Here is a 55365-nt window from a genome sequence, read left to right on the forward strand (position 1 = left end):
TATTAAAAATGAAACTATAACTCCATTTGGAAATACTTTAACACACCTTATATATCATAATGAAGTAACACAAAGAAACTTTTTTAAACAGAGGATTTCTCTCTAAAGCTTAAATGTAAGGCAGACAGACATCTGACTTTCAAACAGATGGAAATCCAGAACATTTCCAGCGTACATAAAATTGAATTTTGTGTTATATTTTATGTCTGAGTCAGCTAACTAATACAAATCGATGGCTGGGTTTCTGTACTAATTGTTTTTTCTTATCTTCCCTTTCTAACATCCAACTTTAACAATTCAGTGTTTCTTCTGTAATTGCATGGATAAGCATTCCAGAATGTACATGCTTTTAATAATTTGCACTGTGATTTGTAATATTAAGTGTATGCATATGTTGTCTATTATTTAATAAGACATAATCAATAATAAATAATATCAATTCATGGAACCCAACATATGTACTCTGATGCAAGAAAAAAATACAAGTTGTCACTAATAAAATGAGTTTATTTTATATTATGTTTTCAAAAAACACATTTGTAAAATTACCCCCATTCTAGGCCTAAAGATAGCCTTTACAAAGGATTAAAAAATTACAAAACTGCTTTCTCTTAACTATTAATATTAAAGTACATAGATTTAAAAGGTTTAGAAGAGAAAATATTAATTCATGGTCAATGTTTAAAGAGTTAATATACATTAAAACTGTAGGCTACTAGTAGAAGATTAAATCTTAAGAAACATTTAGAGAAAAAAGCTGTACTTTCCTTTCAGAAAGGTCTACTCTTAAATGATGCTTACTAAGAAATACACACTGCATACCAGTGACAATGCTCTTCTCAAAATTTACCTAATTGCTTTGCAAATGAATCAACCTACACAAGAGAAAACACAGGAAATTGCTTTTCAATACATATTAATGCCTTAATTTTCCTGATAAAAGGAAATCAAAATAAAAATTTAGTCCATTCCAATTAAAAATACAAATTAATGATGTTTAATATAAGATAGTATTGTATTATTTTTAACAATACAAAACTTCAAGCATTCCAGAAGCACAAACTGTGTCATTCCAAAAAAACGAAAGAAAACATATTTATCTAACCAATGTTTTATAGAAATTTGGAATATTTACATACTTTATAACACTGTAGAAATCTTTGGTGATGACATATGGATTAAGTTCCCTGAAAACACTTTAATAATTTTGTTCCATCAATCTGTGTCAAGTATTTATAATTAGTAGTGCTGGCAGTATAATTTTCTAGCCAAATCCACATGCATATAATGAAGTGCATGGAGGGAATCTTATGCAGGACCTAGGTGGGTTTACACAATTAATTACTTAGCAGTAAGGGTTATTTCTGCCTCATTTTTATACCAGAAAAAAATATGGTAAACTAAAGAACAGACCAATTCTTACTTCTAAACAAACTCTGGAAATAGTTAATATTAATTAACAAGTTGAATGAATATAGAATAAAATAAAACACTGGCTACAATTTCCAGATAAACTTTAACAGCTACCAAAATAGCGCCCTAAATAGGCTTCTGCAGCATCTGATGCTCACTCACCAAGTGGTGGTGGTGGGAAAGCAAGGCACTGTGGTCTAGGGATGAATATACCTCTTTTAAAAACACTACGCTTAAAAGCAGAGAAACAAAAAATGACCTGCACCACCTTAACAGGAAAAAAATTTATAAGCTTATTATACAAAGTTCAAAGGAAAGGGCACGCTAAAACACATAAGAGAAAATAAGCAAACTTTAAGCAATGTAAGAAAAGGAGAGAAAGGAAATGATAGAACAGCAAGATGACATCGGCTATATGTAAGGATGTAACAGTAGAAATATATCAGGGGAAGCATTATGAGTGGGAAGAGATACAATTAAACAGAAGGACTTGCATCACCTCTTTGGGATTGGTGTTGTCTTTGATTAAACGTTTCGATTCTAGAAGTGTAGAGGGATAAATAATTCCTCCAACTTAGAACAGTATATATGAGTTTGCCATTATTAAAGAATAGGTTTAATACTGAGATTAGACTTGAAAAAGATAAAATGGTACAAATCAGCCCCCACAGGTAATGTTTTTGATACAAAGTCACTAACATGACCTTGTCAGGCAATTTGATATGACACTGCCTTCGGGTAGGAAAGACAAGTATGGCGTAGCATTTCTATTAATGTCTAGTATTAGGAAATATAAATAAAACTCTCTTCCAAGACTTTATAATCAGAATTCACCGGAATTTTGAACACAAATCAAAGAGTCTTTCCAGAAACTAAGAGGGTAAAAATCAGTCAAGGTAAAGTAGATGAAGATATTCATAGAATTAAACTTTGGGAGAAAAGAAGTTGAATGATTTTTTACTTACTTTATATATCAAGGATGTGAGATAATCTAGAAAACATCTTAAGATATCTCAAGAGAAATACATGAATTATATTAGGGCCCTCCTCAGTAAACATTGTTCTCTGCCAACACTCTGAGGAGGTCCTAAATATAAACTGCCAGCCAGCTTCACTTCTTAAAAAGTAGAAAGGTCAAAGAGCTCACAAATCTCTCTCGTTTTTTCTTTTGGACAAACAAGTAGAACAGTAAATTATCTGAACAAGTATAATTGTCAAGTTTGATTTCTGCTCACTAAAATCATCACTAGAAATATATGGGCTTGGAATTCATAATGCATAGTTATCAATGCAACCTAAAAAACCCTTAAAGTTCAGTAATTCAAAATATCTTGGATTGAAAAAATAATAATTTTCTAATATCTATTCTTACAGCTTCTAATAAGTAAGATTAACAATGTCTGCATTTTGCACTGGCACCTAGCTTCAGGAAATTATCTTCGCCAGAAGCGAAGTGGTTCAAATGATTCTAGTCAATGCCAGATTTATAAATCTGCAGCTCACATCAGTGCCAAGCTTGTGAATGGACTGGCTGTTGGGATAATTTCATTGAATTAGAAGAGACCTAAATGCTATACTGGTCTCCGACACTATTTCACAAAAGCTACTACTTTTAAAGGCTGAAAATACAACCAGTGTTGTTAAGAACATGCTAAGTTCAACCACTATTTAGAGCTAACTATGGAAAACTGGTTAATGTTTATTTAACTTCTTATCTGTAAAGATAATTAGAAATAATTAAAATTGAAAAATTAGCTATATTTTTATATTATTAAAATCAAATAAATTTAACAAAACCCACAGGAAAAGAGATGATGCAATTCAAGGCATAAATTTGACATGTTAGAATATGACAATTAACGATAAAGATAGCGTCAATAAAACAAAATAAATGTACAGTTGCAAAATAAGTAAACAACTTTCAAGTGTGCAAAACTAGTCAGGAATAAAAGTGCTATGTGGATACCTGGTTTTCAAATGTTTGTTTTGAAAACTTTCATTGATGGTGGAAAAACTAGAAAGGATTAAAAAAGTAAAAACATCAGGAATACATAAAACTTACTTTATCTTACATTATGCCCTTGTTCTATCATTGCTGGATCAGAGGCCCATTTAATTACTATCCTCATGTGACAGATATAACATAAATGGAGGTAAACACAATACATTACCACAAAGGCTGATGTATCTTAACCATAAAAAGACTCTTTTCAAGTATACTGTGGGTTTGCGTTTCATCTCATATCCCAGGCACTCAATGTTGTGGAGTAATTTCAAAACAGATAACACAATTTTTTATTATTTCTGATACACACACACACACACACACACACATATATGTTTTGCATAACTACCTTTAGTAGTCAAGATTTGGAAGTAATTGTTAAAGAAGTAAAACCTTTAAATTGATGAAAGTAAACCCTATCACCGCCACGATTTAAATAATTATTTTAATGTGTAAATCCTGAATATATAATGTTAGAAAAAAAAGTCGATGTATTAGCATAATTTGTCTTGGGATACTTGAAGTGTATATGACTAAAAATACACCTGTGGTCTCTTCTTTACTTTATATTTTAGTGACCCATACCGCACCTGAAGAGAGAAACATGTTATTACAAATTGGATGATTACTTTTTGAAATTAGATAGGACTTAAAAGTTCATAATCGTAGTAATAATTGCTTAAATTTTCTGACATAAAGAATCAATTATCCTATAAGTGTGTACTCAAAACACAGCACTACTTATATACTCAAAAATGTAGTTGGTACTATGTTGGATATATGCTGTAGACTATCATGGCTGATAACAAATAAAAACATTAACCGATATTATTTATGCTTCGCTTGGTACATGTCAGTGAACATTGCTCACAATGATCTGAGGCTGTTCACTAGAATCCTCCACTGCTTTCTGGGCATAAAGACAATATATTATTACAGATAAACTTTTAATGTTTAATCCTCATGTAGGGTTGGTTCAAAGTGAAACTATATAGTTAATTTCATTAGTTGCTTTCTTTGCTTATGCCTAGGGCTGGCACTGAGTACTCATGACAACCATGGGATTTGCTATGTGAGAATACCACTTTCTACTTATAGTGGAAGACTAGGAATTTACTATTTTCTAAATTTCCAGAGATCCTAATACATCAGATCTGAATAAAGAATTTTAAATATACCTGATGCTCTACCATCCCAATCCTTCATTTACGGATCATTAATATCCTGAATGATAATACAGCAGGGAGAGCCCTTAATACTAATTACAGGAAAACAACTCTATAGTTGACTAACCTCTTTGCGGCCTCTCACGGTTTTCACAGATTTCATGCTTTGCGATCTTCGAAGCCCTTTGTGTGCCACCATCTCATCATCTGAATATGGCCCATCCGCTTCCTCATCTGTTTTCTCATCTCCGTCTCTCAGTGGAATTCCATAACCTAAATGAGTTGTCAAAACCAGCATGTTTTGGTCAAAGGATACCAGTCAGTGCTGCCTCTTCACTCTGCATGGTTTGTATTTGCCTGATTACTCCTCTTCCTTTCTCATCTGGAATGTGCTCCCTGCCCTTCATCATTAATCTGGGCCCCTGGCACTATTCTAGATGAAGTTCTTAACTCATTTATTCCAGGAAGTTTTCTCTGACCCTTCCTATTTTTACTATGTATTTTTCAGAATAACTAAAAATAATTTATTTTTGAGTAGGTAACACATTTTATCTTGTTCAAAAATCAAAGACTATAAATAGTGAAAAGTCTCTTTCTGTCCTTTCTCCTTTTCATGAATTCTAAACAACCTGAGAACTTGTGTTTTAGTCTTTCATTTGTACTTTTGACTTTAATTAAGAATAAGCACCCCCCCCGCCCCGCCCCCCGCAATGTGTCAAATCTTTTGTCACGATTAGGAATGATAGGGTGAACTTAAGGAGTCATATAAGACCCAAAGGGGCTACAACTTTGGGCATGATAAGTTCACTGGGGGCAGGTGATGGAGATGTTAAACCAACACTGTTGCAGCTGCTGAAATAAAACCCAGCCAGAAAGGCTACAGTAATTAGAAATATCACAAGCTATGATGACAGATGTTAGTCAAAGAAAATAGCCAGCATCAGGAGGTCAGTTAGAGGTTGTGTGGGTGTGCTAACAGGCTGCTTTGTGTAGCTACAAAGACTTAACATTGGCCAATACAGTAGTCGCCCCCATCCTTGGAGGATACAATCCAAGGTCCCCAGTGGATACCTGAAATGGTGGATAGTACCAAACCCTATATATAATGTTTTTTCCTATGCATACAGACCTGTGATAAAGTTTAACTTATAAATTAGGCATAGTAAGAGATTAATAACAACTAATAATAAAGTAGAACAATTATGACAATATACTGTAATAAAAGTTACGTGAATGTGGTCTTTCTCAAAATGTCTTATCGTACTGTACTCATCTTTCTTATTGTGAGGATGTGAGATGATAAAATGCCTACGTGATGAGATGAAGAGACATAGGCATTGTGACATAGCTAGGCTACTACTGACCCTCTGATGATACGTCAGAAGGAGGATCATCTGCTTCCGGTAACCGCAATTGTGGATAAGGGGGGACTACTGTATTACAACATTCAGGCAGTCAGCTGGTTATTGTTAGGAAGTCTGAGAGCACCTAAGGCTGTGATTCAGGGATAAGAACGATCTCACTCCTGAAGAAGTGGTTCTCAAACTTATTAGAGTTTATTAGCACAAACTTATTAGCACATATTATAGTTATATGGAGAACTTATTACTACACAGATTGCTGGGCCTGGGGCAAAGCTGAGAATCTACATTTCTAACAAGTTCCCTGGTGATGCTTATGGTACTGGTCCAGGCCCACACTTTGAGAACCACTACTTGGATGGAGCAAGAGAAGTCTAAGGCAACCAGAGCACTAGGTAGGTTATAAGGACAAGGGTGAGGTTACAAGGTTCAAATTCTCCTTTAATAAAGTAAGGAGCATTAAAAACCTAAATCTTTAGGTGAGAAAAAAGTATCAGGTTTTCCAGGCTTAAGAGGGGCAAGGAAAGGACTCCTTGTATATTAAGCAAGTACAGTTTTATGCTGCCAGACTTCTAGGATAGAAATTAGGAAGGATTTGGAAGTAGAATCAGTCATTATTTAGGCTGAGATCCTTTGTTTTCCTGCAGCAGGCCAAGGAAGTGTGTTCTAGGTATAAGAGACAGCATGTGCAAAGGCACTACGGCAGCGGGGAGCATGACTGCCTGGAAGAACTGTGAGGAGGCCAGTGTGGCCAGGGGAGGGGATGGGGTCAGCAGTCCTGGGAAAATGCTCCTGATGCAATATTAAGTGGAAAAAAAAATGTACATATAAAAACAAACAAAGGAAAAACATAAAAATGAAACCATTATATCTCTTGGAAGTGGGCTTTTAGGTGATTTTAAATTTCTTAATTTTTCCTTTTTTTTAAATTGCCAAATTTTTATTTAAAAAAATTATATTACTTCTATAACTGGGGAAAATAAACCAGAAAAAATTATTTTTAGATTGTCATTGCTAGATTTGTCTCCATTGCTGTTGCTTATACAATATTCCTAATTCCAACATAATAAAAACTAAGGTAAAACACAGAATGTGGAATCAAGGAAAGAGTCAGAAAGGAAGTGACTGATCAAAAAGTTCTCTAAGGCCACAGGTGAAACATAAGACTACACTTCAACAAACATAGCCCTTGCTATTTTAACTGCATCTTATTTAATATGACTAGGAATTGGAAATTCATTCAAAAGATGATTATATATACATCTTATTCCGTCTTTGTTCCCTAATTTCAGCTGAAAAAAAATCTCACTAGCTTTCTAATTATGGTTTCAGGAAAAGTGGTAGATTGATTCATTATTCCACAAGTATTTTTTAAAATTCTACTATGTGTGAGGCAGTGTGCTAAATCATGGGGATACAATGATGACAAAGCTATCTTTTTCCATCCTAAGAAACCTATAGTCTCATAGGGGAAGCAGACTCTAATGGGCATTACAATACTGTAATAAATGCTATGAATAGAAGATAAGGGGGGGCTGTCCCCATGGCTGAGCGGTTAAGTTTGCGCGCTCCACTTCAGCGGCCCAGGGTCTTGCCAGTTTGGATCCTGGGCTGGGACCTAGCACTGCTCATCAAGCCATGCTGAGGCAGTGTCCCACAGAGCAGAACCAGAAGGACCCACAGCTAGAATATACAATGATGTACTGGAGGGGTGGGGGGGAAGGAGGAAGGGAAGGAGAAGAAGAAAAAGATGGGTAACAGATGTTAGCTCTGGGGCCAATCCTTAAAAAAAAAAGAAGAAGATAAGGACAAGGTGCTATGGGAGCAGAGAGTAAGAAAATTAACTCAGCCTGGTGGCAGGGGGCAGTGGGTTTGAGAGAAGACTTCTTGTAGGAGGTGGCAGCTAAGCTGAATTCTGAAAGGCTCATGATTCTATATTCCTAGCACATGATGGACCAAGGCTGAGGAGCCAATATACTGCATGCTATTGAGTTTGGACTTCATCAGAGTGCAATGGGGGGGTGGGGGGGAGCAGGGCACTGAAGCATTTTAAGCAGAAGTGTGACATGATTAGATTTGGGTTCTTTAAAAGATTCTTCTTGCACTTTGGACAAGAAGTAGAAGAGACTAGAAGCAGGGAGGTTATTGCAGTATGGCAGGTCAGAAACGATGGAGTCCAAGGAGTGAGGACAAAGTAGCCAAATTTGGGATCTATTAGGAGGTGAAACTGACAAGTTTAACTTAACTTACTGAACCAAACCCTGCATCAAAAAGAAACGAGTTAAGTCAAATATCTTCACTAAAATATGCATTTTCTATTCCACTTAAAATCTGGAAATGACTACGTATGAAAATTCTGCTGTAAGTGGTGGAAATAATGTTGGTCAAAGTTGTCCAAGGATTCAGAAGAGAGGGAGACCTGAGATTATGAGAAGCCTAAATCTGGATGCCATATCAGAGGAGGAATTCAGCGAGGCAGAGGAGTGGTTTATGGGTCTGCCAAGCCTGGGCAAGGTGAAGCTGACGGGGTAAAGCTGGGACCAGACAAAGGCGATGCTAAGGCCGGCTGCTTCACATCATCAATCTAGACTGGACAGAGCCTGTGGAACAGTGTGTTCCATGCCCCTTTGTGAGGAGCAGTGACTGGGGATCCAAGAACGAGGAGCCTCTGTTGCTGTGGACCTGGGGCCGAAGGTTGCAGCTGCTTGGCCAGATTCAGCCTAGAGCTCTGTTACCATTTTAGGAAATTAGCAACCGCTTTTGCAAACTGACCTGGTTTTATTCACAGCCTGTACATCTTAGAGTTGGTATATTTTGTTTTCCCTCTTTATAATAATAGCCGATATTGATCTAGTACTTAGCATTTACCAGGCACTGTTCTAAGCAGTTTCCATGTATTACTGTAAGTGTAGAATCATAGAAAGTTCGATTTGGAAGACAACTCAGGTACTGTGGTAGAAGGATCCCTGGACCTATATCAGGAGAAATGAGTATTTTGCCACTTATTAGCTGAGACCTTCAATGAGTCTTGCTTCTCCCTGGGCCTGTTTTTTAAATTAAAAAAATTTTTTTTTGAGGAAGATTAGCCCTGAGCTAACATCTGCTGCTAATCCTCCTCTTTTTGCTGAGGAAGACTGGCCCTGAGCTAACATCTGTGCCCATCTTCCCTTACTTTATATGTGGGATGCCTACCACAGCATGGCTTGCCAAGTGGTGCCATGTCCACACCCGGGATCCGAACTGGCAAACCCCAGGCCACCGAAGTGGAATGTGCACACTTAACCACTGAGCCACTGGGCCGGTCCATGGGCCCCAGTTTTCTTATCTGGTAAGGCGGTGAGACAGATGAGAGATGAATGAGTTTCTGTATGAATGCCAACTCTGAGCTAGCTGAGCTGTCTGGGCACTATGTTGAGTGGGATTCTGAGGCAGCATGGGAAAGTGCCACAACCTCAGGCACAGGAGCAGGGAGTAGGCATGCCACCTATTTGCTGTCTTTTTTTTTTTTCCTGAACAAGTAAGCTAACATCTGTTGCCAATCTTCCTCTATTTTATATGTGGGTTGCTGCCACAGCATGGCCACCACCGAGTGGTGTAGGTCTGCGACAGGAAACTGAACCCGGGCTGCCGAAGTGGAGTGTGCTGAACTTAACCACTAGCCTATGGGGCCGGCCCCTATTTGCTGTCTCTGACTAAAGCATCTCTAAGGTTCCTTCCTGCTCAAATTTTTTGAATTCATAGTTCCAGCCCAACTGTCTCACTAAGTATAGTCTCTTTATAAACTAAAAAGAGAATAAGACTTAGGTTAGGAACTTTGGACAGCTCATTTCTGTCGTTGAGGATGTAGTCTTTGACAAATAATCTCCTTAAGTCTCAGTTTATTCATCTACAAAATAAGGATAAAAATATTTAACCTGCACAGTCATCTTAAGGATTAAACAAATATGTAAAGCATCTAAAACAAAACAATCTCTTTATGTGCTGGTACTGAAACTGAATGTTGAACCACTTTTAACTAACATGGGAGCAGCAGGTTCTTGGCAGAAAAAATACTTCCACTTGACCAAAAACGTGGTGTTCTTTCAAAGGAAGTGAACATCATGTTCAAGGTGTCTGTTTTCCTCCAAAAAGCACTTTGAGGGATCTGTTTTTCCCATAGTGACAACAGGCAGATTTGAATAACTTCACCAAAGCAAGACTTCTCTTGACCAGCTAACTTCAAACCACTCAGAGCAGGCCATGATGAGTTTTCAAAAGGGACCCACTTTTCTAGATATGTGAGTTTGCTTGTGCAAACCATCAGAGCTTCTGCAGTGAATGTACTGATCACATAAACTGGGAAACAGACTTTGCAATGTGAATGTAATGCCCACACTGAAAAACGTATCAATTTGCTTTTTTTTTCTTGAGCAACTTTGGAAGTAAATGAAATGGAAAAAATTCATGACAGAAAAAAATGAGTACCTTAATTATTTTTCAAAAGGAAGAGTACTGTTGTTTTATTTCCTACTTTGAGTAACAGGTTGATTAAAAAAAAAATCACTAAAATCCCACTCCTCAGAGCTAAATACTGTTAACAATTTCGTAATACCCTTCCAGACTCTCTTCTATGTATATACATATTTGAAAAATAATTTTACATATTTTAATCCATTTCATTTGTCTATTGTGTCTCTACAGTATAGGATTATAAAACATACTATTTCATTGTTATTGTTTATTCCCCCACAATCTGGATATGTTTTCATGCCAGTAAGTATAGACTGACATTATTTAGTATTTTTCCTGGCTAATAAACTACCTTTCTGCTTAACCATTTCTCTTAGGCATTTGGTTTATTTCAATATTTTATTACTACAAACATCAATGAGATGAACACTCTTGTACGTACATCTTCGAACATTTGTTTGATTATTTCCTTATGACATATTCCCAGAAGTTTCTTGTTGATTTAAAGGGAATAAATTTTGATAATGATTGCCAGATTGTCACCCAAAAGATTACTCCACTTTAAACTCTCATAACAAGTGTAGGCTAGTGTTGGTTTTAAAACATGTCCATAAACTCTGACACTTGTCTCCTCTTCTCTTAAATCTCCAGGGCCTTTGTAGGTACCTGCCTCAACAAACAGCCTCAAGGCGGAAGTGATGCTGCATAACTTCTGCCTTTTCTCTTGGGACACTGGCTCTGGGAGCCTTCAGCTGCTAGGTAAGAAGTCCAATGACCCTCAGAGTCCCTCAGAGACCATGTAGGGAGACACAGAGAGAAAGAGATGCTGGAGAAGCCCCAGCTGTTTCAGCCAGCAGCTGTTTGACTCTTCCCAGCTCAGACACCGGACATCTGAGTGAAGAAGCCTTGGGGAGTATGACTGCAGCCCCAGCTACTGTCTGATGATAGCTGCATAACACCCTGAGCAAGGACTGCCTTGCTGAGCCCTGTCATCCCCATATTTGGGAGCAAAACAAATGACTGGTTTTTCTAAGCCACTGTTTGGGGGTGGTTTGTTAGGCAGCAATAGATAATTAGAAGAGTTACCAACACAGGGCATTGTTAATTAAAAATTTTCTTTTGCCCATCTGGTGAGCAAAATTTACTGTTAGTACTATTTCTTTGACTGTCTGTGAGGCTGAATACCTTTTTCACGTATTTCTTGTTCAGCTATATTGACAATAGTTGACTTGAAAGAGTTCTTGAATAGTTAAAATCTGAACCTTTTGCCTGTAACATATAATGAGAATATTTCTTACAGTTGTAGTTTGTCTTTTGTCTCCCATGGTGTGGGTTTTTTCTCTCTATATGGTGGTTTTATGTTTTTATTTATATAGAAAAATCTCTGACACTTTTCCTTTATGTTTTCTGGTTTGGATGATCTATCTTGAGAGTATAAAAATATACATAGGAATTTCCTACTATATGGTTTAATTTCTTATATTTGTCTTAGTCTTTTAAGGATTTATGTTGATCAAAGGTTTGAGGTTGAGGGACAACTTCATTTCTTCCTCACCTTCCAAGTCTAGCATTTATCCTAACACCATCTATTGATCTGCCTTTCCCCTGCCAAATTGAAAGCCATCATTCTCATCTGGCAAATTTCCATGTATATCTGGATTTGTGTCTATCTAGACTATCTATTATTATCATTGCTTCAACTATTTCTGTCCTAGAGCCATACTACTTTCTTAAAAATATTGCCAAGAGAGAAACTTGGTTAAATTTTTTCCCTCAGGGCAGAAAATCTCAGAATATATACTATTCTGTAGAAAGTGTGGAATCTGGGCAAAGTAATGCGTATAAAAGTTTTAATTCCATAACTGAACAAGTACCTTTCTCGTACTGCTAGGACTTACTTTGTATTTTTATAAATCTTAAGTTAATTTAATTTCATGGTTTGAAATTTAAAAGAACTAAACAGCACCTCACTATCTTAAAATATTTTAGTCACACCATTTTAAATTTAATAGATGAATACAATAAAAACAATGTTATGGGTTTTCATATTTGTAATCCTGTTTTCATTTAAATAATTGGAATATAATTCTTAACCAATTCTAAGGAAAATTTTTGAATAAACTGTGGATAAAGGACTCATTACTGGTCCAAATTAGCAAAATATATATAATCAGAATCACCTAATTTTTAAATGCATATTAAGAAAATGTGGGGCCGGCCCGGTGGTGCAGCGGTTAAGTGCACATGTTCTGCTTTGGTGGCTTGAGGTTTGCTGGTTCAGATCCTGGGTGTGGACATCCGCTTGGCAAGCCATGCTGTGGTAGGCGTCCCACATATAAAGTAAAGGAAGATGGGCATGGATGTGAGCTCAGGGCCAGTTTTCCTCAGCAAAAAGAGGAGAATTGGCAGCAGATGTTAGCTCAGGGCTAATCTTCCTCAAAAAAAACAAAACAAAACAAACAAACAGACAAAAAATGCATAGGGGCTGGCCCGGTGGCAAATGGTTAAGTTTGCATGTTCCATTTTGGCAGACCCAGGTTTGCCGGTTCGGATCCCAGGTGCGGCCTATGCACCACTTGTCGAGCCATGCTGTGGCAGGCATCCCACATATAAAGTAGAGGAAGATAGATGGGCACAGATGTTAGCTCAGGGCCAGTCTTCCTCAGCAAAAAAGAGGAGGATTGGTGGCAGATGTTAGCTCAGGGCTAATCATCCTCAAAAAAAAAAAAAAAAAGGAAAATGCATATATTAGGAACTACTTTTACATTATTAATGTATTAAGGATGATAGTTCAAAGTTCAATGGTTCCTCACTCTTAAGGGCATTACTACCTTAATCCCAACAGCCAATGCTTAATTACTGCCTCAGAAAATAGCCACCAACTTTATAAAGTTATTCATTTTGGGGAGAACTTAAAAGAAAGTTTACTACTTTTTCTTTATATGAAGGGACTATTATTTTTCAAATCACTTTTAATTATAAAGGATGATTTTCAATCTCCCTCAAAAGAAAACTTCTACGTAAAAAAACAAAGATCAAGGAGCCCTGTACCTTACGGACTTAATAGTACACTAACAAGAAATGTCCTGCAGATCTTTGTTCTCAGCTGAGCCTTGAACTACAACCTTATTATATGGGATAAATTGACTAAGGAACTATGTCTTTTTATTTATGTGTATGTTTCTAAGATCACAATAATTTATTAAACTTTTAGAATATATCAACTATGACATGCTCCTAATTTACAGTGGAATATACTACAAGTCACTTCTTGAACTAGAGTGTATAATTTCAACACATTTTCCATTGGAGTAATCCTATTTTCAAACTGAGTCATCTTTTGTCACCTACTTAAAATTTTTCATCTTGTGAGTCAATATCCTTATTTGTTCACAGCACTTACACTAAAGAGTGTTTAACTATAAAAAACTCCTTAGATGTCTCTCCATAGTCTGACTAGCAAGAGTATTGATCAGAGGTCAAAACTAGTGCTGGTGGGAGGGAGGTGGTGGTAACCACACCCACCACTTCTAAAAATTCATGGGCAGCACAAGAGGCTACAGCTACTTTCTTAGCTGGATTATCTCCAGAGTCAACAAAGGGCAAGCACTACACTTATTTAGAGAAAATTTAGAGAAAGAGAACTACAGTTAAATGTGAAGCTCAAAAATATAAGCTTAAGAATAAATTTTGTCTGCTCAAATTCAGAGAGTTACCAGGTGTTATTTTAGTACCCATCTTGACTCCAAATCCCAATGATGAAAGAACGATATATTAAAACAAACAAGCACACCTGCTGATTCACTGGAGGCGAGTTTACTTTTCTTTTTTGTTTCTGGGAGGGTTTGGTAGGGTCTTTGTCCCACAGGTTCATCACCCTGGATGGTCGTTAGATCATGCATACTGAAACTTCGTAAACGTTCAGTTATTGCTCCTTGGCTCTATTTAACAGAGAAGTGATAGATCCAAAAAAAAACCACACTTTAAAATATTTAAAACATTCGCATTTAACTTTCCCTTCACATTATATCATGAAGCTTATTCATTTTATCATGAAACTTTCAGAAAAGTTCAAAGAATGGTACAGTGGATAACCATATATCATTTATATTTTGCTGTATTGCTTTATCACATATCTACTACATATCCATCCATCATTCCACTTCTTAATGCATTTCAGAGTAAATGGTAAACATCAATACATTCCACCCCCAAACATTTCAGCTTAAAATTTAATTTTGGAATGTAAAAAAAAGTGTATGATGAGCTTACCCTTATGCTATTAGCATTGATAATTTTGCTGTCTTCTAAAAACTAGCACTTTGGGGCTGAAGTTTATGAGCAGAAAGAGTTTTTTAAAGTAAAAGAGATGCTGTTTTAAAGCTAAGCTAAATCAGGAGTGCTAATGACTCTACCTAGAACAAGGTAAAAAGATTTAAGAGCCAAAGAATCTTAGATATGAAATGACATTCAGTTAATGAATTCACTATCTGGCAAGGCATATCTACTACTGTACAATTTGACTTTAAGTCATTTTAAAGCCTTAACAATATGGTAGACACTAGGCACGTGTGGATACACAAATTTACATGAACTAAAATTAAATAAACTTAAGAATTCAGTTCCTTAGTTGCACTAGCCACAACAAATGCCCACAGCCACATGTGGCTAGTGACTACTGTTACTGGACAGTGTAGATATAGAACACTTCTATTACTGCAGAAAGGTCAGTGATTTCATCATCACACAGCTTTGAAAGGGACATTTCTGAACTTTTCAGACATAACTACATTTCCCCCCAAGTATAAAGCTTTGTAAAGAGAAAAAAATAATTTCTCAACTTAGCCACTCTGAAAATTTGCATGGCATATAGATGACTCATTTCTTATTTATAGCTGGATTAAAAATATTCTTCTAAAGGGTTTTTACACTTCTTCTTCTTCTCACACATGTGAATTTATGATTGCTTCTAATTATAACGTTACTGTAGAAACTCATCCATAATGGTTCATCCCTAAATTTCAAAGCCCAAGGTACTATAAACATTCAAACATCACTGCTAAAATATTTTACACTGAAGAAAAAGGTCTTGATTCATGAGTCCTGATTCAGCTGCTCTGAGTTAGTGGGATCCTATTATGTCAAAACCAAACATCATTTCCACACCCCACTTAAGCTTTGTATTTCTACCATATTTTTTGATGTGAAAAGGAATTACTAAATTAAAGGGTCTACACCCTCAATAAAAATAACTGGATTCTATACATCTTTTAACATTCTTGGCATGGTTTAATTAATTATATTCTCTATCAGTTATCATTTACTTATTAAACAGAGGATGACAGATGACTTCAGAGACATACCAAAAGGAAGTGACCAATGTTCATCTGAAACAGATGCCTTGTTTTCTCAGAACTGTCATTTTCTTTATTCCTACCTTGTTATTTCTGTGCTTTCTCTCAGCAATTCTTGACTTTTTACCTACTGCCGAACAGATGATAAATGGCATACACGTCCATGATACCCTCTACCCAACTCAGGTGTGATTTCCAAGGCTGGGTGTAACTTGTAAACACTCCCACTCAAGAAAGTACATCTCCGAATGTGAGTGAGTCAAAGTGCCATTCAATCAGTCTAGCTTTATATCATCCACAAATTTTAGTATCTTTAATGAGTATAATCAACTAATTACTTAGGGCGTATCTCACAAAAGAACTCACATATTATTGTTAGTTCTATTATTGTACTCTGTATATTTTGGCTCCAGAGCAAGATTTTAAGAAACTAGAGGAGGAGGACAAATCTTAAGGTTCTTCTGTTCTCCCAGTGCACCTGACAGAGTACTGATATTAAGTATGTAATAAGTAAACTAAATACTCTCTTTATACCTCCTCTTTGTCATTACTCTTGACTGCCAGAGAGTTCTCCTTTGATAGCAGCATGTTTTAATGTAAACACTTGAGTTTACATGCAGAGGTTCAGCAGCAAACTACAGGTATGGACGTGGGCATCTATATGGGCAGATTACACCACCCACCAAAGGTTTGCTTCAGGTTTAGATTAAAGGTGAGCTAGGACTAACCCTGAGATGTCTGGTGATCTATTTACAGCCTGGATTTTAACGTAGCTCTTGAGTAACCAACTCTGTAGCCTCAGTATTATCAATCCCCTCAAGGCTTCAAGAAAGGCCAGGTACTGTCGAGAAAAGCAAAAAGGGGCTGTGTACGCTCTCTGAGGACCCATAGATCTTTAACAGCCATTATCACCTTGAAAATTGGATTTTCCACTGCATATTTTCTTATGGGCCCAGAAGAGAACTAATATGGGAATATGGGAGAGAATTATTGCAGTATTATGAACTTCAAAAACATTATATAAGTTATAAACATCTAATGTGACCACTTTGAAGGAGAGGTGTAATTATAAAATAATCACATCTAAAGGCAGACCTATTCCCTCCAATTTTTATATCTTCAGCACAAAAAGTCCATTAATAAGGGAATTATGTTTGCAATAAAATGTTGAGTGGAAATACCTCCCCTCTACCTTGGAATTCTCAATCATATGCATAATATGGTTGCAAGTATGAAGTATAGTTATAAGGTGACAGAGAAAAATATGCAAAAATGAAAACAGTTTTTAGAAACATTTTTAGAAAAATATTTAGGCAGATGGGATGGGTGATTTTTTTTCCCCAACAATTTCTTTAATATTAAAAAATTAGTCACAGATGGTATGGTGGAGTTTTAATTGTAATGAGGTGCTCTATAAGAATTTCTGATCTATTTCCCACTCATTTTCCCTGTATCTATTTCCTCGCTCCAATCATTAAAAGAAAAACTATTTCTTTGTGAGGACATAAACAGGGCACAACAGTCACTTGTCAATAACAATGCTAAAAGGTATTGAGGTTCTGTTTAAATTTATAATGCTTTATTTATTTTCTTCTATTTGGTTTATACAATATTAAGCCAAAAGTACAAGAAAAATGAAGAAAGGTTCTAGTCCGAGGAGGAAAATTTGTGTAGACACAGCAGTCTTAGTCAACAAGGAAGAAGGAAGTTATCATCCACAAGATAATTCTAAATCCCAGCATTTTAGATCCTATTCTCTGAAGGATTGTATGTACACTATTTATGTTAAAATTGATCCTAAAAATGGAAGAGAAAGTAACAGAAAGATTATGATGAGAATGCAAAAGTTAAAGTAATTAAGAAGTATATTGTAGGCTGTTTTACATCAAAACTGATCATCAATAGCAGAAGTGTTGCTAAACCCTTCAGGTGGCTCAAGTTCTTAGGATTTAAATTTGGATGGGCCCAGAACACCCATTTAAGAAAGTGAGAAGACCATAGGGGCTGACTGGGTTAGGGGCTGGATCCAGATCTAACACATTTAAACTCTGGGAAGGATTCTTCAGGTGAGAAGCAGCTCTCTGAGCTGGTCTCACACAGAGCTTATTACATTCAAGGGCTCTAGGGCATCCAAATGTCTACTTCAGTATCCAGGTACGTGGTTGACATCTATAAAAGGGACCCTGCATGTATGACTAATTCTGACTTCTTAGACCCAAACAATTCTGCCTTTGTTTAAATATTTCATTTCCTGGTTAAACATTACATTAATATAAGTATATTTTGTGTTAAATAAGGGGAATTGACTATGCTTATCAGCACCTTCGTATGAAACCTTCAACCTATTCTCTTCACATTTTTTACTAAGAATTTAAAAACATAATCAGTAATGCCTTACAATCTTACAAGCATACAATCTTTTACAGAATAATTCTTGCTATACTGTTCAATAATGAATAGCTATTAAGTTCTATTTCTTGTTGATCTTTGACATATTACATTATAATTGCAGATAAGGTTCGTTCCCAGCTTTTAGGGAAATCTCTTTTCCCTACGCACATTCAACAATTAATCTGATCAAGCCTAGAACGAAATTGACTGTATTTGCATTAAGTGAATAATATATTTTAGTGGTTTTAAGATTAAAGGAAAATATATTTATCGAGGAACATTCGTAACAGAGAAAAATATAAAAAAGAAAATAAAATTACTTGTAACCCATCACCAAAACTACCTATACATATTTATGTATATCCGTTTAGCTTTTTCTGACTCATCATACTTTTAAAGCAGGGTTTCTCAGCCTCAGCATTATTGCTGTTTTGGGCTGGATAACTTTCTATCATGAACTGCAGGATATTAAGCAGCATCTCTGGCCTCTACCCCCTAGATACAAGTAGCAGCATCCCCCTCCCTCAGTTGTGACACCTAAAATGTCTTCAGACATTGCCAAATGTCCCTCTGGGGGGCAAAATCCCCCCTATTTGAGAACCACTGTTTTAGAGACACAAGAGGTTTTAGAAGTCAGTTTCCACCTCTTTGTTTTATACGTATGAAAATTAATAGTCAGAGAAATCAGTGCAAATGAAGTGCCCAAAATCTTATGGCGAGTTAGTGGCAGAATCAGGTCTAAAAAATGCAGGTAACTAGACTGCTAGAGAATTCAATGTTCATTACAATATTCTGTTTCCCTAGATTTTTGTAGGGAAAATAGTATGACCTTTCTTTTCCACTGTCTGGACAAATGCTCTCTTTTTTAATGGATGACACTAAACAGTTCAGTATCTTCAAATCCTTTTACAAACAGAAACCCATTCTATCAGACAGGAAGATGTCAAGATTTTTGTTTTAATCATCATCATTTAAAGTCAATTAGACTTCAGCAATTTTACCTGTAAGGCTCTAATTTCTGTGATAATTGATTTTTTATAATATCTGCCAATTCACCAAGAAAAGGCTGCCAGAGAAAATTCAAAGAGATGGTTAATATGACTAAGAGTACTTTCCTCATCTGTCCTTCTTCTGGCAGTAGTGTTGCTCACCTGTACAAAAGCCACCTGCATTTCTCATGTGAAAAGCTATGGAATGTTGAACATCCTCAGCGAAATCCTTGAAGGTCCTTCATATGTTTATGCTTTGCTCAGCCAAAATAAACTTGTACACTGACCTTGTGAACAGATGTCTGGTAATGAGGTCATAGAACTGAGTAACATTTTCAGAAAATTGCTTTACGGTGTAATAAATGTTCTGATTAGATTCCTATTTTCATCTTTTACATGCTCAGGTGATTCAACCTGGGAAACCCAGTCAGGGGTATTACTGCTCTTTAAAGGTCACATCAAGATTCCAATCATTTTTAGCCTGAAAGATATTTTTAACAAACTGTATGTTGTAAAAATCTTAAATTAATTCTCCAGCCTTACTGTTGGCTTTCTTGCAGTTTCTCCTTAAATGTGACCTATTTCCTATTTCAGTTTCAATTTACTCTTCAGTATGAACTGTCTGGTCCAGTGATTCTCCCATCGCAGTGCCTTTCTTTGACATCTCCAGAGATGAAACTAATTTCACCTACTTGAAAATAGGCACAGTACAACTTGAGGCAAACAGTGTTAATATTATACTATGTTCAGCAAATTTAATGACTATTTCTAATGAATGAAATCCAGGATGGTTGAAGCCAACATTCCTGTGTTCATGCTGAGAACGGCGAGGGCACCTCATATACAGTGAACTTGATAACAAAAGGATCACCGCATCACAAACAAGAAGAGAAAGTTCCAAAATGAATTCAAATTACGGGATATGTTTGTTTGTTTTGCAGTGGTAACTTAGATGATTTTTATGCTCTGTTTCCTGCCTTTGAAGTGGGGAGGTGGTTTAAGGATGTTAAATATATAAATAAAAACAAACAATGAACCACAAAGAATAAAGTCAGAGAAATGTAGGTATAGAAGTGCTTTCATGGCCTTTCTACAGAAAAGGTTTTGTGTGAGTTTATGATTATTTTAATAACGGAGGGCAAAGGTGAGGCTCTTAGAAACCAAAGATGAGATCGAGTTTTCAGTTAGTGAATACAGACATTCAGCTACAGTAGCCCGTGAGGGTAGAGACCATACCTATCTTGTTCCTTGCTGCATCCTCCACATCTACCATATAGTAGGAATTAAACAAACAGATGTTGAATAAATATGCAGGATGCTAAATACTGATGGCAGCAAAGTATAAAATAATAATAAATGAAGAGGGAATTTGGATAAGATAATATAGTGGGGATTTCAGATTCCCCACACAGAGGGTTTGGAAGCAGTAAACATAACTCAAAATGAAATAAATATCCCACAAAATAGTCACAATACATAGGAAGGAGTCTCACAGAGTAGCAGGATTATAAACTATATTTAAGTGTTAAAGTGAGGAGGAAAAATGGGATTTGTATGCTTCTAAGTTTCCTAAAGCAATATTCTAAAATGTCTATATTTTCTAAACAATTTTCAAGTTGAAATTTAATTTTCAGTTTTTTGCCACAGAATCATCTTGAATGATGCTTTTAAATACGGAAAATTCGGACAGCATCTTCTTTGGGGTGCAAATACATACATGTACTTTACTTGTAAAGTCAAATAATGCTACATTTTATAACAAAAGAAAGCAACAAGCTTTCTTGTTTTTTTGCTTGGTCCCCTCTCCCCTCCATCCCCCTGTAGGCACCACTTTAAACCTCCCACTTCCCTATCCAGCGGATGAGGATTTCAGTTCTCTTCCATGTCCTCTTCTCCTTCCCCCTTCTTCCCAATAGAGCAACATCACAGTAGTTCAATCCACAGTCTGTGTTCTCATGACTATGATGTAGATACTCTCCACTGCTGGGCCAAGTCATGCTCCATTATCATATTTCCTTTCTTATACAACTTTTGTTTTCTTCCAGAGTTAACAATTATTATTTTGTTTTTTTTTTTTACAAATATATCCACACAAAGAACAATTCTTTTTTTTTTTTTTTTAAAGATTGGCACCTGAGCTAATATCTGTTGCCAATCTTCTTCTTTTTTTCTCCTGAAAGCCCCTCAGTACATACTTGTATATCCATCCTAATTATAGATTCTTCTAGCTCCTCTATTTGGGACACTGCCTTACCATGGCTTGGTGAGTGTTGCTAGGTCTGCACCCAGGATCTGAACCGGTGAACCCTGGGTCCCTGAAGTGGAGCGTGCAAACTTAACCACTGGGCAGTGGGGCTGGCACCTCCCTTTTTTCTTATTCATTTGCTTAGTCATCCTGTGCTCTCCCTCTTCACACTGGCTCAAGTACATTTTTCATTGGTGCTCAGGGCAAATGTGCAGTTCCATCATAGTGCCTGCTGTCTACAGTCAATGTTTCTTCTGATTGGTCACAGCATGGGCAGATTGGTTTAAGTATCATCTCTGCATGGTATTAAACCTATTAGATATTCTCATCTCCATACTTTTCCCGGAGACACCTGTCCTGGCAACCGTCACTCATCACATCCAATTTTGGCCAATTGTACTCTGAACTTGCTGTCAGAGCTCATTCTGGGAATTCCTGTCACCTCCCTTCTATGTTGGATACTCTGTTTCCTGGATCTCCTGGGTTTCCTTTATCATGGATTATTCCCTAAGTATGGCAGAGTATATCTACTCTGACAAAAAATGCACAGGAAGTAAATTTTGTGACTTTGCATGCCTAAAATAGAAAAAAATAAAAAGATTTGTTCTAAGCTCACACATGACTGAGAGCTTGACCATTTCAAGCTCTTCTGTCTTCAAGCTTCCATTGTTACTATATAGAAATTTAATGTCATTCTGATTCTTGATCATTTGAATGTGACATACTTTTTATTTTTAGAATCTTTAAGAATTCTCTCCTTATCTCTGGTGTTTTGAAATATTCCAGTGACCTTGCTTAGAGTCAGTCTTTTTTTCATTGACTGTGCTGGGTACTTTGTGGGTCCTCTCAACCTGGAGACTCATGTCCTTCAGTTCTGGGAAATATCATTGTATTATTTCTTCGACAATTGCATCTGTTCTCTCTTGGTAGAATTCCTAATTGTTGAATGTTGAAACTCCCGAATGATCTCTTTTAGTAGATATGGAAATCAGGAATGTATTTTCATTAAGCAAGAAATAAAAAGTAAATAAACTCCTCAAATAGAAAATAGTCCTTAAATAAGATGTAAATTTTGCTATTTTAGTATTTGTTCATATCTATACCAATAAAAGAAAAAGCCTTTAAAAGCCAAATAACAGGTAAACTATACTACATTAAAGTACTCATAATTAATCATCATTAACAATACGGTTGTCTTATGTTTCCAGTACTACATAGTTAGTAAGTCTCCACTTATTCCTCAATGCAAGACTTATAGCTATATAATTTAAATACAATTTTGATTTTTAATCTTGTTGATCATATTATTGTACTTGAGCCAAAGATCACTCTGAAAAGTGAAGGCTCATTCTGGGAATTTCATTTGACATTTTACATCCCTTGCTGTTGCTATTATATAAAATCACCACTTAATTAGAATATTTATTTCCATAGCATTGTTGTTTCAGTTCAAGATGACTAAGTTGAAAAAGCCTAACTCAAGAGCTAGAATACTATTCAATCTCAATTTTACTTAATAGCAACAAACTCAAATTTTCACTTGAAGTGAGACAGAGAAAGGTGATATTAATGTTTATCAGGCTCTTACTATATTTTGGCAAGCATTGTGTGTGCTCTCACTGATAAGTATAACATCCCCATTTTATACCTGAAGCAACTAAGGAACACAGAAGTTAAGTAAATCACTAACAGTTATTTAGAAAGTCACACTCAGCACTTTCTGAATCTGAAGCCTGTTTTCTTTCCATATGCTACACACCAAAATCAATTATGCTATGGTATTTAAAATAAACCACACTAATTACTACATGCAAAGAAATCCAAAAGCCATAACACAAGTTTTCACAGAAGGCATTCATTTGATAACTTGGCTTGCAAAACACAACACATGACATTAGTAACTGGCTAAGTAAAATCTCAAATTTTAAGAATAGAATTTTTTCATGCCTTATTTTGAATAATCAGTTACCTCAAACTGGTCGAAGTAGGGGTGCAGAAGTGAGCCAGAAATCCTACCAAGATATTGCCAGAGAGAGAGAGTACCAAAGACAGAGAAAGAAAGAACGGCATCTTTACTAAAGGCGATTCATGCAAAACTACTTTAAGGTTATAAAGTAGGAAAATTATGACAAAATGACATTTTCAGGTATGCTTTATTAATTAACTAGCTCTGATTTTGTGATCAATTATGAGTTTCAAAATATTGAGTAGTTATAGAAAATGTGTGTTAAAATGTTTTTCAAATTATCTGTCTTTCCAGTATCACAAAAATAAACAGAAAACAAAATTCTGCCAAAATTTTATAACGATCTGAAATAAAAAGCCACCCTACTTTTATCCATTGACTTAACATGACCTTGGATGAAAAATGTAAATAAAAAATTACCTTTACAGCTGCGGTGACAGCAGCAGTAGCTGCTAAATTTAATCCTTGCCGCCCAAAGTTTACCATAGTCTCATAGCCTCGTTCCTTTGCTTGTACAATATAATCATCAATCTCCTGGGAAGAAAAACCCCAAACCCATAGATATTAATTTTATTTAAAAATAGTGCCAAGAAGCCAGACTAGGACTTACCCCCATAATATAATACTCTCACTAATTTTATAGCATAAACCATGTGATGGCGTACATTTCTAACAAATGATTTGTGGAAATAATTTATATATCTTACCCTTTCCTTTGAAGAAAGAAGTGGATGAAGGAATTTTCTATATATTAAACTTGCTCCTTTGGTATAGGGAGAGAGCAGCCATATGACAAAAGCAATCTTAAGCTCATAGTACAGGGGGAACCTAACAAGAAAAAAATCGAAAAAACCATGGTGAAAATAAACTACAAACAATGAGGAAATCACAACAAAGCTTTTTAGAAAGTTCAGTCACTGTGTTAAGTTTTCACATTTAAAAGTGAGTGATCAGGGAAACATCTACGGTTGAATCTACAAATTAACCTCAGTAGCTATAGATCAGTTAATAAAAGAGCGACCTGATCCCAAAGAGATTCACACCTTCCAGTACAAGATGCCTCCATTTAGGCAAGCATGGGCAAGCTGCCAGCTGACTGCAGCAGTTCAGAGAGGGCATGAATAGCATTTAACCAGGGCAGCCGTGTACACTCACCCTGTCTGCAGAGCCCAACTATACCACCTGACCCACCTCTGAGCATCAGGACTCAACTTGATATGCTCCAAGTACTCAATGTTACCTCAAACACATATCGCCTTCTCTTTCTCAGAACTCCCGGAAAACTTCCCCTCCACTCTCATTTGGCCAGAATTGCAGCATTGTGCAGACCTACATTGTTTATGTCAAGGGGAATGGGATTACCACTGCAACAGACTGGGAATTAGGGTTATACACCCATGTCCTTTCCATGTGACTCTGCAGGGCCCTGTAGGCCAAGTACACTTCCTCAAGCAATGATTGTGGGTTTAGCCATGGAACCTGCTTTGGCTAACAGAGTGTGAGTGTGATCTGTGTCACATGCCAACAGAAGCTTTAAATGCCCTCACTCCAACACCTCCAACCTCTTGCTTTAAACTTTAGCTTTCTGCCATGAGAACAGCTTGCTTCCTCAGCCATGGTTCTGAAACAAGAAGACATTTAAAACTGAGCTGAGCCCAGCAAAACTGCAGCCATCAATCATTTGCCCTCAAGTAGCTTGAGCAATAAATAAATGTTTTTTTTTTTTGAACCCTCTGTGCTTTTACAGTTGTTCATTGTTACAGCAAAAGTTAACTAATACATCATGAGGGGACTAGCATCTTGTGGTCCATGAAGTATTAGGGATACATGATAAATGAACAAATCTGGGTTCTTCTGATGAGGCACATGGGTTGGGGGCAGTAAGGAATGACTACTGTGTAGTCAACAAAGGGTCTCTGCCACAGTGCAACTATAGAGGACTTCCTGGACTTTCATTGTTAGTGGTAAACTTTTTCTACATTGTTCACTGTTTTTTTTCTGCCTTTTTTTTTTTTTTGTGAGGAAGATTGGCCTTGAGGTAACATCTGTTGCCAGTCTTCCTCTTTTTGCTTTAGGAAGATGGTCACTGAGCTAACAGCTGTGCCAATCTTCCTCTATTTTATGTGAGATGCTGCCACAGCGTGGCTTGATGAGTGGTGCTAGGTCCGCACCCTGGATCCGAAACAGCAAACCCCAGGCCACTGAAGCAGAGTGCGCGAACTTAACCACTACACCACCAGGTGGCCCCTATATTGTTCACTTTTTAATAATGTATATATGTGACATTTGCAATAGGAAAAAATGAGAAATCTTCAAAGAGACCTTTGAAACTTAAGACACCTGGCATGGTTTGGAATCTGTGTTCTGCCACTTAACAAACAAACAAGCAACCCTCCCCAACACCCCTAAACCAAAAACTTAACAGGTAAATGAATGAGCTTTGGGACAGAGGAAGGAAAACTTACATTTCAAATCAGAAGAGAAAGATGGGTGCAGATACAGAGAAGTTCATAAATAAGGGCAGGTTGTTAAGAACATTTAAGTCTGATGACTTCTATTTTTTTCTAGCAATCCAATGTGACCTAATGTGCTGTGAGAATATGATGAGAACAGCAAAGTCAGAAAGACAGTTTAAGGAGAGAACAGCAAATGTCTGAAACAGATACAGGAGGGAATGGAAGTAAAGGGAATGGGGAAGTTCAAATTGATACCTATATGAGCAGCTGACTGGTTTTATCGGCTGCATTTAGTAGCACAGGTAAAGAAGTAAAGAAGGGCTAATCTAGGCTGAAGGTTTGTGCAGCAAGGGCAACTGAAGATACTGGCAAATAGTAAGTTTAAAGACTTTGAGAGGAGGGCTTCTCGAAGTGACGGCAAGGTTTAGATGAAAAAGCACCACTGAAACAGAGGACAAGGAGGTTCAAGTTGTTCCATTAAGTACTGTTCCTCAGTAAAATGTTAAATACTTGAGGATATAAAGATGCTTGAATTTAATGTTGTCTCAGCTATTTGGAATAGAGGGGCTAAGGAGCTGGTGGTGAGTGGGCGTCCCCATGGATGTCGACGTCATACGGTCTGAATGTTTGTAGATGAGAGTTTTAAGGGTTGGGAGGGAGTGCTAAAACCAGATGCTGTGGGCTTCAAAAGAGGAGTTGTTTAGGACGTGATAAGGAAGAATAGCCTGAAGTCATCAGTGTGGAAAAAGGACAAATGACAGCCAAGTGTCTCTACTGCAAGATACTGGGAGGTGTGTGGGAGGTGGGCAGGGAGTGGCACATGGGGAGAAGAATGAGCTGCCTTTCTCTGAGGGGGCCTCTAAGGAAAGAGATGTTCTTATGGGGAAACCAGATGAAGAAAATGAGGCATTGGGTAAGTAGGTAACTAGATCAAATTCACTTAGTTAACAGTAAGAACAGGAGAAGAACTCAGGACACATGATAATGAGTCTATAGAATCTATAGTCTGGCCCTTTCTCAATACCAGAACTTACCAAGCAACTGTCTGATCTGCTACTGTTTCAATCACAGTATAGAGAGCAAAAACAATCCAGTACATCATCCATCGAACCTGGAAATAATAAAAATCCTTATGAAATAATACTAAAATTATATGCAACTCTGAATAATTATATATATGTCATATACATTTCTAGATACCTGGTATGTTGGATCAAACGCAGAAGGTGATGGTTTAATTCTCAACAGGTTTTATGTCTAAGTTCCTCACATCATTACATCGATAGTCTTGGGATACAAGAATCAAAGAATAACAAATCTCCAGGTCTGATACAATGTAATGTAGGAATCCGAATGAAAGAATTGGAAAAATAGGATATATTTTTCTTTTTTTAAAACAAAATATTTTATTTTTCCCTTTTTCTCTCCAAAGCCCCCTGGTACATAGTTGTGTATTTTTTTCAGGTGTGGGTCCTTCCAGTTGTGGCATGTGGAATGTCCCCTCAGCATGGCTTGATGCGCAGTGCCATGTCCTCACCCAGGATCCGAAGCAGCAAAACCCTAGGTCACCGAAGTGGAGTGTGTGAACTTAACCACTTGGCCACGGGGCCAGCCCTGGATCTATTTTCCTTAACTGGAGAATTCTTTAACAGATTTTTTTTTTTTTTTGAGGAAGATTAGCCCTTGGCTAACATCTGCTGTCGATCTTCTTCTTTTTCCTGAGGAAGACTGGCCCTGAGCTAACATCCGTGCCCATCTTCCTCCACTTTATATGTGGGACGCCTACTACAGCATGGCTTGCCAAGTGGTCTGCACCCGGGATCCAAACCAGCGAACCCTGGGCCACCGAAGCAGAATGTGCACACTTAACTGCTGCGCCACCAGGCCAGCCTTAACAGATCTTATTCTTATCTGCACGCTTCTTTATGAAGCCTATTTGCTATTTATTTGTTATAGAAATAATATAATGTAAAATATGACCACATTTAATCTTTATTAGTCTTTTAAATTTTGCATTCCTTATTTCTCAATATATAGAAACTGTTCAGAAACCAAAGAACATTTCTGGGTTTGTTACAGCCATAGGGCTAGTCACCCAGCTGGAAAGTCTAAGGTTAGTGTTTTTTCCTCTTTCCCTGCATATAAGTCTGTAATGTCTCACACATCCTTTTCTTTCTACTCCAATACTATGATGGTTGCTACAAGAGACCAAATGTTTGTGACCCCCCCCCGCCCCGTCCCCCAAATCAAATTCATCTGTTGAAATCCTAACCCCAAATGTGTACTAGGAGGTGGGGCCTTTGGGAGGTGATGAGATCATGAGGGTGGAGCCCTCATGAATGGGATTAGTGTTCTTCTAATAAGGCCCCCAGAGAGCTCTCTCGCCCCTTCCACCATGTGAGGACACAGTGAGAAGATGGCTGTCCAGAAACCAGGAAGTAGGTCCCCACCTGCCATTGGGTCTGCCGGCACCTTGATCTTGGACTTACCAGACTCCAGAACTGTGAGAAATAAATTTCTGTTGTTTATAAACCACCCAGTCTATGTATTTTTGTTACAGTAGTCTGAGTGGACTAAGACAGTAGTGCAGGACGTTTTTACCTCTTACCTGGAACAGAGCAACCTGACTGGTTCCTGAGACTCTGGTGTCAATTTGTACCAGTCCTTTCCACAGAATGCTGCCAGATTAATTTTTCTTGAACTCATTCCTCCAAATTTATACCCTTCCACCTACCAGAGTATATAGACTCTCTTATTTCTCAAGTAGGCTGGACTTTCATTTAGGATTAAAATCTCTCCTCTTCTGCTCAATACTATAATAGCTAATACACAAAACCATGCCAACTATGGGCTAGGGACCCTTCCAAGTACACAACATGTATTAATTCATTTACTCCCCACAACAACATTACAAGGTAGGAAACATAATTATTTCCACTACAGATATGGAAAAAGTGGCACAGAGAGGTAAAACGACTTGCTCAAGGTCATTTAGCCAGAATTTTAATCCAGGCTGCCTGACACTGGAATTGGTGCTATGAGCCAATTATACCATGTGGAGAAAGAAATTGTAAGGAACTGCTGAACGTGAGGTCCAAGAATAACCACTACTTCCCTCGTTTTCGTCCCAGTGAGATGACAAAAAAAATTTAGGGTACACAAATAGCTCGAAAACTGACCTATTTAGTTTTAAATACAGATGCCTGTTTGGATATTCCAGAGACAACATGAAACTACAATTCAAGTAGATTTTACGGTTTTCTGTTTTCATGGACAAACATTAAAAATAGCTATGAATAACTTTTGAAGCAATGTATTGTAAAATACGAATAATACCAATTTACTCTAATTCATAGAGACTCCTGAAAGCTTAAAAAATCTGCCCAAAGCAAATAATAGGGCATATTATCTATATTTGAAATGAGAAAATTGATTTATAAGATTATCATCTCAAATTTTTAAAAAAGGCCAGAAGTTCTCGTCAGGTTTTCACTTTTCATGAGTTCTCTTAAATCCTTCTCTGCTGCCAATTTCAAGCTTTTGTCCAAGTATGGGGATATTCTTCCAGGGTTAAAATCCTATGTATATTTTCTCCCCACCCCTCCCTTTTAAAGGAAAGTGATGCTCTCATGAGTTCATTCACTTAGCCTTTCCAAATCCAAACACTAATTTAGTACTTGCATCTCTCTACTGTGTTCACAACACAGGTTATCTTTTACCCTGTTTGACTATAAGCCTCCCCCCAAAAAGAAATTAAGAAAAAAGACTGTAAACAGAATGATGAGCTTTTATAGAGCTAGAAGGGACGTTGGAGGTGACCAAACTTTTAAAAACTGTACAACCCTTTACTGGAAAAAACTATAAAACAATTACAAGAGACACTGCTCTGGGTGGGCCTCCCATTCTGCCCACCATAGGACTCCTGAGGAGACGCCAAGAAACCCTAGTGCTCCATGAGGCAGAGTTTGAAAACAAATACTGCCGTAAACTCCTCCCATTTTATTGAGGGCCAAAATAAGTAAGTTGTGTGAGCTGGGAAATGGCTGAAGGAGGTGCAGTCCACGTCGAAGCCTGTGTTCAGGGCAGTTTTTCAAAGAAGTGGCTGCCTTCAGACCCATCTTTTCTGTTCTCTCTCCCTCTCCTGTACTCAGCACAGGGATTTCAGTGTAAACATTGTCACCTTCTTTCCCAGGAAAGTGGAGGCTTAAATTGTCTCTCTCATAGAAAGTTTAGGAAACTTTCAGAAAAGTAAAATTATTTAAGTCAATGCTTGTTATTTTTCATTATTTCACAGCCATCATTACGGTTGTGACCTTCCAAATGGATAACAACTATAAATAATACTGCACAAAGCGTCATAATTTACCTGGTAATACAGTCGAGTAGAGGTGAAAGGGTCTGCCGTTTCGTGGACTAGTTCTCGAATGGATTAGAGCTGCTACATGCCCCATAGATTCCAAAAGCACTCTCGCTTCAGTAAAGTCAAGTGCTTATTCGGTTATTAATAACTCAATTAATATTAATATATAAATTAATTTATATTAAGTGTTAATTTAAATCAATTATAATTTATATTAATTTAAACTAATTTGAAATCCCACAAAATAAATAAGTGCTTTAAAATATATGTTTCTCTCTAAAAAAACAAAACATTGTTTAGGTTGTGAAAATATTTAATAATGTCAAAAACAAAAAAAGGAGAAGAAGGCGGCCAGGACTTTTTAGTTAAAAAACAACAAACCACACCAATCATTAGGGTATTCCTGGACACTTTCCTGGGATATTGGCTACAATTTTATATAAGCAATACTCCCTGGTTTTAACGAATAAATTATTTGACAATCTCCTCTCTTAAACTTATGGAGTTTTCATTCTCGTTACCAGAAATATAGACCTTTAATATAAAGAAGTCTAGGCAATAATTAAATGAATTCAATAAGCACGTGTTATTCATGGGAGCAACCACAAAGAAAGTTAACCTTGAAAAGATATTGCTTTCCTTTTTCTATTAATGGATTTGTTTGTGATTTTATACCAAATGATTACTCAGCAAAGCTTTTATTTAAACTATACCTCAAGGCTGCTCACCCTCCAGTTTAAGGTTTTGCCCAAAGGAAATAACAGAAAGAAGGTCAAAAAAAAAAAAGAAAAGAGCAAGTCACAAAATTATAACTATAATTAAACATGTGAAAATAAAATAATCTTTACATCAACAGAAAACATCAAAACAAAATGCAATACTAAAACAAAAAATTCACAGGAAAACAATCACAATGATAATCTTATGAATGCATATAACCAAATCTAATAGAAATAAGTGCCATTAAAATGTTATGCAAATAAAAGTAAGTTTACAGGTAACTTTATAAATCACAATCCACCTTTTAAGTTGCTGGGAAAAAAGGTTACTGGCATCATCTTTATTTGGTAAAAATTATGTTCTTATGAAAGTGGGAACAAATAGTATTTCTTTTCAGTTCAGAAACAATTGGTAAATTCAACAAACTGTTGTTTAGATCTCTTCATGAGAACAATGAGTAACAAGAAAGCTGTACCCAACTTTTCCCTAAATGTCTCTTTGATCCCAGGGAATTGCATTATCCAACAAGGTGAAGCTTATACTTATAAGCACTAAGATGGATACAAACATCCTACTTTTGATTAATCCTCTATATGAAACATAATTTAGACACCTCTTAATGATGCAGCCGGCATCATTACATATAACACTCATTGATACAACTGTAGCAAACCCTACCTACTTCATGTCGTGGCAACAGAAACATGAAGCTTCTGTCCTCAAGGATTTAACATTTTGTTTGGGAGAAAAACGAGTGAATAACTGATAAAAAACAAATGTTCTGCTGTTTTTACTATATTTGATGCACTAGCTCCCAGTGTGAGTCAAGATTGCAAGAATCTGAAGAAAGCTTACTAAAGGGACTATTTATAAAGTTGTGGGCAAGGTTCAGGAAAACCAATAAAGGGTAGTGGCACACCCTTGAGCTAGCAACAGCAGGACCTGGCATTTCTCCTAGGTGTGAAGGAGGGAGGAGAGGGAAAGGTTTCCTGGAATCAGAGAGGATAACTGTAGGGGAGAGCTGTAGCCTCACGTAGACAGGCACCGATAACTCGGTGGTGGCAAGGGGGAAGTGGAGGGAACAGTACTCTGACGTCACGCTCATTCTGCCATCTGATCTGCAGGAGCCTCTCAGGAGCCAAACCCAAAGGGAAGCCAGAGATGACATAGTCTGTATTGATCAGTCTCCTGGGCCATAAACAAGGCGGAGAAATGTGGACTGTGGAGGGGAAACTCCACTGGAGGGGCAGATGGAAGTTCCCAGCACAGCCCGTCAGCTCTTTGAACCACAGCCAGAATCGAAGTCATTTCTCACCACATCCACACACATAGCTTCCCAGCCCAGATGACGATATCTCCTGTCTGGATTATTCCAATAGCAATAGCATTCTAACTGACCACCTAGGTTTTGTGAATCTACTCTGCATATAGCAGTCAGTTTTTTTTTTTCCTGAGGAAGATTAGCCCTGAGCTAACATCTGCCAATCCGCCTCTTTTTTCTGAGGAAGACTGGCCCTGAGCTAACATCTGCCAATCCGCCTCTTTTTTCTGAGGAAGACTGGCCCTGAGCTAACATCCATGCCCATCTTCCTCTACTTTATATGTGGGATGCCCACCACAGCATGGTGTGCCACGTGGTGCCATGTCTGCACCTGGGATCAAACCGGCGAACCCCGGGCCACCCAAGTGGAATGTGTGCACTTAACCGCTGCACCACCGGGCGGCCCCAGCAGTCAGTTCTCTCTCTTTTTTTTTTTTTTGTTGATGCATTTTTTTATTTGAAAGTGTAAATGTTTATGATATTTTTTTTTATTGAGTTAATGATAGGTTACAATCTTGTGAAATTTCAGTTGTACATTAATGTTTGTCAGTCATGTTGTAGGTGCACCACTTCACCCTTTGTGCCCAGCCCCCACCCCACCTTTCCCCTGGTATCCACTAAACTGTTCTTAGTCCATAATTTTAAATTCCTCATATGAGTGGAGTCATACACAGATTATCCTTCTCTCGCTGGCTTATTTCACTTAACATAAGTCCCTCAAGGTCCATCCATGTTATTGCAAATGGAATGATTTTGTTCTGTTTTACAGCTGAGTAGTATTCCATTGTATATATGTACCACATCTTCTTTATCCATTCGTCCCCAGCAGTCAGTTCTTAAAACAGAAGCCAAATCATGTCATTCCTCTGCTCAAACCCCTCTGATGGCCCCCATCAGAATTCTTACCGAGAAGGCCCTGAGGATCTGGCACTGCCTACCTCTCTGGCCTCATCTGCTGCTCCTCCTCCTTCTCTGTTCTGCTCCAGTCACACGGGCCCTTTTACTGTCCCTTGTGTTCTAATACGCTCCTGCCTCAGGGCCTCATACATGCTGTTTCCTTGCCTGAAATGCTCTTCCCCTAGTTATCCAGGTGGACAGCTTTCTCACTTGCTTCAGGCCTCTGCTCAAATATTTATCGAGAGGACTTTCCTGACCACCTTGTTTAAAACATCAATGTCCTCCTAACTCCCTTATCCTGACTTATTTTTCTCTTTAGCACATATCATGCACCATAGACACATCTAACAAATACTTATGTTTTTTTTTCTGCCTTTCCTGACTGGAATATAAACTCCGAGAGGACAAAGAATTTTATTTTGTTCACTGCTGAATCCCTGTGCCTGTCACAGAAGCTGCTCAATAAATATATGTTGGTGAATTGTTGAATGAATAGGGGCTGCAGAGCTTAGTGTGCTCCTTTTCATAAGCAATGCAAAAAGCCAGACAGTAGATAGGAAGTAAAGACATGATGAGAAATTATAAATTACTCTTTTAAGAGATCTGGTTTAAAAAGAAAAAAAGGAGAGGGGGAATAGAAAATAGCATGAGGCAAAACAAAAGCATATTTACATCCTCAAGGATCAAACATTTTACTGGGGATAATGACATTCAATTTATGAGAAAGCAGGAATACTTAACAGAACAAGATCCTGGATGAAACAGACAAGAACAGATTAGAAAGAAGAGTGGGCTCAAGAAAGAAGCTGGGATACATCTTCCTCTGTCACAGGAGGAAAGGAAGAAAAGACTGGCTGTGTAGGGAAGAGGGTTGAAGCGGTTCATAGTCGAGAATGTCTATTTTTTTACTCTGCCGTGGGAGGGCAGGTCATCATTTAAGGCTGGGGATAGGTGAGAAGGACAGTGGATTTGAGAAGAAGAGTAAAGGTTTAGAAAAGTTATGTATATGGATGGGAAAGGGACTTGCCTGGGGTAGAGATGGAATAGATTATGTGACCAAGAATGCCCTCACCTGCTCTGGCTGCAATGAAAGGTGTAAGACAGTGAAACAAGAGAGGGATGCACATGACAGCTTGCTGTCCATAAGAAGGCCTAATAACAGAGGTGTACCTGGGGAGTGGCCCAGCTGAGGCCGGTGCTTCTCAGCCCCTCTTTGATGGTAGGTGGGACCACATGACCAGTTCTCACCAACAGAAAGCTGAGGCTTTTCGGAAGTGGGTGTGTCTCCCCACAGGCTCTTCCCCCTTCTGCTGGCTGGGAGGGCAGGAAGCAGAGCAACCTTGGAACCTTGGAACCTTGTTGAAGATGGGCAGAGCCCCAGTTCTTAAACGGTTGCTTGAGAGTTCCTTGATGAAATGAACACTAACCTGGACTGCTATGTGAAAGAGAAATATATTTCTATATTTCTTCAGCCATTGCATTTTTGTTGCATATTATAATTATAGCAGCTTAGCTTACCCTAATATGAAAGGTTTTACTCTAATCTCTGTAGAGATTGAGAGAACAAGGCCATAGAGGCAATGGTTCCAGAATTAGGTAGGCATTGATCATAGTGCTATTGGCTGCCATCTGTGGCATGGCTAATGCCTGGTTGGTGGTGACCAATGACCTGGAAATGGAGAAGAGGACTACTATTTTAAGAAACTCCGGTTAAGATACCCTCAGGGGATTCTCAGACATATTTAGGAAGAAATTGGAGGAAAGGAAAGACTGATGTTCTCATGTAGCAGATTGGGCCAGAGCCAGAAAAATATTATTTTAAATTACTGTTGTGACCCCTTGGCAAGTGTGGCTTCTGTGTGAATTTGTTAGTTATCATCTGTGTTGTCAGTATGTATTATACATGCCTTCAGTGGCAAGCCCCTTCTACTTTCAATAGGCGAAGAATTGAGATAAATAAGATTGCTAGAAATATGCATAAAGTTTACAGTAAACATATTCTGAGTGGTAGGTCAAGCTATACAAAGAATAAAGTGCATAAAAGTCCGTGGGAAGACTAAATGAAAAATGTTGTTTAATGGTCTATTTTGCTTACTTTGCTTTGTTTTTTTTCCCAAGGGCACCTAATGTCTGGTACTGTACTTGGCCCAAAACAGATGCTCAAAAATATTTATTAAAAGAACTAGTGACTTGTCCAACCTATAAGCAAAATTGTGATTTCCATTTTTCCTAATTATTTGGTAATAAATTTTTTTGAATTAGTCACAATGAAATGGTAATCATTTTTATCTTGGAACACTTTACCCACTATATTTTTCATGAGCAGAGAAATGTGATATTTTAATTTAAAATAAAATATTTATAAATAAAAGATCCCTCAAATGGAATCTTAAAATCATTTAAATATCAAAATGAATTTATTTCCAAGAAAATACACTCTTGTAATTAGGCAAGTTCTTTTGAAAAGTATGGAGTTATCTGTGATAGAAAACCACAGTATCTAAAATTACATTCTGGTTTATACAATGCATGGATCAGATTATTCTGCTTAACAAGCCAGCACTTGCTTTATTATTACGCAAAATCCACAAGGCTTTTATAAAGATTTAGCATTTCAGAAACCCAGACAGTCATGTGATGGTGTTTTAAGCTTTACTCCCTCAAAGGAATTAGAGGATATTTTAAGCCTGAGTGAACACTGTAAAATGAGTGTACTCATAGGCTAAATTTACTATCAAAAGTCCATGCTCCATTTAACAGGTATGCATTTACCTATTCCTGATGCCAAAAGAAAAGGAGGGCTCATTTCATGATTTTTTAACATTTTTCAACAAAATAAGTTTTTATGATTTACATTCCTAGACAAAATTTTTATAAAACTCGTTTAGATCCCAGAACAAATATAGCAAACAAAAAGTGAATTGCAACTGTAAAATAATCCCCATGATTTCCATCACAGAAGTTGAGAACAATGCACAGGCCCCAAATATATAAGAGAATATCATGTTCTGGGGGGAGGCATGTAGCTGTAGATTTATAAGAGTACAAATAATAGTGGTTATGGCATATTAATTCAAAAGTACTTTTCTTAAGTTGTATCTTCATATAACTTATCCTTGCTATGCTATGAGCAGTGTGATATTATGATAGCAATTATAGTAACAATAATATATGTTAAATGATACAACTGTGTCAAATTATGCTTGCACAATGAAAAGAAAAAATACGATATAATAATTTGATAAATATTACTTAGAGCCTGTTATAAACAAAGTCCTTTGACATGAAATAGTTACACACTTGGATGTCAAGGTTTTCCTCTCCTCAAGAAGCTTTCATGAGAGGGATTAGTGAAAGAAGATACATAAAAGGATAAGAATAGGGTCTATTATATTGATTACCAGCACAATGTTTGATCCATCATATAACTACTAATATTTTATTATATCTTACATATTATTCATTTGCCTTGTATGAATGAAATTCCTTCACTTCCAAAGGATAGCCTTCCCTAACAGCCCCCGCCCCCTCCAAAGGTTGGATACAATCTTTGTACATTGTACTTCCCTTTTGTAGCACATCTGTGTAATGGTTTGTATAACATCTGCCTCTGTCGTTTGATTGTAACAACCAACAGGGACCGAAATTGTCTTGTTCATCATCATGTTCCCAGGACCTAGCACTCTGTGCCTGGGTAAACAAGCACAGAGGAAGGCTTTTACTTAGATTCTTAATTTTAAGGTCTGAGTTGATGGAGGATTCAAACAAGTAACTCTGGACTGCAAACAGCAGTTTACAACATATTAATCTATTTTGTCAAAGTTGTTTTCAAAGTTATCAGAGATCAAACAACTTTCCAACGTCTCTTAATTTCAGATTCTTTGAATCATAAAGCAATTAATGATGGTCTTTAAGAAAAAATGAAAAATTGCATATGCCTAATGATTTCAATTATAACCACACTAAGTAAATACAGAGCACAAAATACTAAAATGTGCTTCACCAGAAAAAAACCTCTGCTGAATCTGAAAAGAAATAAACACTGCTGAACTTCAGACCACCCAGAGAGAACTTTATTTCTTGAGCATTATTAGTTATTCACTCAAGTCAATTCATCCAAACATCCATTCTATACAACATTTCAGGGACAACAGAGGGACCTCCTAAGATAGAATTCTTTAGAAATAGTATAGAGTTGAAAAGATTTCTCCAGCTTCATTAACATTATGCAATAATTTGGTTACTTCATAATGACTTTTTCCTCATTAAAAACAAAGAGGAACAAAATGTGAAAAATGAAATAGAAAAACTCCCTCTTTCATCCAACCCAGATGGCTCAGTTATGGGATTTTTCCCAGAGCTGTGCCAAGTTAGAAGCATGCTTGAAAATAAGCTAGCTGAAGTTCAATCCAAAGTGAACAGAGACCATGGCTGAAAATAGGTGTTTTTTTTTTTTTTTTTTTTTTAAAAGAAAGTGCATGTGTTGGGGGGAATATGTTAGGCTAGAATTGATTTGGGCTTCCTCAGCTTTGGGGTACTTCCTCCTCCACTGCCCCATTTGAGAATGTCTTAACAATCTACAGCTCCTCAGGCCTCAGATGTTGGGGAGTGACACTTTCAGGTCCTGAACTCCCAGCAACATGGTTTACCTGCAGTTTCTGGGTACCACTGCCAAAGACCTCACAGCATATCCTGTTGCTCTGAAGGAGAAAGCATCACATTATACAGACGTATCTGGTGTTAAATAAATTAAAATGGGGCAGATTGTAAATAGAATTGTATACTTCTATCACAATATGGCTTTGGTCTTCCCCAGTGTCCTTGAATCACAGAAGCCCCATGTATCTCATACCTTACCTTAGTAGTTTGAGGAGCTTGAGAGAAGGAAAAAAGTGCAAAAATGTTTAAAAACTAGAAGATAACTAATTAAAAAGGAGAGTTGAAAAAGAAGATGTAAAAAGCAGGAACTGCTTATGGGAACTGTTTCCAGGAGCAGAATTTAGGAAAGAATGACTTCTAAGTCCAAAATAACTCTCTCCATCCACACTGGCTGAGAATTCACATTTCACTTTTTTTTTTTTGTGAAGATGATTAGCCCTGAGCTAACTGCTGCCAATCCTCCTCTTTTCACTGAGTAGGGCTGGCCCTGAGCTAACATCCGTGCCCATCTTCCTCTACTTTATATGTGGGACGCCCCCACAGCGTGGAGTGCCAAGCGGTGCCATGTCTGCACCCGGGATCCGAACCAGTGAACCCCGGGCTGCTGAAGCAGAACGTGTGCACTTAACTGCTGCGCTACCGGGCCAGTCCCACATTTCACTTTTAATATTATTTAAAGTCTTATTGATTTATTTGAGATAATAAATATTTGTAAGAGACATAGTTCACTTTCAATATCACCACATAGAACTTGGGATTTTAGCATGGGAAAGAGCCTATCCAGATAGAGAGGCATAAACTGGATTAAATGGCCATCTTATTGGTCATCCAAGTTTCAATGCTAAATTGTTATCCGAGCTTCCTTTTTCCCTTAGTGTTCTCAAAGTCTTGCCCCATTTATGTTTCTTACTTGAGGTATTCTCAAGGACTGGCACCACTTCTTAGGTACCTAGGTACCTCAGTTCCCCATCTATCTTTACATGTCAATTCCATCTTGCTATTTCTACAAGAGAACTAACCTAATTACTACAAGGTCTGCTTCTGTCTCCAGGTGACTGGCGAGACTATGACATAGTAAATAAAAAATTTCGTTCTTCAGATAAGATACCACTGTCTATATACAAGTTATAGCTTTATATTATAGGCACGACATCATACTTTAAACATACAATAATCATTCAAACAGTAAGAACCAGCCTTTATGATTCCGGGGTCACATGGTCTTACTGAGAAGCAAAAACTGATAGAAAAAAAACTCCAAGAGAATAAATCTCTGACTGAAAATGACCCTGTTATCAAATTGCTTTCCTTGAAAAGCACATGCAGTCAACCTCACAGAGAGAGCTGAAGTCCATATTTGGGCAAGTGAAAGACAGGCAAGTAATAGTGCACGGGGCACTTGGGCTAAGGAAGGGCTGGCTGAGTGCCAGGGTGCAGGACAGCATGAAGGTCCTGGGTCAACACAGTGAGAAGAACAAAGAGGCTGGAGAAAGGTGCAGAAGAAAGGTGGATGACTGTAAAGGGAAATTTACAGACATAGCCCCACTTCGGTGGCCCGGGGTTCATGGGTTCACATCCCAGGCATGGACCCACACACTGCTCATCAAATCATGCTGTGGCAGTGTCCCATGTACAAAATAGAGGAAGATTGGCACAGATGGTAGCCCAGGGCCTATCTTCCTCATGACAAAGCAAAAAAAAAAAAAAAAAAAGGTAAGCTCCATGCTCCATGAGTATTTTTTATGTGTAACTGGCTTAGAGAACATGTACAAAATTCTTGCTACTTGAATTTTGATCTATAGAGACCAGCAGCATTGAAATCACCTGGGAACTTGCTGGAAATGCAGAATCTCAAGGCCAGGCCAGATCTACCAAATCAGAATCTGCATTTTAACAATATTCAGGGGGATTCAAATACTCACTAAAGTTTGAGAAGCTCTGCAGCAGAGGCTGCTCTGCATATGTTCTGGTAATATTACCTAGAGGAAGGTGGAATCATTCACGAAGAGAATAAACAAAGAGCTCTGGGTTTTGGGAAAAGTTGATGAACTCAGGTTTTGTGTGATCATTTGTTCACCATAAACATTTAAAATGTACTCATTTTCGGACACTATTTAGGCACATCACCAGTTAAAAAAGATACCAAAAAGTTCAAAAAACAGAAAAAGCTGCACCTTTAGCCCACCTCTCAGAGGCACTGTTCATGGCCATCAGTTGGGCAGACAAAAGCTTTGAGCAGACTGCTGGAGGACGGGTGGCCTAAGGCTCTTGCACCCCAAAGTTCCACGAGGAACACCCCTGTTGGCTCCCCGTCCCAACAGCGCAGATTGGTCTGGACACTGACCACTTGCTGGAGACTCCCTCCCTTCCCGAGGGGGAAGCGTCTGTAGATTCTCCTCCCTAAGACCAAATCTAAATCTAAATCTGCCTCTCACAGAGAAAATGCAATGTTGATTGAAATTATATTCAAACATCATGTCAATGACAAAACTTCCCCAGTTGGCTCCAATAATTTATTCTGACACTCTTCTTAACAAGTACATAAAATAATAAACCTGAAGTATTAGATCTTTTAAAGGCTAGCTGCTGGAAACCTTCAGAAGTTATTATCATGTTTTAAATAAAACTACTCAATTCAATCTATTTCTGTGACTTTTCAAGACCTTTTGAAGATTTTTTCCATTTTACCTGCAGTCTGTATCTGTGGTCTAAGGAAAAGGAATCAGTCTATATTTATTCGGATAGCCGAGAGAGAAAATTTGATATATTTGTATAATTCAATGTATTCACTTTTTATAGTTTTTCAAAAGAACTTCACCTTTTTACATTTTCCTTACATTTCTCTTACATCTCTTTCAAGAGTTTTTAAAATTACATGAGCTTTTAGGGAAAGATTTTATTTTTCTTACTTAGCTAAAATCTTCAGGAACAGCTCTAGCTTTTATATTTTTAGGAGGACCTTTCACAGTGTGATGGCAATCTGGCTGACAATCTGATTATTACAGCTGTAGCTGGTAAAGCAGTATATTTCTAAAATTACATAATGGAAAGATGATGTACATATCTGAACATTCCAAAGGTAGATTCTGGTATTGCATAAAAGGGGGAATTTTCTACATAAATAATGTAACCTTTAGTGAAAAAGCGAAAAGACCAGGTATATCTGCTATTATTAGAAAATATTCCATTTTTAATACAAATTTTAGGTAGTTTAATATTTTCTTTGTCACTTAAATTTAGCATTGCTTGTTTAAATGCTTCTCTTTTTCTCATTTTGTCAATTCTTTTTCTACTCTTCTCCCTACCTTAGCTATTTCAAGTGTTTCTCTTAGGCTTATTCAAGAGAACAACTCCTAGATATTGTAATTCTCTCAATTTTGCTTTCATTTTTTTTTCTGCTTCTTTATTGCTTTATTCATCCTACTTTCTTTACCGATCATTTTAATTTTGACATTTTTCTTGCTTTGTGTGTTGAATTTTTCTTCCTTGCTTTTCAAAATAAAGGTTTTTAAAGCTATGATATTCAAGACTATAAATTATAATATGTATTACTGTCATTTTTATTTTTGAATTAATCTAGTACTGCACTTTTGATTTTCTCTTGTAGGCAATTATTTCTCCCTTTTGGAATTTATTGGGGGTTTTCTTCAAAGTAGTGAGGTTATGGTTTATGAATAGATAAGGGGGAGGCAGAACACTGGCTGCCTCTGAACATGGTGCTCCCTGCAATGAGGGTGGTGGCAGCTGAGGTTTTCAGTTGCCGTAGCTTTTATGATTTTAAGCTGTTCCATCACTAGGGATTAGGGTGGAGGTGGCTAGGCCTCCCTCCAATTTAGTACTTAACAAGATTTCCTTTAATGGAAACAATGTTTCTGTCCCTGTTTTTAAAAGTTCATTTCCATTGGCACTACAGTTAGTAAAATTCTTCCTAGATATTAGCAAAAGCCTGACTGAGCCTCTTAGATTTAAACGTTACTGTGAGAATTTCTTTTCTTCGTGTATGTTTTCCAAAGTATTTGCATTGGAAGTTAGAAAAGGACAAGACAGCTGTGGATGGCTAGCTACATCTTAGCGTGAAAATTGTGAGAATGCTCTCAATTTACTTCATAAAGGTCAAGGGGTACTCTAATTCACATTGCAAAATTTTAGAAGGAACTATGTTAAACATCCATGTAAAATCCCCCAATTATACAATCTTATTCAAACTTAACACTTGTTTCCTAAAGTGGATTTACTGTAATGATCCTGAGATGATCCTGAAGAAATTGTTTTTAGAAAACATAAGGAAGAGTATAAGTCACTTGATAATTACAACAGCATCACTTACTTAAGCGGTGAAGTTATATACTGATATGCATTACAGATAAAATAAGTTAACCTGACAACGAAAATTAGGTTTACAAAGAATAATCATCACTTACTTCACTTTAAGTAAATGTATGTATATTTACTTCATTAAAGGATAGCGAACTATTCCAAGTACATTTAAATCATGATTTTATTTATCAAAACTCGATTTACAAACAACTATAACTCAAGACAAGCTGCACATGTATTTACTGTATGTCAGCTAAAATTAGATTTTGAAATTATAGTTAAGGATTGAAAAAATGGTAATATGTATTACTACTGTAAACCTATGCCCTATGTGAACACATTTTAAAAACCAATGTTAATGAGAGACTAAATTTTCTTTGATATCACTGTATAATTCCACCACAAGTATCCCACTTAAAAAGTCCATTTGGAAATCTGGGTAAACATACACATTTAATAGCACTCCTACCACAAATCTCATTAAAACAAGAGTAAAGTGATTTTTGAAAAAGACATAAGTCCATGAGAACATAGAAGGGAAGAGAGTATGAAAATTTTTCCAGCTAGGAAGGAAATGGATGAGTAGCAAATGACTTAGGAGACCTGAGAAAACTGAGTATTAAGCTGACAGTAAAAAAAACTGAGGAGCAATCCAACTCTACATTGCAGAGCTCCCAAAAGGCTCAAGAACTGGTGGCATAATTCTTGGCCAAAAAGGGCAAAAAAGGCAAAAGATAGGAAGGATGGCTATAAATCAGCTTAAGGAGCAGGTGGGCCCCTAGGTGCCCTCCAAATTTAGCTGTCTCTCGATGACTCTCCTTCCTCTAGCGGAACCCTTAGGCCTACACTCTGGAAAGGGTGAATCAGAGGGTCCCTGGATTTGCAAATCTCTGGCATGGCTGAGAGTAGGGATAAAAAGGATTAAGTAAAAGTTTATAAACTGAATACTGAGAAGCCCCAATCTTCAATCTCCCGCCAGAATGCTACCAACCAAGTACCTTTCAGAAGGGAAGAATCTGACTGGCACAACAGAAAATACCTAAAGAGACAGCTATTGATAATTTCCCAAGGAAATGGTTGTTATGGGCTGAATTGTGTCCCCCAGAAAAATATGTTGAAGTTTGCAATGGATTGAAGTGTCCCCCCAAACCTCATATGTTGAAGCCCTAACCCCTAAGGTGACTGTATTTGGAGACAGCGCCTTTAAGAAGGTAATAAAGATTAAATGAGGTCATAAGGGTAGGGTCCTAATCCAATAGAACTGGTGTCCTTATAAGAGGAAGAGACACCAGAGATCTCTTTCTCCATGCATGCACAGAAGAAAGGCCACGTGAGGACACAGAGAGAAGGTGGCCATCTACAAAAAAGGAAGAGGCCTCACCAAACACCAACTCTGATGGCACCTTAATCTTGGACTTCCAGCCTACAGAACCATGAGAAAATAAATTTGTGTTGTTTAAGCTACTCAGTGAGCCGTATTTTGTTATAGCAGCCTGAGCAGACTAATACAAAGTTCTAACCCCCAGTACCGCAGAACGTAACCTCATTTGGAAATAGGGTCACTGAGATGTAATGAGTTAAAATGAGGTCATACTGGGATATGGTGGGCCCTTAAACTAACATGACTGGTGCCCTTATAAGAGGAAAAGAGACTCAGAGACACAGACAGACTAAGGGAGAACACCATGTGACAACAGAGGGAGAGAGTGAATGAAATGCTGCAGCTGAAAGGTAAGAAACACAAAAGATGGCCAGCAACCTCCAGAAGGTAGAAATAGGCAAGGCAGAATTCTCAACAGGTTTCAGAGGGAGTGTGGCCCTGTTCACAGCTTGATCACACACTTTTAGCTTCCAGAACTGTGAGACAATAAATCATTGTTGCTTTAAGCCACTCAGGTTGTGGTATTTCCTTATGGCAGCCCTAGGAGCAAAGACAATTGCCTGGTCAGATCACTCTGTAGTGAAGATCACATTCAGCAGGCCTCTTCTTGGGCAGAGCTTCCAATCAGCTTTTCATTACAATACTCAAATGTGAAGAAACCACCAAGGATCATCCAACATTTGAGGAAATCATACATGAAAAGCAGAGGCTGAAACAAACAAAAAAGCAGAATTCAAGGGAAAGAGAGACTATATAGAAAGGAGAACATGTCTAAAAATCTATCATTTATATCCTCAGACAAAAAAGAAGATATTTTAAACATAAAATAAGGATAGGATGCTATAGAAAAAGGAATATCTATAGAATAAAAAGAGCTCTTAGAAATTAAACACATAGGAGCAGAAATTAAAAGGTCAATTGAAGAGTTCGAAGATAAACTTGAGAAACTCTATCATAAAATCGAGCAAAAAGGAAAAGAGATGGGAAAGAGCAGGAAAGAGAACAGAAAGTAGAGAACCAGTCTAAGTGGCTTTATAACTGAATAAAAGAAATTCCAGATAGAATAAATAATGAAAATGGAGTGGAGAAAATCATTAAAGAAATAATTTAAACCAAATTTCCCAGAGCTGAAGGGCACAGGATTCCTAGGTTAAAAGGATCACTGAGGGTTTAGTGAAATCGATTACAATCGACTTATACTAACGCACATCATCATGAGATTTTAAAACAATAGGACATAGAAAGGATCCCGCAAGCAGGTAAGATTCAGAATAGCTTCTGACTTCTCCACAGCAACACTAGAAGGTAAAAGACGATAGAGAGAAACGCCTTCAAAATTCTGAAGGAAAATTACTTCGAACCTAGCATCTCAAAAAATTTACCTCTCATATGGCCTTCTCAGGAAGGATGCATTTCATCAAGATGAGGAAGTAAAATAAGAAAGAGGAAGACAGAAGATTAAGAAATTACAGGAAGTAAAGCAAGGGCCAGTTCAGAATATCGAATGGATTAGAATGCACTAGAATGGATTAGAAGAAATTCAGACAACTGAGGCAGAGGTTGGGTCTAAGTGTGTAATTAGAACAGAAAATGACAAACGTGAAAAAAAAAAACCCCAACAAAACAGAAAACAAGAAAATGAATAATCCCAGGGAAAACAAACTATTGTGCAGGAAAGGGATGGTAATAGCATGCAAACAGCGCTTATATAATGAAAAATATTATACAACAGGTACCGTTTTATAATATTTTATATGTCAGGTACTGATTTAAATGTGTTATGTTCATTAACTCATATAATCCTCACAACCACCCGAGGAAGGAAGTACTACTACTGTTCTCATTTTACAGATAAGGAAATTGAAGCAGAGAAAGGTCAAATAACTTGCTCAAAGATACAGCTAGTAATGGGTAGGGGTGGGATGGTAACTCAGGCACCCTGGTTCTAGATTCTGTGTTCTTTATCTCTATGTGCTATTACTTTTTTTAACTTAGCCTAAATAATGTCAATATGGAATATTGACCCAATCCAAATTACACTGTAATGACACTGGAAGGCTATAGGGACAGAAAAATATGCATGTGTATAGTGACAGTGGGTAACCACTAAATCATTTTTAATAGAAGGAAGTCAACTGATGATGTCCAACTGAAAAACTAAGAAATTACAATATAAGCATGTTACTTAGAATGTGGAAGGAAATACTAAAAGATTTGGGTGAGAGAGTTGAAAGTAGTTGCTGCTGGAGAGTTAGAAATAAGGATGGGCTGGGTCCTGCTCCGTGGCCGAGTGGTTAAGTTCACGCACTCCGCTTCGGCGGCCCATGGTTTGCTGGTTCGGATCCTGGGCGCAGACATGGCACCATTCATCAAGCCATGCTGAGGCGGCATCCCACACGCCACAACTAGAAGGATCCACAACTAAAAATATGCAACTATGTACTGGGGGGATTTGGGGAGACAAAGGAAAAATAAAATCTTAAAAAAAAAAAAGAAATAGGGATGGGGACGAGTGAGAACTGTTGTTTTTCATGAAAAGCCTTGCAAAACTGTTTGGCTTTTTAAATTATAAATAAGTATAACTTTGATAAAAATGAAAACTAAATTAAAAGTAGATCAGAATGGAAAACAAACAGATGAGCACGTGGCCTAACACAACTAATTTTCAAAAATCTCACTTAATCAGTGGATAAATCTTTACACTTTCCAAATTATTAAAACACTTGAATCAAATGAATAGTTTTAATCCAAAATAGCAAACGATGCCTGGAGAACCCCTCTTGACACAAAGAAAAGTTTTTCAGCATGTTTTTTCCCCTTCTTTCTTACCCTAAAACTACTAGACAACTTCAGATTTTACCAATTGATAAGAACTGTAGAACCGGTTTGTGGTATATTTGTTCATTTTCATATCACCCAAATATTCAGTCAAAAATCAGGTCACTTTCAAAAGTGAAGGCCATAGGGATTTAGAAGGCCATTTCTAGGCCTTTTAGAGAGGAATCTCCCAGAGTTTTCCCTGTTCTTTGTTCTTGCTCACCATAAATCTCAGGACCAAATGTCTGATTTTGATTTTAAGTGCTGTTAGCTAATCTTTTCACTGCTACTTTCCCCAACATTCTAAGAATAAGAGGACTGGTTTCCTAGAAAAGCTATCAGCAATTACACATGACTTGAAGTAAACAGTCTATTTTCAAGTCATGAGATGGTATAAACTTGAAAAAATTTTCAAAACCATACTAATTCTTCAGTAAGTTTACATTTCAATTACTGCAAGACTGAAAGACTTTAAGTAGGCCATATCAGCCACACTATACAGGAAATTATATCCTAGGAAAGCTCCGTTTTAAAAATAGGCAAAGGAAGAAGGGAAGGTTGCCAAAATACACAGCACTTTCCATTTGTTTTGATTTGAACACAGCATCTGTTTTATCAGGTGCAATCTACCATTTGCAGGCCTGAGAGGAATGGTAGTAGTTAGGGTGGGAAGAAGTAAATTAACCAAAAATGTTTGCTTTCTGAAAATTTTGAAGTAGATATCAGTGGAATTTAGATAATAACCAAATACCACAAAGAAAGTGGGGCTTTGGGATAAGTCAGACTGGACTGTATACTCCTTAACCCGGCAGAATCAAAGTTAAGGAACTAGACCAATCCACTTAAGAAATGTACACACTCTTGTAAACATAATATTTGATATATACCTAAAAGTCAAGTCTTCCTTTTCTTATTCATTCATTCAAAAAATATTGAGTACCTACTATTACTGTATACCATGTACCATTCTAGGTACAAAAACACAGCAATTAACAAAACAAAACTCTCTATGGAGCTTATTCTGGTGGGGAAGATAAACATACATACAAATAAATGACAATATTAGATAGTATAAAGGCTATTAAAAATATAATAGGGAAATTTTAAGAAGGTTAATTTTATTAAGAAACCTCCATATGCAAAACAAAGCAAATTTGGATAGGACCACCACGTAGAAAAACTTTATGAGAAAAGAGATCTGATAAAATTGTTATCATCTGAGGTTAAACTGGATGACTAAGTTTAGGTGAAACTCAGCAAGATAATAATATTCAAAATTTTTATCAGAAGTAAATTTAGGTTGGAAATTCTTCCAGAACTGCCAAGACTTTATAGAACTTTCAAAAACTTCTAATTTCATCTTTAACCATTTTGATCACAGTTGATTTAGATGCTTATGGTCCTGCCCTAGGACTAGTTAAGCTGCCTCATTGCCCTTCCTAGAAAATATCCATATAGTTGTGGCCCCTGAAGATCTACCTTAGAATGAATCAGAAGCTATTCACTGGCTAGTTGTGAAAGTTGTTTCAACCTTTTCACGAAGCCGGGATCCTCACCTACTTTTCTAAAGGTAGCATGGTGGAATAGAAAGAATAAAATACTAGAAACAGAAGATACTCGATCTGGCACCATTCTTGTCTTAACAATCCATGTGACCCTGGGCAAGTTAATTCACTTCTTTGAGCCTGTAATATTGAAATATTTTCCCTGCCTACTTTATGGAGTTGTAGTGAGGACTAGTGAGATATTACTGTGGTATGCAAAATAATGTCCCTCTCCCCTAAAGACGTCTACATCCTAATTCCTGGAATCTGGGAATATGTTAGGTTACATGGTAAATGAGAAATCAGGTTGCAGATGGAATTCAGGTTGCTAATCAGCTGACCTTGTGACAGGGAGAGGATCTGGATTACTCGGGAGGGCACAATATAATCACAACGGTCCTTGTAAGTGGAAGGTGGAGGGGGCCCCAAAGAGAGAACCGGAGAGATGGCAGCGTGAGATCAGCCCAATGCACTGACTCTGAAGAGGGAGGAATATAGTCATAAGCCAAGGAATTTGGGCAGCCTGTAGAAGCTAGAAAAGGGAAGGAAGAGATTTTCCCCCAAAGCCTCCAGTAGAAATGCAGCCCTGTGGATCCATTTCAGATTTCTGATCTCTAAGACTGTGAAAGAATAAGTAGGTGTTGGTTTAAGCCAATAAATGTGTGGTAATCTGTTAAGCAGCAATTGGAAACAATAATATACAAAAGTATTTTGAAAGTGGTAGGAAATTATATAAATCTAAGAGTTATTCTCCTAATATGATATCTCAGCTTAGTTGCTCTAGCAGCCTCGATGGCAGACAGATTGGTTACCAGGAGGTTTTCAGAGTTGTATCACATTTCCTTGTCAAAAGCAGATGCCCTGCCTTTCCTATTTCACTGCCTAACCGTCTTTGCTTTTAGCTCTCATTTCATTTGTGAAGCAGAGTTGATTACAGTGTAATTATCAAACCAGCTCCAGCCACCAGCCTTTTTACTTTCCTAGTTTTCTTCAATTACTCATTATTCTGATATTCTCAAAGGGATGGTTAAGAAAACATTTTTCAGAGTCACGATACTACAGCAAAATTACGTACAGATAATTCCTACTTTGTTAATAGTGAGTTATTCTCTAAAAAGTGTGCAAGGCAATGTTCTAAGTATTTATCTAAACACACAAAGATATAGATGTGTATATATATGAACATACATCAAGTTTTATAGATTTTTAAAATCAGTTTGAATAAGAACATTAGTGGATTTTTTTCCCCATAGGTTAAATGATCTTTAACTTATGAAGCAGAATTAAAATTTTAGGGATAGTCTATTCTTATTAATGTCAAGTTTAAAGAATAATCCAGGGGCGAGCCCCGTGGCTGAGCAGTTAAGTTTGTGCGCTCCGCTTCGGTGGCCCGGGGTTTCACTGGTTCGGATCCTGGGTGCAGACATGGCACCACTTGTCAGGCCATGTTGAGGCGGCATCCCACACGCCACAACTAGAAGGACCCACAACTAGAATATGCAACTATGTACTGGGGGGATTTGGGGAGAAAAAGCAACAACAAAAAAAAGAAGATTGGCAACAGTTGTTAGCTCAGGTGCCAATCTTTAATAATAAAAAAAGAATAATCCAGTAATAAAAATTCGATTGTTGTCTTAAGGAAATAAAACACACAAATCCATGTTTTTAAGTCTTGAAAAATGAGCATTAACAAAGTTAAGTTGATGCATAGTGAGAAATGGACTTATATTTCTATAATGGTTCTTAGTCCAATCCCTAAATAACATCATTTCTTCTGCTCTTTTAGCATGCATTTACACATGACAGGCCTATTTCTTTTTATTATAATGTATTATATCTTTATATTTCTTATCGCTATCTTCTCACCTTTTATTTTAGGGGATGGTAATTATGTGCCTACTAATAATATCCTCTATTATTAGAGCTTCTCATCTAAACTTCATTTTCAATTTGTACATAACTTTTTTCCCCAAGAAAATCAAGCAGATGTAGGAGTGAAGATAGGACAATATCATAAGCACAAATACATACACAAAGACACACACACAGGCATATCAATTATTGCACATCCTGGGTTTACAATGCTTTATAGGTGCAATGGGCCCAAAGCTGAGAAACATATCACTGTGTACTTCAACTGTACAGAAATTAGATTCAGAAAAAAGATCTCATCTCATTTAATAACAGTATCACAAACATTCCAAATAGGGTGGAATGTACTGGCCAGTACTTTTATGAAGTACCAGCCAGCAGTATACTCCCAGCTCATATTTTCATGGTGCTTGGAAATGAAGAGCAACTCTTTTTTTCATCTTTGAAAAGAGATAGAGAATTCCAATTAAATTAAAATATTACACAGTAGGGCAGTGTTGTCTATGGAATAGTGTGAGGCTGTGAAGTATTAGTGTTTTGCTTTACATACAAAAATTGATAGTAATTTCAGTCTAACTGAATCTACGTAATAAAAAATTGGGGTTGTATTTCGTGTGTTTTTGGGTTTTCATTTTATTTTTCTAGTGACTAGTTTTCTATTTTACTTTACAAAAGTATTGGTCTGTGGCTTATTGGAAATTAAAAACAAAACAAAACTGGTCCTTTACCACAGGTAGCCTGAGAAGCACTGTTAACAGAAGATAAGCGCTTGTTTCTAAAAACTAACCTATGCCAATACTATAAAACAATACTTGAAGAATTTATTATAATATACATTAAAATATATCCTTTCAAGCCATTTATAAAATGGCACCTATAAATCATTTTAAATTACTAGGACTTAATATGGTTCCATCTCTTAAACTATTTCACCAATCTTAGATTCAAGAGATACATATAATAAAAGAACAGAAAAATTTCAGAGCTCAGCTAAGTAACTTCTTTACCTCTGCCAGATATATTCCAACATTTTAACTGATCTGCATATACTTCACTTGAAAAATTAGTTTTATATAAAATAGAAATAAAGTGACTATAAAAGTTCAATAGAATGGGTTAGTTATAAAGGTTTCAGAGCCTCCTCCACCAAAACACCCTGAACAAACAGAATAAAGAATCATCATCTGATCTCTGATCATTTGATGAGTTGGATGACAAGGCCCCCATTTAAGATCCCTTAAAAAGAACCAAGGCTATATACCCACAAGAAATGAAAACAGGTATTCAAGGAAATCTTGCACGTGAATGTTTACAGCAGCACTATTTATAAGAGCCAAAATGTAGAAACAATGCAGATGTACATCAATGGATGAATGGAAAAACAAAATGTTGTACATGTATACAGTGGAGTATCATTCAGCCATAAAAAGGAATGAAACACTGATATAATGTGGATGAATCTTGAAAACATTATGCTAAGTAAAAAAAGCCAAACACAAAAGGTCACATATATGACTCCATTTATATGAATACCCAGAATAGGTAAATCCATACAAACAGAAGGCAGATTGGTGGTTGCTAGAGGCTGTGGGGAGGAAAGTAGGGGCACTAACTGCTTAATGGGTATGGAGTGATGAAAACAGCTTGGAACCAAACAGAAGCAGTGTTTGCACAATATTGTGAATATACTAAATGCCACTGAATTGTTCACTATGAAACAGTTAATTTTATGTTATATGAATGTTACCTCAATTAAAAAAGAATCATAGTTACTGATTTGCAGTTATCTCGTAATTACTCCTGCTGATTAACCACTAATAAGCTATGCTTTTAACAGTCTCTGAAAATTCACTCCATCACAAACAGTATACTATGTTGGGATTTATAGGTGGGGAAGGCCATTTACTATTAAAGTGGATAAAATTGGGAATGAGAACTTACAGAAATTAATAAAAAATGAAAACAATTAGTAACAGTTTAATTAGTAAAAATTAAGGAATGAGGAAGAGGAAACTGAAAGAAGAAACACTGAGGACTAAAGAGGAAATCATTACAAATAGAGTCTGAATCAAGAAGAAAAAAGACTGTAATTGTCAGTAGTGATGAGGTATCTGCACATTTAAAAGAATTAGAAAGTGACAAAACACCTATGAAAGAAAAGAAGATTTTGGGGTCAGAGAGATATATTCTGAGTGTACCCAACAATTTACAAGGCTAAAAATCAGGCAACCCCCCAACCTCTTTTACTGGAACTCACAGACTAAATAAATGAGAGATATCCAATTACTCATTTGGGAATCATACACTTACTTAAACACCAACTGACAGTGAACTATTTTTGAAACTCCACTTTGGAACTGTATTCAAAATTAGTAAAAAAAAAAAAAAAAAGACTAATTTCATTACTTCACATTTATATCAGATTTTTAACCGAAAACATTATTTCAGCTGTTTCTAGTTTTGTATATTATGGATACATTAAACTAGAACTAATCACTCATAAAATTATACTTACATATTCCTTCACGTTTTTTGTTTTCACAGCTTTGTATGAATAATATGCAGGATAAAGCATTCCAAACAGCAACCTAAAAGTAAAACGTATGAGAAGACTAATCAAACACAACAATGCTTTTACCGGCTGAAGAAAATTTCACCTAATAGAAAAGTAGAAAGTATATGGAAAACATACGACAGTGTAAATTTGTATGAATGCAAATTTCTTCATAAACTAAATCCACTCAGAATAGCAAAGTAAAAATACACTTTTTTTTTTAACAAAAAGATGGTTTTAATATTCTAGATATAGTTTCATGGGGAAAAAAAGATATTTTTTCTTTTTTTTTAAGTTGCCATTTAAAACCTTTATTTCTCATCACAAAAAATATCCTGTAGTTCCTTGAAGAACATTTAGGAAATGTAGAAAATCGCCAAAAATAAAATAAAAATTGTCCCAATCCTACCAGTCAGAGATAACCACAGGCAACATTTTATTGTACGCAAATCCCACTTTTTATCCATGTGTAGTATACTCAAAATAAAGATAACACACACACAATTTGTGTAATGAAAACGTGGTCTTTCATTCTATTAGTTTGAGAAGCAATGGCTTCTAACTACAATGACAGTGCTGTGAAACAATACTTGATACATTTATTACAATATGTATTAAAATAACTCTTTAACCATTTAAAAAATGACTAAATCACTAATAGGACTTAATTTAATGCCATCTGTTAAGATTATTTCACCAAATCCCAGATTCAAGAGATATGTACAGACATATATATATATATGTATATAGTGTATATGTTGATCCTATATATATTATATATATATATAAAATGAAAGGATAGACACAGAAAAGGCATGACACAGTATACATGGTTTACAACTGAAATTTTCACATAATATATCACAGAGTTTTTGGTCCTCAAATATTATTCTACAGTATTATGCTCAATATCTTCATTACATACCACATTGAGATTCCTATAGTTTATTTAAACAATCCCATATTTATAGGCTTTTGGTTAAGTTCCAGGTTTTTGCTATTGCATAGACTACTATGAAAAACATTTCTGTGTACATTGATAATCACTTACTGGTTGTGATGCTGCTGCTTTAAAGAGTACACACATTTTTAACCTATTACCGAAATGCCCTCCAGAGAGGTCGCTCCACTCTACATTCCCATACATTGACAATCATAGGCATCACCATTAAAAAAAAAAAAAAAGTTTAGCAGCTAAAGAGGAAAAAATAATAATCTCTTAGATGTTTTAATGTGTATTTCTGGACACAAGTATGAATATTTTTAAGTGTTTACTGGCCTTTTGATGCATGGGGTATGTGATATCTGTTGTCTACTTTTCTTTTTTTTTGTCTATTTTGAAAAAGAATCTTTATTTTAGAATAGTTTCAGTTTTCCAGAACAGTTGGGAAGATAGTTCCAAATATCTGACACTGAGTTTGCCCTATTATTGACATCTTGCACTAGTATGGTACATTTGTCACAATTAAAACTATATAAATATTTACTAACTAAAGCCCATATATTATCCAGATTTCTTTAGTTTTAACCTAGTATCCTTTTTCTGTCCTCGGATCTCATCCAGGATAGTACATTACATTTAGTTGTCTGTCTCCTTAGCTTCCCTTGGCAGTAACAGTTTCTCAGCCTTTCCTTGGGAAATGACCTTGACAGTTTTGAGGAGTACTAGTCAAGCATATGGAAGGAGGTATTTCTACTGGAATTTGTTTGATGTTTTTCTCATGGTTAGACTGAGGTATGGGCTTTTGGCAAGAAGACCACCGAAGTAAAGTACCATCTCATCATATTATATCAAGGATATATACTATAAATATGACTTATCACTCTTGATGTTAACCTTAACCAACAGGCTGAGGTGGTGTTTGTTAGATTTGCCACTATAAGGGTACTCTTTCCCCCGCTTTTCATGCTGTACTCTTTGGAAGGAAGTCACTATGCACAGGCCACACTTGAGTGGGGAGTTATGCTCACCTCCTTGAGGGTGGAGTATCCACATAAAGCATTTGGAATCTTTCTGCATGGAAGATTTGTCTATTCTCCCCTAGTTACTTATTTATTCAATGATTTATTTATATCAATATGGACTCATGTATGTTTATTTTACACTTTGGGTTCCAATCCAATACTACCCTATTTTGTTGCTCACAGCTTTGAACGTGGGAGATCTTTCAGTTAGCTCCTATGTCCCCTTGACATACCTCTACAATTGTGAGGTTTTCTTGAGCAATTTGCTACTTTCTAGCACTACTTGATACTCCAGGCTCATTCTGTGTACTTCCTGCCTCATTCCTAGAATCAGCCGTTTCTCCAAGGAGCCTCGGTTCCCCTTATGGGAGGATAGTATTTACGAGCAAGATCTGGGTGCTAGGTACACTTGCTATTACTGGAATGTTGTTGATTCTAGGCCCTTCTTTGTCTAATTTACTGTATGTGAACCAATCTTTTTCTAGGTTTTTGTTATCTTTTGATTTTGTTTATAAGGTTTGCTGAAATACATATTGGATTATGTCTGCTGGGCTGCCATGACAAAATACCACAGACTGGATGGCTTAAACAACAGATATTTATTTTCCCTCAGTTCTGGAGGCTAGAAGTCCAAGATCCAGGAGTCGGCAGGTTTGGTTTCTTCTGAGGCCTCGATCCTTAGGTTGCAGATGGCCACTTTCTCACTGTGTCCTCACACGGTCATCCCCTTGGTCTGTGTGTGTCCCCTAATCTCTTCTTCTTATAAGAGCTTCAGTCATAGTGCATTAGGGCCCACTCTAAACATGCCGTTTTAACTGGATTGCCCCTTTAAAGACCTTATCACCAAATACAGTCACATTCTGAAGTACTGGGGGTTAGGACTTCAACATTTGAATTTTGGAGGGGGACACAACTCATCCCAGAAGACATATTGTGTATTTATGAACTTTTATGTTAAATAAGCCTTACATTAAGAGTGAGCAAATAGGGCCGGCTCCGTGGCCGAGTGGTTAAGTTTGTGCTGCAGCGGCCCAGGGTTTGGATCCTGGGCGTGGACATGGCACCACTCATTAGGCCACGTTGAGGTGGCGTCCCACATCCCACAACTAGAAGGAGCTGCAACTAAGATATACAACTGTGTACCGGGGGGGGGGGGGGGGGGG

At 36.9% G+C, this 55365-nt stretch overlaps 1 protein-coding gene across 1 annotated transcript; it reads right to left on the reverse strand.

The window, feature by feature from the left end:
- Positions 1 to 492: 492 nt before the first annotated feature.
- REEP3 (receptor accessory protein 3) lies at positions 493 to 53400 on the reverse strand. The gene is made up of 8 exons (XM_046652816.1): positions 53339 to 53400; positions 52199 to 52271; positions 26830 to 26906; positions 24047 to 24167; positions 23760 to 23873; positions 14188 to 14335; positions 4712 to 4857; positions 493 to 4008 (listed from the first exon to the last, which is right to left on the reverse strand). The coding sequence occupies exons 1-8, from the start codon at positions 53398 to 53400 to the stop codon at positions 3952 to 3954; spliced, it is 798 nt and encodes a 265-aa protein (XP_046508772.1). The 3' UTR covers positions 493 to 3951.
- Between the last annotated feature and the right edge of the window lie 1965 nt (positions 53401 to 55365).

This window comes from Equus quagga, chromosome 2 (genome assembly GCF_021613505.1).
Source record: "Equus quagga isolate Etosha38 chromosome 2, UCLA_HA_Equagga_1.0, whole genome shotgun sequence".
NCBI classification, from domain to species: Eukaryota; Metazoa; Chordata; class Mammalia; order Perissodactyla; family Equidae; genus Equus; species Equus quagga.

What these genes read in the sequence shown, in the direction of transcription:
- REEP3 (XM_046652816.1), bottom strand. Translation starts at nt 53,400, where the DNA reads ATGCCTATGATTGTCAATGTATGGGAATGTAGAGTGGAGCGACCTCTC. An exon ending in CCTCTCTGGAGGGCATTTCG is followed by an intron (nt 52,272 to 53,338) that starts GTAATAGGTTAA and finishes TTTTACTTTTAG; the next exon opens with GTTGCTGTTTGGAATGCTTT. An exon ending in CGCCTCCAGTGAATCAGCAG is followed by an intron (nt 4,858 to 14,187) that starts GTGTGCTTGTTT and finishes CAACTCATTTAG; the next exon opens with GTTATGGAATTCCACTGAGA.